At 32.4% G+C, this 72,089-nt stretch overlaps 3 non-coding genes across 3 annotated transcripts; 1 reads left to right on the top strand and 2 right to left on the bottom strand.

The window, feature by feature from the left end:
- Positions 1 to 36,326: 36,326 nt before the first annotated feature.
- TRNAI-UAU (transfer RNA isoleucine (anticodon UAU)) lies at positions 36,327 to 36,418 on the top strand. Its single transcript is given in 2 exon segments — positions 36,327 to 36,364; positions 36,383 to 36,418. It is a non-coding gene; the product is annotated as a tRNA-Ile (tRNA).
- Positions 36,419 to 36,768: 350 nt separating this feature from the next.
- Positions 36,769 to 36,860, bottom strand: TRNAI-UAU (transfer RNA isoleucine (anticodon UAU)). The gene is given in 2 exon segments: positions 36,769 to 36,804; positions 36,823 to 36,860. It is a non-coding gene; the product is annotated as a tRNA-Ile (tRNA).
- A 5,542-nt stretch (positions 36,861 to 42,402) lies between these two features.
- Positions 42,403 to 42,494, bottom strand: TRNAI-UAU (transfer RNA isoleucine (anticodon UAU)). The gene is given in 2 exon segments: positions 42,403 to 42,438; positions 42,457 to 42,494. It is a non-coding gene; the product is annotated as a tRNA-Ile (tRNA).
- Positions 42,495 to 72,089: the final 29,595 nt, after the last annotated feature.

Here is a 72,089-nt window from a genome sequence, read left to right as displayed (position 1 = left end):
TACAATCTGCATATGTTGGTTTGAAGTCTATAAGTATAATTTCTGCGCGATTCTGAAGACTATAAAGTAGATTAAAGGGGGGGGATTCTAAGATAATACAGAAGTTCTCCCTCGCTTGCGCGTTGAGGAAAAAACAAAGCATAAAATGTAAGTATTATGGAATTAATGTGAATTCTCTTTTAAAAGGTCAGAGACGTTTCCAGCAGACTCGGATCTTGTGGAGAGGTCATAGTCTTACATCTTAAACGATAATATTCACGTTTGTTAGCTTCATTTTGTAGTTAAATTAATCACTTATAAAACGATTGTAAAAGACAAACAAACATTTATTTAAAGATAAATCTTAATAACCTACATGTAACGTATTCGTAAACGTACATAACATAACAAACGTACTTACTGCATCGTACCAATATACATTTCAAGCGTACATCAGCTCAATATACAGTGGCTCCCAAAAGTGTTCGTACACTATGAGTTTCTTTGAAATAGGTCTCTATCCATTAATTAAAAGTAAATTTTCTGAATTAGATTTTAAAAATTAGATCCGTCATCTATCCGTAACAAAATGATATGAAATATTTTTAAAATATAGCGAAACTTTATTTTTAAGAAATTAATAATAAAAAATGACAAACTTTTATGTCACAAAAGTCTTGGTACATTTCAAAAAAATCTTGACATATTAGTAAATATTTTCATTTTTCGTTAAATTAATATTTAGTAGGACATCCTTTAGCATCCACAACAGCTTTTAAGCATCTGGGAATAGATTATACTAGTAGTTTTGTAATTTCTGTATCAATGTTCATCCATTCTTCCATCATAATTGTTTTGAGTTCGCCTTTCGTTTTGATGTGTTTTCGTACTCTAACCTCCAGTTCTTTCCAAATTTGTTCTATAGGGTTTACATCTGGCGACTGAGATGTATTTTTAAAATCTGTGGACATTTACAGAGACACCACAGGCGAACGTTGAGAGTCGTATGCTTAGGATCGTTATCATGATTAAAAATAAAGTTGTTTCCAGTACCCAAATTTTGAGCTGATAATTTTAAATTGTCTCTTAAAATATTTAAATAAAAAGAATGATTCATTATGCCTTCAATAAATACCAAATTACCTAGTCCTGATGCTGCCATGCACCCCTCACATAAGAACACCTCCACCGCCAAGCGTAACTGTTACAACTAAGTTCTTAGAATGAAGTTCTTCATTTTTTTTTCTACATACAGTTATTCGACCATCGGAACCAAAAATGTTAAATTTGCTTTCGTCAGCAAATAGGACATTATTCCAGTACGTTTCGGGTGTATTTATCATTGATTTTGCGAATGAAAGCCTAAGCTTTCTGTATTTCTCACTAACAAAAATATTTTTACGGGCAGAACGCCTATGTAATCCAGCTTCTCTGAGAACTCGTCGAACAGTTTCAGGTGAAATTGAAGTAGAAAACTTTGCATTAAATTCTACAGGAACTTTTACAGCATTCAAACGTGGGTTTTTCACAAATTTTATAATAATAAATCTCTTATCACGTTTAGTTAACTTTCTCAGTCGACCTTTTCTTACCTTGTTTTCAATCCAATTTTCTTCTTTAAAGCTTTTTATCACATATTGCATTGTAGAATGGGATAAATTAACTAATTTAGCGATATTTCGAATTGATTTACCACTACTATGGTGAAAAATTATCAATATTCGAATGCTGTTTGTAATTTCTTTAAGACTTCGACCCATGTTTCAATAATAAATAGAATATTATGAAGTAAACAATAAAAAATTAAAGCAAACGATTTTTAAATGCCACCGCAATGCAAAAATTTAAAAAAGCGGCAAACGATAATTCTAATTTTTATTTTATCCAAAAATATTTCAGTGTACGAAGATTTTTGTGAGATAAAATGATTGTCATTTTATATTATTAATTTCTTAAAAATAAAGTTTTGATATATTTAAAAAATATTTCCTGTAATTTTGTTACGAATAGATTATAGATCTTATTATTAAAATCTTACTCAGAAAGTTTACTTTTAATTAATGGATAGAGTCCTATTTTAATGAAACTCATAAGTGTACGAACACTTTTGGGAGCCACTGTATATTTTAAAAATTATACTAAATACAGTGTCTCAAAAAAGTGATGGGACACTTGTGCTTTACAAAAGGAAACTGTAATAAAATAAATTAAAAGAACATGTAAACATTTTTTGTGGGTGTGTTTCATACTTAAATTTAGTAATAAATACAATTGGTTAATAAAAATACAATTGTTTAGAACGGAGGAAAAAATGGCTCACATAAGTGATGGCACACCATTAGATACTACTACATACTACAATAAAAATATTTTTTGGGGTTTTTATTGTTACTCAAAAGCAATTGGCAATAATTTATAAAATCGTCTGCAGTATTTCTCTCCAGTTTGTTTTGGAATTTTTGTGTTTTTTAGCTCTGTGCAGCCATGAATGCTAAACGAAAAGAAACTTTGCCTGAAATTCGAAAATTAGTTATTAATTTGCATATTGAACGTGGAAAATCTATTAGAGAAACTGCTGAAAACATGAGTCATTCAACAGTTTTCAATACCATTAAACGATATAAAAAGAATCATATGATTCAGGATAAAAGAAGATCTGGCTGACCATCAAAGCTATCCAATGGAATAAAGCGAATTATCGTTCGAAATATTAAAAGAATTCCAAGAATGAGTGCTCCTAAAGTTGCTGCTGATTTACAAGCATTATATGGAGTAATTGTTAATCCTGAGACTATTAGAAGAGTAATTCGATTTGCTGGATATCACGGTAGAGCAGCCAGGAAAAATTCTTCGTAAGTGAAAAGAATAGAAAACTCAGACTGGCTTTCGCAAAATCCAACATAAATAAGAATTCTGATTACTGGAATGAAGTTATATTTGCTGATGAGAGTAAATTTAATATAATTGGTTCTGACGGTAGAATCTTGGTGTGGAGAAAACCCAGGGAAGAATTTCGCAAACAGGACTTGGTGCCAACAGTAAAACATGGTGGAGGAGGAGTTATGGTGTGGGGGTGTATATCGTCCGCTGAAGTTGGTAATCTTGTTTTTATTGACAGTATCAGTACAAGTGTATTGACATTTTAAATCAAAATTTGAAATCTTCAGCACGAAAATTGAACCTTCATAACGATTTTAAATTCTACCAGGACAATGACCCCAAGCACACTGCTTTGAACGTTAGACTCTGGCTGCTTTATAACTGTCCTGAAATAATAAAAACACCACCACAATCTCCAGACTTAAATCCCATAGAGAATATTTGGCAAGAATTGGAATCAAGAATTCGAAAACACACCATTTCTTCAAAACAACAATTAAAATCGGTGCTTCTAGAAGAATGGGGTAAAATCACTTCAGAAATCACAAAAACATTAGTCGAAACCATCCCAAGAAGATTAAATCATGTTTTAAAGTAAAAGGATATCCAACAAAATATTAAAACCTTTTAAAAAGGAAAATTTTTGGATAAATATTTGATGGAAAATTAAGTGTCCCATCACTTATGTGAGCCATTTTTTTCTCCGTTCTAAACAGTTCTATTTTTATTAAATTTTTATTTTAATATTTTGAGAAAATGTATATTATGTAATAATTGTTACTAAATTTAAGTATGAAACACACTCCAAAAAAATTTTACACTTTTTTTTATTTATTTTACTACAGTTTCCTTTTGTAAAGTACAAGTGTCCCATCACTTTTGTGAGACACTGTAGAACGATATCCAGAAATTAGCTGTTGTCATTTCTCAATAGTTATTTTATCAATACAATATTTTCCACACATATCGATGACAAACAATAAATAATTTACAATCTGCTTACATTCGATAATGTGTATTATGTTCGAACACAATTAACTTGCTTATATGTTTATTATGTTCTAAAAAGTGTTTTTAATAATGAGAAATGACTTCCCTGAAAAAATTACTATAACTGTACTCTAGATTACTTCTAGGCAAAAGGGTTGGAAATTTGTACTTAAATTTGTCGTTTCTTAATTACATTAGACAGAATAATTAGCAGATTAGATCGTATTAAATACGAATAATTATCAACATTGGAAACATATGTGTCTTCATATAAAAACATCTGATATACTCCTTTTCTCGTACGTAGGGAATAATTTTAGATTTCTATCAAATTTTGGATTTGAATATGGATGGTTTATTTGTCATTTGAAAAATAAACATTCAGCTTAAGTTACTAAATTTAATCTTTTATACTGTAAACGAATTTCTAATATCGAATATTTTCTAATAAAACTTCATCGATATGTGTGGAAAATATTTTAATATTCGAAAACAAAATTTAACCAAGATGGTAAAAATTAATCCGTCAGTATCCAAATATACGTTCTTTTTTCATTCCGGCAAGACTGCAGAGTTTTGTATTTTAAGTAATGAACACGAAAATTGACGGTTTCATATAAGAAGATGGAATTGCGATAAGGTACTAACAAGGATGGAATTGCTAATACGATGGAATACGACAAGTTATTACGTACTTTAAATCTAGCGATTACAGAAGGTTTAATCTGGCAACGACATGATCTGGAGCGATTATGAAGAGCTATTGCTGATGGAAAAGGGAATATTCAACTGTGATAAAACTGAAGAAAAGAATTAAAACTAATCTTATTATTTTGACTATTAGAGCTTCCGTAAATTGCTCAAGATAGCAGACTGCAGAACTGGAACAATCCATTTGAAAACGATTAGAGCAATAAATCTTTAAAAATGAATAATAAAAGTAAGAAGACGTAGAGTTACTTTAGTTGAATAGTTATTGAATTAAATTGAATTACTATTTAAAAAGTGACCTTACACTTCTCGATGGAGTGCTGAAAATAAAGCACGACTTCACAAGAGAGAGAATCAGGACCGTGAGGATTTGAATATTGAAATCAACATGTTTGAATCCCTAAATAAAACATACATTCTGCTGTGAGTAACTATATTCTAGGAAAGAAATCTAAGAGACAGCTAAACAATAACAAATATTTTAAACCAAGGATTTTTCAATCTATTTCTTAGATTGAAGTCCTTTTAAAAGAATGATTTTCTGCATCGGCTCCTTTACATTTTTCTCTCTTCGGCATACAACATAATCATATTACAAATAATTGTGTATAAATAACTTACAGATACCAATTGGACTAAGGATAAACAAAAGGTCTGAAGAATGGATTATTAGTTATGTGTCTTATTAACATTTTTTCTATTTCACAAATATGAACAGATTTTCAGAAACAAAATCACAGGCTTTTAAATGTACAAAGAATCAACTTTCATTAACATGATGGCTACACTTGATGTACTGACACGTTGTTTTAAATATTTGACATAAAACTGCTAAACTCAGTGCTGAAGTCACCACGCAAAAAATATTGAACCTGCTTTTTGTTTTCTGTGGTAAGTTATTGACTTGACTGAAGTCTGCTTCTAATAGGTAAGAAGAGGGAATATTAAATAAGGCTGTTTTGGTAGCAACTTTTATTTGGAGTATTTCTCTTTCGTATGACGTTTAAGTTCCAAGAATTAGGGTAAAAATCTTATTTTAAAACACGAATTAAACTCAATTAGGTAATTAAATTCAATTAGGTAGTTAATTAAACTAATTAAACACAATTAGATACAAATCTTATTCGTTAATTACCTAATTTAATTAATTAAATAAATAATTGGTTTAGTTTGGTTTATTAGATTACGGCAAAGCACTCGAGTGCTATCTGCCTTAAGGGTGGGATGCCTTCGTGGAGGACTTTTTCAGGGAAACTGGCTCGTATACACGTTACACAGGGGGAAAACCACGATAACACCCATGCAGCCAGCCCGTTCGCGGGATTCGAACCTCGAACCGATCTACCAGTGTTCAGCGACGTCACCGCTCGGCCGCTGGTGAGCCTTAAATAAATAATTAAACTCAATTAATTAATTACATAATTAAACTCAGTTAGGTATAAATCTTATTCAAAAAACGTGTGTTTCGAATAAGATTTGTTAAGATTTGTGCTTGAACATCTTTCTTCAACGCAATCAATTCTAATATCAAGATCCGATATATCGCTATTTAACACTTCTGTGGGCCATGCTGGCACATTCAAATTTTAGTGCCTCGGAAGCGAATATTAAAATTTTCTTTAAAATTTGGCAAGTGGCATATATATATAACAATATATCTTCTGCATAATTTTATATTTACTTGCAAGATGTTTTTATGTTTCAAAATGCTTTTGCCTTCTATGTTTACTTACGTCAAGCATAATCGTATATTTACATTCAACTAATAATATTTTGTTGGCGTGGAACATGAGATTTCTTCGAAGTATTAGAGCAGAATTTGGATTTAATCTTGATTTCGAAAGTGAATGGGAAAAAAAGAAGTGACGGTTCTTCTCCTCGTGGGGGGTTGAGGCCCTAGATTCTGCGAATCTAATTTCCCGGGGAATATGAACATTGATGTGGCATATCTGCTTAGAACCCCCTTCCATCCGGTCACTGAGAAACCAGGCGCTCTTGTTTGAGTTCGGTTCTAGCAAGTTGAAAATTAGTTCTTTTCCCATTAATTTGGATGTCGTGGATAGAAAAATGGAATGAATTGTACAGTTCAGGTGCATATGTATGTCATCGGTCGCTAAATCTGAGGTACTTCTTTGGTGATTCCTACGATGGAGACTGAATCCGAGTTATCCCATCTAAGAGTATCGTGTTTCCGAGCAATGCTGTCTCATCGCGACGAACTGCGTTACGCGCCCGGATAGGTATACGATAGCTGCTGCTTCCAAAAAATTGCAAGAGAAAAAAAACGTAACACTCAATCATATTCTTTGCAATGCCAAAGCGAAGAAGAATTTTTTTGTTGTCTGTGTGTGTGTGTGTGTGTATGGATGAAAACGGATGTATTGTCACATTACTTAAATTCGAAAAGAGAAGTGAGATAAAAGCCGCCTCTTTTTCTTCCCCACGTCTCTTCGAAATCTAAATCAAATCTAATTCTACTCTTGTAAACTTGTAAGTTACTACTTGTAAAGTTCAAATCCCCTCACACAAGTCTAAACAAAACTGCTTTTAACGGCTCATATTGACCAACTGCAACCAGACATCAAAATTCGCCCCTTATCTTTCGAAGCGAAAAATCTTCACTTTCGGTCTGTAATTGCCAACTAACAAAAATCCGTTGTTTTTCTCTTCTTTATTATGAAGTCATAATGACGTAAAGAACGAAACAGTGGCTTATGGAACTTCGAAAGATCAAGAAAGTGCAGTTAATTTTGGAAACAGAAGCTTTCCCGTCTCAAAGCAATAAAAGGCGAAACAAATAAAGCTACACTGATCTTTGTAACAACTCTTTGCAAACTCTATTCGCAGCGCTCGCTGAAGAATTCTTTTTGGGGAACAGTGAGCAAGTAATTTAACTCGCATTTCTTATTCAGATATTGAGAAAACATTCCCTGCTCTCTCTTAACTTCAGTCGTGAGAATGCTAAGAATAATAACTGAAAGTAATATGTAACTACCAAAAATAAATTCCCGCTGCCCTTGTCAACAAACAATTTCAATTAAAGTAAAAATTTTATAATTTAAATTTGCGACAAGACAAAAAGATGACACTATATATATAGCAGCATGCAACATAGACGTTTGTATTTGCAATTTCCCCATGTTCCTTTCCAATCGTGCGAGTCAAATCAATTGCAGCATTTTCATTTTCTTTCGTTGTCGCCTATGCTGCAACGGGGGTGAGCAATAATATCGTTAACAGGGTTACCATTACACAGAACAACCGAGAGACTGGAGAAATTTGGTTTTAATGCAGCATTGGTGCCATCAGTTGCGGAAAAGTAAAGAAAACGAAAATCACATTGGGAAACATCTAGAAAAATAATCTCCTGAATGGATTCTGTTCACTATAAGATTCATGCAGCAGCATCGATAAGAACTGGGAGAATTCGAAACGGAAAAGTAGTTTGGGGTAATAAAGTGGGTCTAGTTGGTATTATTTTATATTCTTTGTTAGTTTAAAACTCGATATTCTAATGGCCTACTATCATTTTCTTGAGCCATTTTACTGATATCACGCGAATGCAATCAAACGTATTATCGTATTTCAGACTTACTCTGTAGAATAGAGAGTAGAATATCGGAAGTATATCTTAATACTATTGTGTGCTTTTGCGCATGTCTTGTAGAATTCTGTTCCTGGTATTCAGCTGCAATGACTAAAAAATGAAATAGAATTAAGAAAATTGTAATGGAACTTTGAAACAAACGCATTCAACTATTTGGCAAATATCTCGGCTAAGTTCGAGTACGTGTATGTGGGCTTATGGTTACGATATTCTACAAAATGCAGTTAATAAAATATGTAATATAAATGTAAAATTAATGATCGTTTTATTTCCGAACAATGTCCTGCTTTCTTATTTGCATTTTCGAAGTACTGGTGATTCGAAAAGAGCATAAAATGAGCTGTTAATAAACGCTTTTCAAGTGGCAAAGTTAATTATATATTGAAGTGATTTCAAGCCCATTACATTTACTCTCTGCCACTTGAACACGCTCATGTATTATATTGAGAAATAAAATAAAATTTGTATCAAGGTATTCTTTTAACGATATGAATAGGGGAAAAAATGAAGAATAACATTTTATTGAAATTTATTAGCAAGGATTTTGAATATCAAAACGTTGAAAAGGTTAACATTTTATGATAAATTTTACATTAAAATATTAAAAAAAATTGTTTCGAAAAAGGGGATGCACGGACTGAAAAAATAATTGTATCACTTACATGTGAATTCTCTAGAAATAGATGGTGAACAAAATAATAAAATTCGTAAATTATTTTTATAACTAATAAAACGTACTAAATTTAATCGGTAAAATATAGGAAGCATATTGCCTCCTTTTTTTCAATATTTTCCCTATTTTTTACATAAAACAATTTCTTACAGTTTTCTGTAGGAAACCTTTCCAAAATGGCGTTCAAGTACCTTTCGTGCTCTGTTCTGAAATTATTTTAGTATATAAAAACCGGACGAAATAATATCTCACCCATATTTGGCTAAAACCGACAAGAACTGCAAGCTAAAATATGGTTAATCCGCTTACCTTGTACGAAGACCAGTGTCCTTTCAATGCTAAATTCTGGTTTCCTGTAGACATATGTCTTATCCCCCTCGTCTTAATCTTCTGGTGCTGTGGTCTCAAACTTAGACAGCATGAGGACTGAACGCATAATATGAAAATAGTTGGCGGGCCAAATCTTTTCCCCCTCCTAAAAATAAAACTTTTTTTAACAAAATAAAAATATTTTAAATAAATTTTTAATTTCGCTTACTGAATGTTTATTAAAACATACATAAAAATAATAATAATAAGCAAAAGGGGAAAATGAAGTATACATTTATTTCTACTTGAAATCCAAAGTTTGGTACTTGTAAGAAAACTTGTTGGTTACACTTTGTAATTCGACTATACTAACAGCTAAATATTAAATTTTTAGATTGATATTTCTTTCAAACAATTGTAATATATTTAATTAATCATTAAATAACTTACTTAAATTTAAACTAAAATAAAAATTATGAAAACTTTTAAATGGAACGAAACTTAAGAATAAATAATAGTAACCTAATATCTCTCTCTTATTTAATAAATTTTTCTTTGCCGCATAAAAAGTACCTATTTTTATGTAAATAATTATAACCTTCTTTATTTCTTATTACAGGTTGACACTTGAAGGCGCTTTGGTTATGATAAAATTTGTAGCCTTGGAGAGAAACTATTAGAAATTATCTTTATCACGGATTGTAAATACTCAACAGTCAACCGGATTCTTTTCTTTTACTCTTCAAATGTGAAAAAAAGTTGTAAACATGTAAATGTATTCCCAAACAATGTGATTAATCTTTTGAAAAAATTCATAACTGAGCTTATTTATTTTTTGACAAGTAGAAATAAAAGTTAATAAAATCTGTATCTTCAAATCTTTGAACGAAATTTATATCTCTTTGTAAACTAATAAGCTTCACTTATAGATTTTCTGATGCATTATTCATGTTCGTTTTAAAGAAATGAAAATAATACAAACTCGGTTTTCAAATAACTAAAATCTCGAAATCTTTGCACCACAGTATTTGCAACAAATACACAGCTGAAATGACTTCGTGAGCCACATGAAATTGCTTCAGGGAACCGCCAGTTTGAAACCACTGTTCTAATGAAATAATACCAAATTAAGGAGAAGATAATACCTTTTTATTAGAACTTCAGTTTAACAAGATTACATGGATTGTGTAGTTACAGACCAAACCACTGCGAGGGTAGCAGAACACGAAGCTATTGTAAATTTGAATCATTAAAATAGGAATTCAGAAGGAAAATTCCTACTGCGCTCAGGCTCTCATATAACAGAGACAATATGGCTAGAAAAAGCTAAAGATGATTCAGGTAAAGCTAGAAAATAAATAAATTCTTGAAAATAAATTCTTGAGAGACGGTCAGCCGTCGTTGCCAAAATCTCTCTCTTAATCTCAATAACTCTATCTTTAAATATGGTAAACAATTTGCATCCTTTAGGTGCCAACGAACAGTTTTACTGATAAAAATAATAATAAAGATAAAAAGATAAAAATAATAAGATAATAATAATAAACTTAGAAGTCTAAATTTGTTACATTTTGAAACATCAGAATTTCTACATCAGAGACAAGAACTGTAAAATCAATAGTAGCACTCCATGGAAGCTTTGCGTATAACATTATATTGCAAGATAATGTTCTGGAGTTTAGGAAAGATTAGCTGTGCTTGATATCTCCTGCTTCCCCTTCTCTTTTCATCGTCTGCAGAGCAGCTGATGCACGGGATTAGGTGCTTATCAGCCTTTTGGATTTCACCGAAAATAAAATAACTATTAATATTAAAAAAAGAGAAAAAGCTAGAGCTTAGTGCAATATTTTCCGGGAGTTGACTACGTAAAGTCTGGCTGGAGGATCAGGCTGCGCACCTTGCATCATATCACTATGTAAAGCGAGGAATACTGAAAGAAGGACCGAAACAAAGAAGGAAAAATGCTTAGTAGAGATAATGTTATTACAATATTACATATAAGTTGGACATATAAATATAATAAGGACGATGTTAGATGCAGATATAAAAACAAAATTAGTAAACATTCAAGCTTTACACATAAACAAGAAAATTTTACGAAACTAGGTTAACAATGTACGCATCCATGTATAAATTTCTCATGCTACTATAAATCCTGTGCTAAAAATTAACTTATACAGTAATCTATTATACTCATATCTCTTTAGATAGTAATGTATATAAAAATAGATTCGCGGAGCATGATGCAAAATAACTTCGCGATTTATTAATTAATTTATTTTTTAAATTTAAGAATCATATGCGAAATCGTAATTCTGAAATATTCGCAAAAGTCGTACGTCATAATGATTTTAAAAATCGCATCTTTGCCATCAAGTGTTACAAGGAAGTATCACATTACCCTGTACGTGCTTTCATAGTGTAAATGGTTACTAGTACACAATTGGACGTCCGACATGCACATGGTACGTTACTTACAGTGGCGTCCGTGCTAAAAATTTAGTGATCGTAATTCGTCACTTCCTGGATTTGATCAGCTGAGTCCTGTACCTCCCCTCCCCCCGGGGGTCGACGTAGAGAACTCTGCTAAGCTACTGGCTAGGATCTGTACCTAGGCAGTCTCGGTCACGGGGGTATAAAATTTATGAACTTGGTGGTTCTGAAGGCTCTGGGAAAGGTCACTTATTGGCCGGCCTTGTAGTCTGGCACGTCCTAGCGCGGCGTGGTGCTAGTTGCCCGGGGGTTTCCCCCGGGTTCGCTGGGTAATATCCCGCTGCGACGGGCTCGCCCAAGCGACTGGTAGGAGCAATTTGAAGACCGAGTGGAGGTTGAACCTTCACGAGGTGCCCAAAGGGGGAGTGGACCTGTAATGTGATTGAGTTCCACGAGGCAGAGAAGCCCTAATTGTTGTTGTTGTACCTCTCTTCAGTCGCGTTTTAGTGGGAGAGAAGGTAAAAAACGGAGTTACGTAAATTTCTAATATAAAATTTTAATGAAATACAAATCTAAAAATGTATATACTAAAATCCCAAAATTTAGAATCGTCGTTATAATCATCATAAAAAAAATATTTTTTTTATACTTTACATGTGCTTCCTCATATACTTTTTAAAAACGTAATAAACTGTCATGTTATAAAAATAAAAATTGGAAAATAAAGTGCTATATAAGCTCTTAGTTTAGACTCCATGAAGCTTTTATGGGGAAAAAACAAAGAGCATCGCTCAGTGACACAAAAGTATAATAAGAACATATTTAAACTTTAGGTTCCGTTCCAAGAGTTCTGCGAGCACATATGTTTGATAATTGTTTTAGTATTTTGTGTTGTTAACGTATCACGGATATTAAAGATAATAATGCTTGATAATGAGTACAAAAACTTATCACTTTGAAACTGACAGATGTCTGTTCTTATCTTCTTTTTCTTCGTAGTTAATTACAGTAGCAAGGCAGTACGATTTCCTTTTGTTTTTTAACGGTTGAGCTCCATTCGCAGGTTATAGTCATCGATAACGAAGATGTCATGTTGCTTATTAATCAGAGCAATAGTCTTTCGTACATTGATTTCGACGTTATCGGCGTTGCGTGGCCGTGAGTACATCTAATCTACTAGCTTTCACATCTTTCGTTCAATGATTGCTTTTTGACAATGTTTTTTGAAGACTTCACTTATGTTTTCCTTAATTTCTGTATCATGTAATCTTATTTCCCTTGATACCTTTGTCAAATTCTTCATTATTGATAGTGTTTCGCTGCAACGAATTTGGAATTAATACAAAATTACAATAACGCTACGGAGCAACATTTATGTATGATTTAAAGCTTCATATTTGCTTGCCTGTTAGTTCGCTTTAAGAATATCAGCTCATATTTAAGTTAATTTTTGCTCAATTTTTCTTATTTTTCGCCTTTTGTTTTACTTATTTTAGCTCGACAGGCAAAATGATCAATCGGCCACTCACATACGCTTATAATAAAAGTGTGAGGATTTATTTAATTTACCTAACAATTAAAGAACCCTTTCCTATCGATCTTCCTTTCAACTCACACTTTTCTTGCCAGAATGCAAATTGACTAGCGTGCGTACATTCAAACGAGGTAGAAAGAATTTAGTATTTTAGAGAAGGTTTTCGAAGGAGAATTTAGAGCGTGTTCTGTCTGACGGCCAAATAGCCACATACATTAAAGAATGTATTAGCGATTAGGTTTCTGTGCCTTTGAGCACTTCTTGCCAATAGGCTTGTTTACGCCGACCTTTACGTGTCAGAGCCAGCTTGCTCGTTAAGTAATCTGTGAAGTCATTAGGCTTGCACGTAACGGTATTTTAAGTTAATCGTTACCTTTTTTGAGTTAATTCAAAAGTGTTGGATTTTGTAAGCACTAGTTGGTGCCATCTGTGAACTTTTATCTGAGATTATAAAGGGTTCTTTATACCTTTCTCGTGACTCTGCCATACTTAGGGATAATTCCCTATACAGTCTTCTAACGTCGACATTACTTTATGCTGCCAGAGTATGCGAACAGGTTGTTGGATACAATGATTTCGTTGTTTATAATGGTTTTGAAAAACCATTATAAATAAAAATTCTAGATTCATTTTAGATATCAACAATGAATGTTACACAAATTACATAGAAAACTCTCTCTCTAAGATGAACACTCGTAGATGCAGAAGATTTCTGTCTTCTGTTGCTTTAACATAACTATATTACAATTAACTCTCTTCAGGACACTCACGCATGTTTCAGATTACTTTAGTCTTCTGTAAAGGCCTTCGCCCTAGAGGGATCATATTCAATGCCGATTTTCTTTATGTTCTCAGAAATATTGGTGACTTCCAAAGGTGGCGGTCTTACATGAAAAAAGGATAAAATTCAAGTAGCAGTAAGAAAACGGGAAAATAAAATTAAATAATATTTAAAAAAAGAGAAAGAGAGATAGATGTGGAGAATATGCCAGGTTATTTGCAGAACTGTCCTGCACAATATTTTTGTCCTATTGTAAGCCATCCAACATGTCTTACACATATCATACATATTCACGTAAATTAGTATAAAACTTCTTAAGAATCAAACCCGCGTTCAAAGAATCTAATCTGCCGATTAATTTCCGTCAACCACCCTGCCGTCAGGAAAGGGAGTCTTAAAAAAGAATGAAGAACAGACGGACCAGATCATTAGAATTCGCCATATCTGAAGTCCGAAAAATTGGAATTTTTCTTTAAAGAGGTAGATTGTTTATCCTTATGGTAAAAAGAGTTACTTAAAACAAATAGACTCTTTAATAATATTTTTGTATTTTCGACCGGAACATGTTATTAATAGATTATCTGAATATTTCCTTGTTTTAATCACAGCTTCTGAGCAGTGGTTTTTATAGTTTTTACATTAGTATAACTGGCATAAAATATTCACGGGTAGGGTTTCTACATTCACATAATTTCGGTCTAATCTTTTAGAATTGCGTGGCATTGTCTTCATATTCTTTGGACCACATGAAATTATTGAACATAATATTTTATTTTGTGAACCTTTCCTATTTAATTACTTTTCAATATCACCAAGAATTTTTTTGTATTATTATAATGCCACTAAAATTAAAATGCTAATGTTTTTCTACAGTATATTGTTTTTTTCTTAGGCTTTATTGGTGAATATAAGTTGTCGAGTGGACAAAACTTCTGAACTTTATAATTCGAACCATTTTCGGATTTCAGCGACCGTGTTCGGATCATTTGTGTTCTGATGGTTTTCCGCTTGTAAGGCTTAATTTCTAAAAGTAGAACGGCAGGAGTCCCACGAAGGATCGTCAGGAAACAGAAACAAGAATAAATAAATAAACAAAATTTGAAAGCTTTCAGCTTTTACATTACGCCCAAAGAAGCGATTTTTTAACGTTTTGTTTGTTACCGTTATTTATTTAAATATCATGTTCTTAGCACTTAAACCATGAAATTCAATTCAACAGCAATATCGCAAAATAATTTTAAAATGAGCATATCTTTAGAATTTACACAAAATAGACGCTCTGGAGAAAAAAATGTCTTTTATGTACAACGTTGCCATTGCTCGCTTTGAAATCCTTGAGTTTGTTAATTAAAAATTCGTTAAAGTTTTGCAAAATATGAAATAGATAATAAAAAAATTACAAATTTGGGCTCCCGGATTCCCACGTTATTCAAAGTTTGATTGCTCTAGATACCGTTGTTTTATCACAGTGCGAGAAACTTATATAAATTTATGCAGATTCTTCATTATTTAATTTCTTTAAATATAATACAGGGCTCTAATATTTGGTGGCAACAATTTGAAAAGTGAACCAACATTTATAGTGAGCCAACGCAAAATGCCAAAACGAAATTAATAGTCCTTCTAGGCAAATTGCTCCTTTGGACAAAAATGACTAATAAAATCATCAGTAATTAAAAAATTAAATAATTAATGAATAAAATATTTAAACAATTCATGATTAAATTAAATAATTAAAATTGAATAAAATGCAAAGAGATAAATTAAAATTTAATAAGTAATTTTTTAATATAATTTTGTTAATAAAAATAAAATTTTCGAGCTCAAATTATAACTGAAATTGTTGTTCAGTTATACAAAAGAATTGCTAGAGCCTTCTTATTTAGGACTCCTGTGCGCTCCGGCTAGAATTATGATTTATGACAAAAATCTAAGAAGTACCGGACTCCGGCGCAATTTAAGCTCTGTCCGCATGTGTGAGCAATATGAGTTAATTTCCTTAGAAAATCATTCTCATTTTCTGAAGCATACATTCTCTGAGAAAAAATTCTGCCGCGTGCTTTGCACATTCAAACTAACAAGTAAATTTTGACTTTGGTAATTGCGTCGTATACTAGAAAGGAAAAACCTTACAAGACCTATAATACTGATCTAGTAATTTAAACTTTGCATTCTCTACAGTAGTTATTTCATAAGAATATTAATATATTTATTTCATGAATGACAAAGGAAACATAGCATTAGTTCAGATTTACTAGATAATTTTACCTTGAGTTAAGTATGGCATATAATTATAAATGATGCTATTCGCTGTAAGTCAATTCGCAGCAGCATTTTTGGTAGCGTAAGACCAACTATCGAAATATTCTTACTAACCGTAAAGTATATGCCGTTTAGTTGTTAAATAAAATGCAATAACCTTCATGTAACCTTGACAATAGTTATGTGTATGACGTCACTGTTGGCCTCTTGTATTAATCTTCACATGTTTCATGTATAAGATTCCGACAATAGTCTGTTAACTATGGTTCTAGCACTCTTGTTAGTATGTTTCTATATAATAAATGTCCTGGTAGAAGCGTTAACTACGTTCGTCATTAATATATCCACAATTGTCGGAAAAAGTGTCAATGTGGAATGCAGAAAATGCAAATTTAATGTCACATTACAATCCATTTTTGCAATACAATACCATATTTTCCACCAATTCTTCGTAATTCTCAATTTTTGTAGCTTCCAAAACATTTATATGCTACCATCTTTAAAGCATTTCTCACTTCTTTTTAGCATAATATAGTAGATTACTAAAGTGTGTACTCGTATATTCGAACAACTTGAAAATCTTTGGACCTGCTCATTAATTCTACTTTTATTTAAATTGGAAGCTTATCACGGAAATAAAGAAATGGCATTCTATTGAGGTCGAAGATCTTAACGAAGGTTTTTTTCACGAATCCTAATTTTTTTGTGTGTAAAGATGATAATAAAACCAAACTAAAGTAAATAAGAGGCGCACTACAGTATTCTTTGATACAGATTTCAATGACGTCCTTGAGAAGCAGCCTTTTCTCCTTTCGAAACGTGCTCTTCGATCTGAGCTAACCCGTGGACGGAGTACAAAACAGCACTTAGAGTAAAAAAGCAGGTAAAATTAAAGGGAGCAAATGCCTTATAAATAAGAGAGAAGCATGGTAATAAAAATGCGATATCCTCACTTGCAGAAATAAAAATTATTCAATTTAGAAATCCTGAAAAATAGAGCGAATTTGCAAATATTACAGAGAAAGTTTTAGTCACAATTCTAAACTTAGTAACATTTATCAACTTCGGTTCAACGTATTCGGTTTCTTAGATTCACAAATTAGTAACAACACAACTTAGAAAACAACTTCGGCTAGTAACGCGCCAACGCAAGCTTTCTTCCTGCAGTTCAGAGAGTGTGATCACCTTTACGAAATGTTATAACAGACACTTAGAAGTCTTCAAAAGACATTTTCAGTACCTTTAACGTTTTAACTTTTAGTACGTCTAAGTTAATTTTTAACACCATTTCGAGGTATTATAAATTATTGCAAGCTAAGTTTCAAATTTAATATCGCAGAGGTATCATAAACTGGTTCTTTTATATTATAAATATTTTGTAGCAACTCCATCAAACTACTGCAGTCTTTTTTTATAACAAGAAGTCTATTTATACATTCATACGCATGACAAATATATTGCAAAAATTCTTTTCTGATATTCAAATAATATTTTCTAATTCTTGCAACATACATATATGTGGGATGGCATCGTTCATTATAATCAGATGACGCGACAAGCTGTGAGAAAAAATCTTTTACTTTCTCGATGATAGAAGGCAGACGATTCCGCCATTAAGAGGATGACGTGATTAAAAGAGGTTTGAATGTAAAGACGATTCCTTCTCTTCATCTGTAAATAATCTCATCTATTTCCTTCTACGTATGTAATAACTTTTTAGTTTGTTGCAACTATTCATGTTTCATTAAATATTCAAGTAATTTGTAAATCGGACTAGTTTATTAGCCCCTAGACAGCCACATCGGAAGTAAGTTTACAGACATCATATTCCTAGAAAGTTAGTACCGATTCTACATATATATATATATATATTGTAATGTATTTTGCAGTAATTTACAAACAGACAATCTTCTTAGTAGAACATAAATTTTATTTCTAGTTCTCGGTGATAGACAAATTTTATACAATTCTTAAGTGGCAAAATTTCATACTACTCCTAGCTGGCAAAATCTTCAGAATTCTAATCTTTTTTTAAAACAATATCTCACGTTACTGAGTAACGGTTTAATAAAAATATGGCGTTGCCACTTCAACAATAATTATATTTATTTATTAAATAACAAGATATTACAATATTAAACAAATAATACATATATATATTAAACAAATAATAATTTTTGCATAATAATTGTAAATTCTGAATTCTATAACCTGAAATTTGCTAAAAAGCGAACCAAGAGGAAGTCATACAAATATCTCAAATTATCTGTTGAAATAAAAATACTTGTCTACTATACTACTATCCTATGAAACAAATCAACTAATATTGGCCATTTACACACACGCACCCACGAAAAAAAAAAAAAAATGATAGATTTAGAAAGAGAAGAAGAAGACGAAGAAGGAAAATGTAACATGATAGCAATCGATATATTATAGCAACATATTTTTACTTCCTTGTACGAAGTAAAGGAAGTACTGGGTAAGGATTATGTTAATTTTATTTACAGTTAAATTTTGAGTTGTGTAAGGATTATGTTAATTTTATTTACAGTTAAATTTTGAGTTAAACTTTTTTCCTATCGCTTCTTAATTTCAACTTAGATTTAGAATCACGTCTGAATGCTAATGAGGAAGAGCGGTATTTAACCGTGAAGTTTTATTGTCTTAATGAGAGAGATACCAGATATTCTGGCTGCACGCGTCCGCCTTTTTAGGATACTCTCTCGTAAGCTATTATTACGCTTGGCCGTACTTTAGGCCCTTGATAGCTTCGCAGTAAATTATCGTTAAGGGGCCAACCCTGTTAGAAATTTGATTAGCTTCGGCTATATTTTTTTTTAGTTTAACATGAGAGTTTAGTTTATTTCTTAGTTTTTTAAGTTGAAGCCCGACTGTCGGCTTTATTGTACAACTCCAAGACTGAGTTTTGTTAAACATTAGTTAGAATAATAAAGCGTTACTTCAACCTTGTCACTTGTTGTTTTCTACCTCACGAACTCAAGCGATTATTCCCTTCCTAGTTATTAAGATTATTCACATCCAACTGTAACTTAGAAGTACACAGTGGAGTATCCTACAACTGTAATCACGAAAAATTCCGGGTATCATATTTTAACGAAAATATGGATTTTGACAGCTATCGAATGCAATTTAACGATTTTTTTGCGTGACCTCAGTACGGAAGGACAGAATAAAGGAGTCCTTTATCCTCAAACGAATTGTAAAACTGATTTCAAATGGATTCAGAAAAGATTTCTTTCGTTGCATCTGTACATACGTCTACGTACGTATGTATATATGCATCTCACAACTCAAAAACGAGCAGCTTCAGAAGGTTGAAATTTTGTATATAGGACTGCTATAACATGCAGTTGTGCATCTCCCTTTTTTGTTGCAATCGGCCGCACCAAATGTATATCTATCTATATATATATAATTTAAAGTAAAGTAGAAAGAAGAAACGAGCCGAGTAACAGGGTGGGTATTGAGCTCCGTTTTTTTATTCCTATATGTTTGTAAGTTGTGCATTTTTTGCTTTAAAAATGATTGAATTATGTTGTTCTTATCTTCCGGGTAAGGTTTTTATGCCTTTAGTAAATCTGCATGCAATATTTGTGGACTTATCAACAATTTAAAAGTTGTTTAAATGATACTAAGTCTATTTTTTCTTACCATAGCAGCCACATTTGTTTACATTTGAAATTTAGCAGAATAGTAAATTATGTATTTCTGCACCTTTAGTGTTCTTTTTCCGAGCAGGACCAAAAGGAAACTTAACTTTTGGGCACCGAAAAATCTGCTTTCCTGCCTGGTGACCGAATTGCTTGTTTTTGCGCAGAAACTCGTTTTCTAAATTGTAAAAATTGTTTTTTTTTATAATAGGTTTAACTGTATGTGGTGTTTTATGCTTTTCTACAGCTTTCAATTTTTAATGACGATATTTTGAATTTTTATGTATTTTTGCCTTATCGCGAAATGAGAACGGAATCAATTGAACGGGAAATATATCTCTAATGAAATCCGAAGAAATAAGTGTTTCATATTAGCAACAAATATTGTCGCCAGAATATCTCGGACAGATGAGAATGTTTATGAGTAGCGCATGCGCATTAGGTAAACGGCGTTCGCCTATGAAAAACTGTTTTTTTTTTTTTTTTTTTTTTTTTTTTGTTTAATTTCTTTTATACATAATTTTAGATGTATTATAGCATTTGAATAGAACAATGTGGCAACGATTATATAATTCTTCAGATGATATAATTTTGTGCATTCTGAGTTATAAAATGAATCGGATGTAACGCTGTTAAGTGAACTTCGCGCCAGAGTTTCGCTATGGTAAATAAATATAGTGAATTTTAAAGATTGCATTTATTCTATTGTGGTTTATGCGCTATCGACGAAGTAGATTTAATTCAATTCGATAAGTTTAAATGAAATGAAGGAAAAATTGCGTATAATTTAATAAACTTAGTCTCGAGAAGCTTAGTGAACTACTAAGCGAATAATCGCTTATGTCCAAGAATATAAACTTAAACTCAAGAAGGGTTAATTACTCTTTATTTACTCAAAATAAGATTAAAAGGCGGCCTCTTTCTTAGGGCGTACAGCACAGTCTCCGCTTGGGCTTAAACTCAAAATATAAGAAATAAGAACTAAATGATGACTAACTAAGGAGGCTTAGTCGAAGCTAACACAATTCTATAATAGTTGGCCTATAATATTAAATTAGCTAGCGAACCCTGAAAAGGCACGTAATACGGTCAAACGTAATGCCAACTTAGAGAGACGTAACTCAAAGGCAAACGCGCGCTACTCGGAAATCCTAACTATCTCCGCTCAAGTCACTTGAACTTAACTTAAATACTATTCTCTTTCTCATTTGCATTTAGCGCGATTCTAAAACCTCATTCTGGTAGGGAGTTGTACGTTGAAGCTAGGTAACGCAGGAAAGTTACATTAACTTAAAATAACTTTTTTAAAATTTAAATGTACCTTACAAAAGAATTAATGGGCATTAGAACCCCAAAATCTTCAAAACATTGTGATTTCGGATTTTTTCATTTTCAAATTCTCTACACTTTTATATTTCCAAAAATATCATTATTTAATCTCTATGAAAGTTAGAACTGTAAAAAAAAATCTAGTTTTAATTTGTCATCTACTGCTTTGATCAATGAGGATTTTTACATAAAAACGCGTTTCTCTCCAAACGTGATTTTTTTATACTCGATGTACCTTTCCTCAGGAACTACTGCTCACAGGTATCTAAACTTTTTATGACTTATTTATTATATTCCCTAATATTTACTAAAATGAGCTTTTTGTAATAAACTTAGAAAAAAATAATTTTTTTTTTTTTTTTTTTTTTTTTTTTTTTTGTGAGAAAACTGCTAAATTTTACTATGCCTAACAAAATATTCTCTAATTTATTCTAAAATTCAAAATGTTTCAAAAGCTCATTTCAGTATAATCAGATAGGTATACTTTAATTACAGGAAAAACTTCAAGCTTGTATCTACAGCAGATTTTGAGAAAAGGTACATCGAAAATGGCCAATTTAACATTGTTGGTATAGGGGTTTCTGATACCCCTTAAAACTTTTTAGCTATTCCATTGTTATGTGGGATTAAAAATGAAATCGTAGAGATGTTGACAATGGTAGATATTAAATCAAAACAGTCCAAGAAGACTGAAGCGAATTAAGTATAATCACCTGCAAACATACCATTTCTATATCAGTACTATTACACTTCCTTGAAACTTTATTAATATCCTAGTACAATTCGTGTATACAACCCTGTGATTTTATTTTAATTCTCATACGATAAAAAATACTGCAATAGATGATAGGTACTTTTCTCACTGGCATGCCTTCGTGATGGGTGTGTATTCCAGAAATCCGTAGTTCGATTCCCGGCGAAGGCGTTGCTCATTTTTCATCACTTCTACCTGTTTCAAAAAATACCTAATGTCTCTACAGTGGCGTCCGAAATAAAAGGGGTGGTGGATGATGATTCTCCCCACCCAGGATTTGGCGAATGGGTCCCCTAGAAACACAAGTCACCCTTTAAAAGGAGGACTATATAAAGTATTTCTCCCGTTATCTTCGCATGCCTTCGTGGTTTCGTGGTCTGGACGTTGGGCGCGTATTCCAGAGGTTCGTGGTTCGATTCCAGGCGCAGGCGTTGCTATTTTTCTTCTCTCCTGCTTCTAAATAACCAAATGTTTCTACAAGATGAAAAATAGTATTTTTTTATTTTATAGTTTATATGATTAAAAACGTATAATTTAAAAAGTTTTTTCGTATTTGAATTTATACTTTTAAGCCTGAAGAATACGAAAAGTATTGAAGGAAAAACAATCATTAGTCTGAGTGCAACAATATTATTCTTTCTCGTTTGGAGTAGGAGCATATTCAATTCATTTAAATTTCAGTCTGGTTTTGGAATCTGATCTTACCAGTTATTAAAATCGCATGATTGCTAAAATTGAAGGATTAAATCATTTAATTTTAAAATTCATTATTGTTAGCAATTGCATTACAGCTAAAATAATTGAATGATTTTTGAAAACCGCCAAAATTTGGCATATTATGTTACAAATTCTGAAAGGCTTTATTAAAAAATATATATTTATCTGATAGCGTAAAGATCAAAGTTTGATGATGACTACAGTTTAATAATTAAACAAGGATTTGTAAGAGAAGAATAAGTTTATCAAATTTTGATAAATTTCTTGTGAAATAATTGAAGATGGCCAGAAATCCAGATTAGCAGAAGGTAACATATTATTTTCAAAATTTAGCACAGGTATAGAAATAAAAGTATGGTGTTAACAACTACTGCTAAGAAAAGAAAAAAAGTTGGTAACTTAATGTTACAAAAATGTACTTTACACATTCATATCATCTTAATAAATGTCTTCCATTAAATTAAGATTTAAACTTTGTTTTAATTAAAAGTTTTTAATATTAAATTGCAGCTTTTTTGTTTTATTCTTCTACTTACATTTTATGAAAAATTTAAAAGATTCGAGAACGTTTTAGGATGCGGATCCGAGAAAATTTAAGATTCTTACATGTCTTATTTACTATGAAAGACACTTTTCGTATTTTTATATGTAATACATAACTTACAGTGTAAATTTATATAATTTATAAACCTAAAAATATTGACAGGGTAATAATGTGGAATCAACATTTACAAATTAAGTGATGTAATTTAAATTAATCTCCATTTAATCAAGCGCCACAAAAATGGATTATTATCCGAATCTTTTAATTATTCTTTTTTTTTTTTTTTTTTTTTTTTTTTTTTTTTTATGTAGATTTCTCTCTGAACGTAAATTTTTGGTTTTTCAATTTTTACTCTGAACGTAAATTTCTGTTCTTGATTGAGCGATTTTGTCTAACAGGCCAGACGAAATATGCTCCAAAGTTTAATGAATGACGCACCAGTTTACTCACATTGCCAGCTATTTTTGTTTATAGCTCTTTCAAGGCTCCAATCAATTAAAAAGCAATCAATGAAGCTCCAGAATTGGAGCATGAATCAATTCACTTCGGATGTAAAAAAGGGTTATTTACTGAAGAGAGCGATATGTAGCCAAATGTTGTAACTCGGCATGCAGTGAAAACGCTTACTCAGTGAAAGCGCATGCGTCATTATTTAACAGTGACGTCAAAGCGGCTTCTACCGCAGCGATGGTCGCGACATCTCTGTCCTCTGTTAAACAAAGGAAATCGTAATTTTTTATTGCTATTTCGAAACTTTTAATCATAACGTATTGCAAAGCACTTTAAAGGCCCATTAGTTTTCACATTTCAAGCTGTTTTATTTTAAAAAGAAAGTTTTTGAAAAATAAAATTTCTCGTATTGAACCAATATATTATCTCGTAATTGCGAAATGATTAACTGAATGAAGCTCTGATGTTGCAATACTATGAGAAGTTTAATGATATGGGAAAGGACAAAAACGTAGAAAAAATATTTTAAAAATGTTTCTGAAGAAAAGGGAAACAACGTTTTGAGTTTTGGATATAAGCCAGTCGTTTTATTTATTTATTTATTCTCTCCGTGAGCTTTTCCTGCGTTTATATACTTTTTGCCTGCTTATAAAAATTACATCTTGTTGAGAATTTAAAATATTTAAACCAAAATATAGTAGAAAAGGCTATTTGTTTCTAGGGTTAATTGTGAATCTTTTGGTAAAAAATATAGCATTGTACATATTTTACATGTGAAGTAAACAATTCAATTCTAGAAGTAAAATCAGGTCGTGTCAGTAAGCCAGGAAAATTTTACCAGTTTTTGCCAAGAAAAGCGTAAATTCTTTCAGTAGGTAAAAACACTTTCTATTTATATTTTCTGGAAGTTTAAGATTCATAATGTATTTTAAGATCCACATAAAAAGCGTAATTTAATGAATATAGTAAAACCGGATTTTAGATATCGGAAACTTCGATTGCTTGTTCTTTTCTACCAAGGCCTGCTTCCAACATTTTTGGCGATTAGGCGATTTCTTGAGGATAAAATAAATTCCTTTATTCATAAAACGTTACTTGCTAAACTGACAAGGAAAGACAACGTTGATATTATTAACAGATTGCAATAAGCTGAAATGACATCTCTACATGAAGTGGAGATGTCAACGATTTCAGACCTAAATAAAAATTTTAATTAAGTTTTAGAATATTTTCTTCGCTGTTTCATTTCAATTAAATTGAAACGACTGTTTATTTGTAATAAATAAAAAATCTGATGTGTACACCACATGACTTCCTTATACGGAATATTAAATTATACGCACTTTTTCTTGCATTTCGTTTAAACGTATTGAATTGAATTAAATCTACTTCGCCGACAGCGCATAAACCACAATAGAACAAATTCATTCTTTGAAATTCACTCTATCTGTTTACCATAGCGACACTATGGCGCTAGGTTCACTTAACAGTACTATATTTCGTTCATATTATAGCTCAGAATGTACAAAATTTATGTCATTTAAAGAATTATCGAATCGTTGCCACATGTTCTATTCAAATACTAAAATAAAGCTAGAACGATGTATAAAAGAAATTAAGCAAACAAAACACAAAAGAAACAGTTTTTCACAGACGATTGAGTATTTCTCATTCAATTAATTCAGTTCTCACTTCGCGACAAGGCAAAAATACATAAAAACTCAAAATATCTGTATTAAAAATTACGAAGTAAATCTTAAACACTTATTTCCTCGAAAAATTCCAGAAAGGATTAAGCATGATTTAATTCGCAATAATAAATGAAGGCATTATCTTTGTTGTTGTGAAGGTAAGTTTCTCAAGATTGGCAACAAATCCACTATTCTGTTGTTTCAAATGTAAACAAGCAATGGCCGCCATCAAAAATATTATTAGGCTTAGCGGCACTTAAACAACTTTAAAATTGTTGATAATTCTAAAAATATTGCATACAGATTTACTAAAGGCATAAAAATCTTAACCGGAAGATAAGAACAACATAATTCAATCATTTTTAAAGCAAAAAATGTACAATTTCCAAACATATAAGAGTAAAGAAACTGAGATCACTGAGCCCGGTAACAGAATGGAGATATATATATATATATATATATATATATATCTCCATTCTGTTACCGGGCTATATTTATATACGTTCGGTGCGGCCGATTGCAACCAAACTACGAGGTGCACATTTACATGTTATAGCAGTCCTATATTGTTCCACTGTATTTGCTAACTAGGAATGGTTTTGAAAAGTGTATTGTAACCTAACCTTAGCATTTTTCATTTATAGTATTATCTTTGGGTACCTGCATCAATAATGAATAACAGTGTATGGTTTGATTAACATTGTATATTATTTCTTAATTTTGCAATAATATGGCTAACTAGTACAGTGTGAATTGTAATCAAGATATAGAGCTACTGTATTTACAGTAATTGTTCAGTTATAAGAAGTAGTATGAGGTTATGCGACTTTGATGCTTTTGTATTTTGTAAATTTTGTACATATATATAATAGAATCACAATGTAATGTACCCAATGTAAAATGCAATTCTAGCCGAGTTTGTACTTTTGTAACTAATAGTACTAGAGTGTAAAGTTTCGTAGGCATTGTATTGTACTCGAAATTGTGCGATAGAAAAATGATCTAATATTATCGTATTCTATTTATAACCAGGTTTACTATGTCTTGCATTTATATAGGATATTCTATGTCTTGCATTTATATAGGATATTCTATGTCTTGCATTTATATAGGATATTCTATGTCTTGCATTAATATATTCTTCTATGTCTTGCATTTATATATGATATTGTTACAATGTATAGTACTCAGTGTAAAATGTAGTGTGGTCTAGTGTAAAACATTGAAGTAGTATTGTAGTGTAAAGGAATTATAGCAACATTGCCCATGTTAAAGTATTGTAGTATAGTTAGCAGCGTAGTAGTTAAAACAGAACTTGAGTTAACAACCAGGCAGTTATAGATACTAAAAACCTATGTAAAATAATGAGTGATTATGAAACCTAAGATTTTGAAAGAATAAATGCTGTCGGATCAGCGAGTCATGATTAGACAGCATCTGCCAAGTGGAAACAAATACCGTAAGGCTTACTATCGTTAAGGGCGGCAGTCCACTTGAGCAGCGTTCAGCAGTCCTATATACAAAATTGCAACGTTCTGAGGCTACTCGTTTTTGAGTTATGTGAGATACGTATACATACATACGTTCGTATAGACGCCACGAAAAATTCTCTTCAGAATTCATTTTAAAGCAGTTTTATAATTTTTTTTGGAGGAAAAGAGTCTTTTATTCTGTCCTTACGTACAGATATCACGCAAAAACATCGTTAAACTCCATTCGATAGCGGTCAAATGGATATTTTCGTTGAAATATGCTGCCTGAAACTTTTCGCGATTACAATACTTCCTTTTTACTTCGTAGAAGGAAGTAAAAAAGGATTCCATTTCTTAATTTCATCGAAAAAAGAGTCTTTCATGTTTTATTTTGTGCGCGTCAAATTTTTCATTTTCGTTAACATCATAATTTTTGTTGAAATAAAATATAATAAACAAAAAATTAAAATTCTTTCTCTTGTATTATACTAAGTACTATAAATGTGGTATAAAGGGAAAAAAATAAATATTTGAATATTTCGTATGTACGAATATTTGTATGTTTATTTACTACATTTTTTTCATATCCTAGTGTTAGAATATTTCATGTTAAGAAGCAAATATTTCATAATATTGCATGTTATTAATATTTTCAGCAGCGGACAGAAATATTTAAGAATCCCATTCTGAGAAAAAGAGATTTAATTTAACACAAAATCATACAAAGTTAGTGCTTAAGCAGCTGCAAAGGAATTATTTTGTGATGAGTTCATATGGTTTTTATCAATTACTCTCATGGTATAATTGTTTATAAAAACTACTAAATACAGTAAAACTTCTCATGGTGACCATTTCTCTTACATGATTAACTCTAGAACCAGGCCTGGCTCGAGCATTTCTGGTTCAGTAAGCGACCAGTAGGCTTCTTGTATAAATTAATGATAATTCAAAGCCGCATATCGAGTGATGCTTCCCATAGCGAACGTCCTGAACTGCAAATGCGCGGATGGGCTGAAAAATGTGTCCTATCACGAATCACATCCTTCATTACGAATTGCATCATACATTTCACATCATCATTATTTAATGATGCGTAACTAACTCCAAAAAATGGTCTGTGTAGAAGCGAACACGAGCAGAAGAGCGGACCAGAAATGCTCGAGCCAAGCCTGGTTCTGGAGTTAATCATGTAAGAGAAATGGTCACCATGAGAAGTTTTACTGTATCTAGTAGATTTTATAAACAATTATACCATGAGAGTAATTGATAAAAACCATATGAACTCATCACAAAATAATTCTTTTCCAGCTGCTTAAAAACTAACTTTGCACGATTTTATATTAAATTATTACATTTATAATAGCAATGGAGAGCTGCAAACGCTTTTCTACGAAGAACACAAAGAAGACTAGAAGGAAGTTTTTTTCTGATAAGGAGAGCGATACCACAGAGTATACTTCTGCAAGTATAAGAGACCTCTTGAAGAAGATTAGACTGATTCCACACTTTGTAAAGCAAAAATTTATTTAATGAAAGTGCCGCACAGCCAGTATATTGGTTATAGTGACCTGGCGATGCGCTGGGGTTCGAATCCTGGAGAAGGCATGGTTGTAACTGTCTGTCCCTTCACAGGAGGCCACGGTAGCCACCTATTAGGTGCTTCCATAAAGAAAAGGCCCTAGTAGTGGCGCAAGGCTAGTGGCTGGTAAAAAAAATATTGAAAGTTGTTGGTTCCAGTAAGTTGGGGTTGCAGTCCCAATAAACTAAGATCAGCAAGGCAGCTGATCCGCTCCGCAATGTCATGTTCTGCTTCAGAGCAATTTTAAAGAAAAGGAAGATCCTTTCTGTAATTAATAATAGATGTTATATAATTTGTTACAGAATCAATTGTTAGTTTTTAATTTTTTTAATTTTTACACTAAAATGGTAATTTTTCAAACTGCAGTTTTTCCCTTTTATTTGCCTATGTTCTCCTAGAGGAACATTTTAATGAAAAATCAAAATTTTTTTCATAGAAATGATTTTTGAGAGCATCATCATGCATTCAATATCCCTTTGTTCTATTCATTAGGACAGTAACTTTACTGCTTGCGGAAATTTCTGCGATAATTTTAGGAATTTTAGGTGATTTTGTAAGATTTTACGAATATGTCTTTCCCCAATTGTCGAATAAGCCAGCAGATTTAATATTATTCTAAACATTTTAAAAATTTTAAAGGCAACTGTTAGATTTTTTAAATATTTAAATAAATTGCATTGTAAACAAACATTGCAAAGCAATCCTCTTGCAAAATACAAACCTGAACTTTAAATTACCTGAAGTTTTGCTGGACTTCAGGAGAAATGATTTTTAAATGAACACACTTATTAATGAAAAAAATCTGTATATGCACACTAATAAAAGCATGCTCAATTAAACAGACATCTTGATCCGCGAAACGGTATTGAATATGATACTAAAATTTGAATGGGTCATGAATATGAAACTTTAGTTAACTTTAAACTAAAACTTTAGATTATCCAGGGAAACTTAATTGGCCTTATCTTAAAAAAAGACAACTTTGTATATTGTGGAATAATGGGAAAATTACTATCACAACCAAAGAAGCGTGAAAATTAAAATCGATGGAAAACAGAAAAAGGAAACGAAACCTGTGTGGGCTTACAACAAAGATAGCAGATGAAGTCCTAACACTTGAAATTTGTTAATTTACAGTTTTACATAATTTCAGCCGCCCAACCCGGATAGCGATTAGCGATGCTGACTGTCGTACCGAAGGGCCCGGGTTCGAATCCCGGAGAAGGTAAGGCTGTTTGTAAATCTACAGTACCTCTGCGGCTTGGATGCACTCAAAATACGCGTCGAGCCGAAAGTGCTCTGGAGAGGTTGTTGGTAGGAAAAGAGGGGCCGGAGACCCTCGAACCACTCCCTTCGGGGTGCTCTTTATCAAAATTGGCGGTGAAATTAATCAGAGTTGTACTGTCACCTGTATAGTGCTCAAGCCTCTTGCCAATGACAGGCGCAATCTTGCACCCTTTGCCACGATGAATTTTGTGTGCTTGTTCTCATGTTGCGGTCAGATAAGTGAAATAAGACACAGTAACAACAGCATAATTTAATTATACGAAATTGAATTCACGTTAAGCGAGTTTTACGCATTATTTTCTCCAAGAATATGTATCTATTTATTTACTGTAGAAAATAAAACTACCTAAATTAATGTAAAAAAAGGGGGGAACTGTACTGCCCTATTTGTTTCAGTCTAAAAGCAAAAAGGAAAGCGGTGTCAGTTGAGGAGTAGTTAAAAACGGCAAAATTGTAAAAGTTCGACATAAGTTCGAGCTCACGTGAACAGGATGTTTACTTGGTTGCAATAGTTTTATAGGTTTTCACCATGTATAGCGTGAATATGAGCAAGTTTCTTCTATACAATCCTTCACGAAGGTATCCCTCCCTTAGGCAAATATTCAGTGCTTTTCTATATTCAGTTAGCCTAACCTAACATTTAATAAAATGGTGCGCCTCATCATTTTTCATATTAGGCCGGGTGTGAGACGATTTTAGACTCTCGGCGACTTTAATTCAAATTCTCGGAAAATTAAAGGAAATACATTAGTATTCAAAGTCTAATGTAGGTAACGGAAGGGTAGAGAGAGTGTATGTAATCTTATCCCTGCTGTCTTTGAATTGGCTTGCAATCTGGTAAAATTGCTCAAAATATTAAAAGCTAATTTCATCTTGTTTAACTCGTATTATAACATTCTGAACGCGTTACCAAAAATTTACCATTTTTTAAAACTTAGCATGACAATATAGTCACTTAGTTTTATTATAAGAGCGCTTTGTTTACGAGGAATTATAGTATGATAATAACAGTCTTTGAAAGAAGTGTACACATCGTGCATACATAGCAGTTTCGCCAGTTTAGGCTGCTTCTAGGATAATGCCGTTTCCATGAATATAATTGAGAAATAATACCAGGAAGATACTCGTGAAACAAATGCACCCAGTTCCTCTTTTGCCTTGTCAACTAATTGACTAGCGCATGGATTGCCATAATCATACAATAGTGTTATTTCTGATTCTAGAATGATATTTATGCTGTTGCTGTGACTTATCTCGCTCGTCTGACAGTAACATCAGATTAAGTGCATGGATTCTGTCTTGGCCACATACTAAGGTTTGCGCCTATCATTGGCTTAGACCTTGTGCACATCAGAGATGACAGTACGAATTTTCTCAGTTCTATCTTAGATTTGTAGGAAAATTCCGGAGAGATCCAAGGATCGGCCACTCTTCCCTTCCTCCTACCAACCTCTTGTCTCCCATTTCTCTTTCTCTCCCCACCAACTCTCAAAAGGACTATCGGATAATCAGTATTTTAAGAATCTCGATGCCTCAAACGTCCAAACCTTTTCTGGGATTCAAAACTAGTTCTTAAAGCTATAACAGCTTGCTTCAACAACGGGCTTCTTACAGTTCTAACAACGGGATGGCAAGACTATTTATACGATCCTGATTCCTATAACAAAATCTATGAGAACAGTTCAACGGGTAATAATAACTACTAGAAACCCAAGGAGATTTCTTAGTCTATTACACAGGGGTACATATCTCCATCTTTTGGTCGCATGGGCCTAGAATATCACTGCAAGGAAGTTAATAGAAGCCAGAATCTAATGATGAATCCATTGCTATATCTATCTCTAACTCCTAACTATCGACAATTAATTAGCACCTAGCACCTTATAAGCAACTTCGAAACTTTCATTTTTGCCGTGAATTTTAGTTCACGTTTCTTGCTGGAATTAAATTGTAATGTATTCAAGTCCTGTTTTCAGGTGGTTTGGTTTCTCAGAGAATTCGCTTAGGAAAAGGATAGAAATAACTTTTTTCACTCTGTATTTTATGGAGTGGCACGTGCTTACCACAGTTCGTATTATTTTATGGGGTTTCCTATCCTTTTAATACCTACTTACCTTTAGTGAAGCTTTGTAGCATTTTAATATAAAGATATACTTACACACTGTTACTTGTTTGTATTGCCGCCATGAACAGTGTAATGGTTAGTGATGCTGGCGTATTGTTGGGCCCATGTCCGAACATTGGATGCATGTAAATGTATAATGTACATGCGGTATGGAACCGCTTAATGTACTGTCGGGCCGACAGCCTTCATTAGTGGCTTGTTGATGTAAGGTAAGAGGGGTGTGAGGTTCTTAGATCTATCCCCCGCCCATTTTTTCTTGTCTTAGGATACCTTTTATACTGTCAGTACAGTCACATGTGTCTGAAGCCGGAAAAACACGGCAAATTCTCCATAAGTTGTCATTATCTCTCATAGTCCTTCTGTTAGGAATATAGATAAAGCATATCTTTCCCTAATTAGATGGTGCTAGTGATTAGTTATGAGTGAGAGAATTTTTAACTTTTTGTTGTTAACATGTTTGTCTAAAAAATTTTAGTTAGTTACTTTTCTTCTTCGTTCTGATACAAGTACGCAGGAAATGTCGAAGTTAGGCCATGCAACCCATTCTTTCATTTTTACAACCACACAATATAACACGAAATAGACAGTGTGCTGTAGTATTTACGAAAAGCTTCAAAATATACATTTTTCATTCGAAGTTTTTATATGATTTACTTCATATTCTAAAAATTCTAGCAAAATAGGCACGTGTGTCACCTAACCCGAGAAGATCTCTTTCACAGCTCAAACGCCATCACTAAACGGTATTTAAAACGACTTGTCAGTAAAAAAAGAAGAAATGAAGTTTTATATTTATTAATATAAAAGATAATTAGCACAGAATCTGCCTTGGTCAGTGGATTTTGACATTGTTTTCTAACACCTAATTGACAACTGATTGCACTTTCCTTCGTCTTCCCAGAATTTACACCTCTCTAAATGGCGCAGGACATGTTGAAAGGCCAACTATAGCTATCACGTTCTGTGTGCCACTCTCTTCGCATGGGGTAGGGAAGCCTGCTGCCATAACTTTGGGCCCGAGTTCAAATCTTACAGAAGGCTTGGATGTTTGTAAGTGCATAATGTCTCTGTGGCATTAAGCCATTAATGTTTTCGAGCAGAACGTCTTCTCGAGTATTTGTTGGTAGAAGAATTAGTGATAGGAAACTCTCGGGCCAATCTTCTGTCTAACTCTCTATCAAATTTTGAACAAAGCTGGGAAAACTCGTACTCTCACCTATAAGGTGCTCACGGCTTATGCCAACGACAGACGAAACTCTTGTGTCTTGCCTTCGATAAAATTCATAAATTAGATCTGACTGGAGCCTAAGATCAGGAGGATTAGAACAACGTACAACGTACAACAACAGTAAAAACGGAATATGTATGAGTTCGTGAAGCAGTTATATAAGAATTGAAGGGAAATGTTGAGGTCTGTACTGGACCTGATACTCTTAAACATTGCTATCAGGCTGCATATCGTAGTTTTGCATAATGATTCTAAGTTAAATATTTCTAAACTCACACATTGAGTATTACCAAAATTGAATCCCCTTTTCTTAATTTAATTCTGATCATTTAATCGCCATTCCACTATAATCAAAAGATATTTTGAAGTGCGTGGATTTTTTTTATCATGGGTGTTTAAAGAAACATGAGTTTTTTTCCAGGCTAAGTAAATGAATCGTTTATTTTCAAATAATTTATTCAGATTAACTTGCACCTTAAGAACTTAACTGATATTTATTTCTGTGTATGCGTCGTTTCGAAGGATTTTCTTTTATTTCTGAAAAGTCTTTAGAAGACTGTTCGGAAAGATCTGCCCATCAGTTTAACTAAATCGATATTGTCACGGAAATATGTTGAATTCAATGACATGCATTTACAAAAAACGCAACAGGACGTCTTGTTTTTGTACAAAAATAGCTTCTTTCGTAACTAATAGTGAGCTTTTGTTCGAATGAGAAAGGGGAAATGTTGTTAAACGTATCATGGATATATTTTATTTACGAATAGATTGTAAGACGTTATAAATAGTTAACACTATTCGTTTACTGAATGATGAAGATTATTTATTGTTATTATTATTTAGTTGCAAATATTTTGTTCCATATTACAAATATAGATAAGTAAACTATATGAAAGTGCATGCAAAAATGCCCAAGTTTACATTGGCACACATACTCACGCCGCATCACCAATAAATACATTATATTTGTTATAATTTGCATCAAAAAAGGAAAGGCGCAGGAAAAGATAATTTATTCGGTAAAATTCTCGAATTTATTCTGTAAATATATCATTAATTTCAAGAAATGTACGAAATAGCATTTATAAGATTGTATTTGATTTTAACTTGAACTTTAGTCCTACAACCCTGCTAGACAAACAGCGAGCTATCGCTATATGCATGAAAAAGTACGACAAAGACTTAAAGGGTAAAAGAATCTTTTTATTAAACTGAAGTTTTAACATAAAGGGCACAACTTGTGCTACAGATATTATTTGTGGCGGCGTAAATTAAACAATATCTGATACTTAAACTTTGGTAAAAATGTCTAAGTCTACACAGTCAATATAAATAAGCTATGGCTCAGATGAATGAGCAGGGTATAAGCTATGGCTGAAGTGTATTACGTATATCTGCACATACGGTTTAAGAAGATCGGCTGCGACAGAACGCAAAACTGAGATAATACCTTTTAGATAGAGCTAGCAGAATTATAATCACGTTACGCGACTGCCAGAAACTCTCTGACTTAGATGGAAAAGTCCTCATCCTAAATACACTAAAAACTAATTTGCATTCTGGTGAGGAATACGGAAAGAAGAAGTTAAAGTAAAGATCAAAATCATAATATTATAACAGGTTAGTTAACATAAGAACCTTACACACTGATAATATGTGCAACAGAAATATTGTAGTAGAAAACAAAAAGGTTTTGTATCCGGTGAAAATAGAAATAGGACTGCTTAAAGTACACATCGTGCTGGCATTCAAAAAATTTTTTAAAATCTTGTTTTCAACAATGAAAGAATGATGTAAAACTAACTTTATGTATTAAAATATAAGAACTATGAAGAAGTTAACTGAAATTATTATTATTCATTGTATTACTCATACATCAATAATTTAGCATGACGTACTTCATAGCTATTGTCACCTCATGTATCAGTGATTTCTTATTTCATTATTTATAATGGAGGTACTCGTTATCGTTTTCATTATTAGAGGCAGGAGCGGCCAGCTGCCGAAAATAGTAATATTAAAATAAATAGAAAACAAAGGGTTGGGGTTGCATATATTGGGTCGGAGGCTGAAGTTTGGGAAAAATTTGGTGTCTCTATGTAGTGCTTTTTTGGGGGCCCACCAGCTGCCGAGCGGTCGCTGAACACTGGTAGTTCGGTCCGAGGTTCGAATCCCGCGAATAGGCTGGCTGCGTGGGTGTTTTCGTGGTTTTCCCCATGTGTAACGTGTATACGAGCCAGTTTCCCTTAAAACGTCCTCCATGAAGGCATCCCTCCCTTAAGGCAGATAGCCCTCGAGTGCTTTGACGTAATCTAATGAATGTATCTATGTACTGCTATTTTTGATGTTTCTATGTACTGCTGCGGAAGTTTAAAACAAAAGCTAAATATCTTGAATCTTCGCCGAATAGCAAGAAGGTGGGCAGAGGAAGATTAAAAATATTTTACATCGCTCAAGAGGTAACCCATTTTTTATTAAAATCATAGAGTTCTCGCTTAAATTTCAATTTGAAAATTAGTAAAAGCCTTTAAGTGCAACTCAGCGAATAAATAAACATATGTTGTCACTCTAATATAAAATAGTTGCACACATTCATCCATAGCACACTGTTGCTATTCAATGAAGCAATAAGATATTTAATTATCCTTTCAAATTTAATCTATCTCTAAGTACTTACAAACATCTACGTCTTACGCTTTACCGGATAGTACCACACCGCTTGTGAAACACTGGTTTTTCTAATAAAAATTCCTTAAATTCGCCCTAAATAGAGAATATGTAAAAAAATAAACTCGAAGTTTAATATTCGGGCTTCGAAGTGTACGTGATCGGATTCAGGATTAAGTGTATAAAAATTTCGTGTTTTTGTGTGATGACATTTTCCTATAATACAAAGAATGTACGTACATGCATTCTAAATCTAAATCTTCTGTCACTAAATAATAAAGAATTTTTATGTATAAGTATGTTCCTCACGCTGCGGTAAAGCAGCAGTACATGTTGCCACCAAAGTTTTCACACACTTCAGCCTCCGACCGAATATATGCAACCCAAAACAGGCATTTTGAATTTGTTTTCCATTTATTTTAATATTTTGAGTAAACTCAATGAATTCGTGAATAGCAATAGCATATTCAACGATTTAAAAAAATACACAATGCAACTAAGTGGATTTTATGCTACAATATTCTTGATAATACTTTGAATCATAATTTAGATTTCATAGCTAAGATTTTTTCAATATCTTCTTTTAGAAATTAGCTCTAGCTGTAGTTCTTTTCACGTATTTCTATTCAATATCTGGAAGCAAGTGAACGTCCCCAGTGGCGCAACTGGTTAGCGCGCCGTACTTATACGACAGTATGTGTGAGAGATGCGGAGGTTGTGAGTTCGATCCTCACTTGGGGAAACTGTATTTTAGCTTTTCCGAATAACACGTGGAAAAGTTAGCAAAAAAATTAGATAAAAATTTTTATATGATTTAAATGAAAACATGTTGCCATTGCCGATATAAAATGTTTATGTACTTCCACATGCCAGTCTGTTGGTATTCGATGAGATATAAGATATTTAGTTTTCGTTCAAATTTAATCTATTTGCAAGCTACTTAAAAACAATAAACTCAGTTTTGAAACTAAATTATTATTAATTACTAGCGGGAGCGACGAAATGAATACTAGCTGTTCTCATTGAAATCATGTAATACGTTTTCATCGTAACTATTCTTGAAGACTGTTATTCAGAAAAGGTAAAATGTAGTTCCGCAGGTGAGGATCGAACTCACAACCTCCGCATCTCTCACGCGTACTGTCGTATAAGTACGGCGCGCTAACCAGTTGCGCCACTGGGGACATTTGCTTGCTTACAGGTATTGAATAGAAATACGTGAAAAAATTATAGATAAAGCTAATTTCTAAAGCAAAACGTTGGGAAAATCTTAGGCGTGCTATCTAAATTATGAATAAAAGTATTATCAAGAATATTGTAGCTTAATTCCACGTAGTTGCATTGTGTATTTTTGAAAATGAATTTATACGTCCATATGACATTCTTTTTCAAATTGTGGAAGTCGCCAGATAAGCTTAAAGCTTTTTCTTCGCCTAATATAAAATAATATGAACTATGTTATTTGTCGGTAGACAACGTTTCTTTACAAAGAAAGAAGAATAATTTAATGTGATGAATCTTAGTCGTTTTAAGGTCTTGTTCGTCAACTATGTTACTTTATAACAGTTTTCTCTGTTATAAAGTAACTTCTTGTTACTTTATAACAGAGAAGGACAGTCATTCACATTTATTACGTAAGTTTTTTCTAACTATTGAAGAGTTGATGGACAGAAATTAAATAAACTTTACTTTCACACATAATTAGTTATTTCAGACTATTTTCAAATAAATATTATAAGGAATTTCTCCCGCCTTTTTGGCATGCCTTCGTGGTGTGGTGGTCTGCATGCTGGACGTGTATTCCAAAGGTCCGTGGTTCGATTCTCGGAGAAAGCGTTGCTCATTTTTCATCTCTCCTGATTCCGAAAATACCTAATGTCTCTACAGTGGCGCCCGAAGTAAACAAGGGTGGTGGATGATGATTCTCCACACTCCAAGACTTGGCGATTGGGTACCCTAAAAAACCCCATTCGCCCTTTAAAAGGGGGAGTATATAAGGTATTTCTCCCGCTTTCTTGGCATGCCTTCGCGGTGAGGTGGTCTGCACGCTATGCGCGTATTCCAGAGGTCCGTGGTTCGATTCGCGGCGAAGGCGTTGCTCATTTTTCATCTCTTCTGCTTCCGAAAATACTTAATGTCTCTACAATAGTAATTGATTCTTGTTACTTGATAACAGAGAAGGACAGTCATTCACATTTATTCCCTGCTATTCTACGTTAAATTTTAAGAGTTTAATATTCTTGTATTTTGAAGTTCGTAATCGAATTTATCACACTCTCTCTAACACTCTCAAAATCACTTATACTTTCTGTATCGCTGCGACATTTTCTTTCACTTATCTGTTTTGTTGTCTGGCAATTAAATAATGACTCTTCGGATTTTGAAAAATTTGTATCATATGAAGCACAGTATTTTTTTTTAATTTTCATAATCGTATACCGTTAACCATTTTATTAACTGCTAGCAGAAGTATTTATTTGGATACATTTTGGAAGAGTTGTTATATTATGCTATGAATGTTATAAACAAAACAGGTTTTAACACCCTACAGTAAAGCGATTACAAAATTTCTAATTATATTCCCCGTGTAACATAACTCAATCAAAAATAAAATCTAATGGTTTTATATAAAGCTCTGTAGTAAGACACAGAATTGCAGCCTTATACCAGTGGACTCAAACTGATGGTCCGCGGCTGCATGTGGTTCCCTAAGGAATTTTATACTGCCTACGAAGACATTTTAATTATGCATTTATTGCGAATATGTAGTTGCAAAAAATTTAAGATTTTTTAGTATATGAAGTCCGAGTTTACATTATTTTCATTAGCATTAGGAACTTGCATAAATAACGCACCAGAAAGTCTATAAACGAAAATAATTAATTTATAATGTGTTAAAATCTTATTCAGAGATCTGAAGATATATATTTTATTGACATTTGTTTATACTTGTCAAATAGTGAATAAGGTCAGTTACGAATTTTTGAACTAAGAATAATCTCTTTGTTTGGAAATACATTTATACTTTTAAACAACTTTTTTTAACAGTTGAACATTAATAAGAGCGACCGATGAGCATTTACAATCGATGAAGAAGAGATTTTCTAGTAAATGTTTTCCAAGGATACAAACTTTATCAGAATCGAAAAGTCATCAGCTGCCAAACTGCAGTAAGATACGAACAACTATAATTATTACATATAAACACAGATATTTTTATTTATGCATCGAAGGAAAATTTAGTAAAATAAGAGACTGAGTTGTCATTAATGTTCAAGTTTTTTACCACTTAAAATAATTTTTAATTAAAACTCAGAAAGTTTTCAGAATTTGTTTATATTTTTAGTTTAAATTAAGTTACTTCATTATTCATTAAACATCTTAGAACTATGGTACCAAATATTCGATTTTAGATATAAAATTATAAAAAAATTTGAACTTCACTTTCCTTTGAGCTATTTTAATTATTATTTATGTACGTTTTTATAAATATTTAGTAAAGTAAATTAAAAATGTGTTTAAAATATTTGTTATTTTGTTCATGGAAAATTTTGATTTTGTTTAAAAAAAAAAAAAGAATTTGGTCCATCAGCTATTTTCGGATCATGTATTCGGCCAGCATGCAAGTTAAGTCAGACTTTCTGAGGTGAAGTCAAAACCTTCCAGTGGACTTCCTGGTGTCGGAGAAACTTGAAATCTTTCGGAGTGGGGCAGGTTAAAAGCGACGTTGTCTTGCGACATGGTTCGTAATGAATACGTGCGCCACTATAAAGCTATACTTGAATTTTAATCCTACAACCCTAGTAAAAAGTAGCAAGCTATCGCTATACGTATGAAATGCAAAGACCTGTCAAGGTTTAAAGAATTTTTATATTAAATTGAACTCTCAACGCAAAGCGCAGAACGTGTGCCATATATACTGCTTTTGGCGACGTAAATTAAAGAGTATCATATGCTTAAATTTAAAATTTGACAAAGTATTCTAAGACTACACAGTCAGTACAAATAAGCTGTGGTTCTTCTAACTTTATTGGCACGTACGTTTAAAGACAAAACCGAGATAATACATTTTAGACAGAGCTGTCAGAATTTTAACTATACTACGCGACTGCCAGAAACTCTATGTCTAAGATCACGTATCATCACTTTGCTATAAGCTTCAATTACTGTTAGTGTTTACTAGCCGATTTAGTTTATTGCCCCAAGGCCAATCACGGTAAAATTTTGAAATTATGGCACAATCACACCTTACACCCGGAGGCGATGTTGTTATTTTGGTAAAGTCAAGCGTTTAAAGCCATGTTCGTAAATTCACAAAGCTCTTATCAGAGGGTGAATTAAGCACTGCGGACTTGAAGTCCTGAAATTCAGTCTCTAATTCATATATACACTATTTACACAGTCTTTTAGACATGCAGAATGTTGAAACTTGCGATTTATTGGTCACGTGACGTGAGCAACTAATGGGGAAAGTTTTCCCTTTCATAATTTACATAAATGAAGAAATAATCTTGAAAATTCATTTTTAGGATTTTTTTTACTGAAAAAAACACAAGAAGCTCCCCATGTACCACACAGCACCACATGGGGCTCACACAAGTAAGTATGAAACAGAATACAATACAGGGGTGCACTACCCGTGCAATATAAACAGAAGAGAAAATTGAAACAAAATTGAGAAGGATTACAAAGTTTTACAATGAATTGACAAAAAACTGTTAAATGCACTTCTCTCAGAAATAAATTGGTAAAATTCAGGAGGCCACTTAATATTAAAATTTTGGAGTGCCAATTTCAAGATTTTTCTTTCACTCTCATATTTAGGACATAGAAGAAGCACATGTTCAACATTCTCCTATCCACCGAGGCTACAATCACAGACAGACTCTGGGATTAAATTATATCAGCTCAGATAACTTTTGAAATTACCATGGCCAGTAAGAAATTGGGTTAATTTATAGTTTGTGAAGAAGTGATGACATGACAATCTCATTTTAATGGAAGGGAAAAAATCTCTTAGTTAAGTTCCCTTTATTTGAGCTAAGGAATTCTTGGTTCCACGACTTCACAATACTTTTATACATGACCTTCTTATAAAAGGAATTAGGGATATTGACAAAAGTATCAATTTCACGTTTGGTGGCTGTCTTAGCAAGGAAATCGGCTCGTTCGTTTCCAACAACACCTGTATGACGAAATTCAACCAAAATATTTTTATCTTGAAGTTACATGTTGCAGGCCGACGAATTTGAAATGAACGTAAATAAAGTCACGTGGTGCCTGTTTAAGGTCCAAAAGCCCTCAGCTTAAATACACTAGAAACTAATTTGTATTCTGGCAAGGAAAACGGAAAGAAGAATTCAAAATAAATATCAAAATCATAATAACTGGTAGTGGTTAAAATAAGAACCTCACATATTTATAAATGCTACAAATATATTGTAGTAGAAAAAAGTTTTCGTATCCGGTGAAAATAGAAATAACACTGCTTAAAGTATACAACATACTGGCATTCAGAAATGAAAAATTTTCTTGTTCTCAGCAATGAATAAACGATACAGAAAAACCTTTACTGAGTAAAAAATAAGAACTACGAATAAGTTAAGTGGAACTATTATTCATTCATTCTATAGCTCATTTGTCAATTATTTAGTATGACCTAAATCAGAGCTATTGTCAGCTCATGTATCAGTGATTTATTACCCCTTTATTAATAATGTAGATACTCGTGATCGTTTTCATTACTAAATGCAGGCTAGGCAAGCTGCCTAAAATAGTTAATATAAAAACGAAGTGAGCAAGTGGCGAGAGGAGGATTAAAATTATTTTATATCGGGCAGTGCCAATATATTTCTCTTAAATCGTCGAGCTCTTTGATTAAACTTGAAATGTATATTTCAAGCTTTACCGAGTGGCTCTACATTATTTATAAAGCGTTGAGTTTTTTAATAAAATGTTCCTTGAACTTGGACGAAATAAAAATAAAGAAAAAAAATCACTCGATATTCGGTTCAATATTCCGGCTTCGAGGTGAACATGATTTGGGTGGCGGACTACCTCGACTACCCGATCATGTGCACCACAATTTGCATGCATTCAAAAATGTGCTTTCAAAATTTGGTGTTGCCGTGCTGTGTTGCCGTTTTTCCACAATCCAAGAAAAATATGTACATGCGTACATAATTATTCTTCATCTCTGTTACTAAATAATAAAGAATTTTTATGTATGTATGCTATGTTCCTCACATAGTGGAAAAACAGTAGTACATAGAGGCACCAAATTCTTTACACACATGAGGCTCCACTTGAATATAGGGAACCTAAAACCGGCATTTTAAATTTGCTTTCCATTTATTTAAAATGTTTCGTGAACTCAATGAATTCTTGATTAATAAACTCAACGGTTTAAAAATGTGTTGCCATTAGTAAAAGATTTTAAATTTACTAAAAAACTCAGCGAATAAATAAAAATACGTTGCCGCTGCAGACATATTTGTGCACGTCCACGTGCAAATCAGGTGGTATGTGGTGAAACATGACATATTTAGTTCTCCTTTAAAATTTAATCTATTCGTAAGCTACTTTAAAACAATAGATACGAAACTAAATTATTATTAATGAATAGTGAGACCCATGAAATCAATACTAGCTGTTCTTATTAAAATCATGTAATACATTTTTATAGTTTTCTAACTGTTCTAGAATCATAAAAGGTAAAATGCAGTTTTCCCCAGGTGAGGATCGAACTCACAACCTCCGCATCTCTCGCTCGTACTGTCGTATAAGTACGGCGCGCTAACCAATTGCGCCACTGGGGACGTTTTGTTTGCTGCAGAGATTGAATACAAATATATTTAAAACAATTTAGACAAAGCTAATTCCTAAAGCAAAGAAAATATTGAAAAACCTTAGCTGTGCTATCTACATTATGAACAAAATAATTATCAAAAATATTGTAGCCTAAGTCCCCGTAGTTGCAATTTGTATTTTCAATACTGAATTTATTCGTCTGTAGAAAATTCTGTTTCAAATTTTGGAAGTCACCAGATAAGCTTAAAGCTTTTCCCTCTGCATGACAAAAGCCAAAATAATTTAAATTTCTCACCTAATATAAAATAAAATAACATAAAAAACTATGTTATATGTTAGTAGACAAAGTTTTTTTACAAAGAAAGAAGAGCAGTTTAATGTGATGAATCTTGGTCTTTTAAAGCTAAGAGTGCCATGTAAGTTCTTTCCAACTAATGAAGCCTTTGACAGAGAGAAATTAAATAAACTTTACGTTCACGCATATTTATTTTAGAGCCACGTGGTTATTTTAGATTATTTTCAAACGAATATTTATTGACTCTTGTTATTTAACAATAGAAAAGAACAGTCACTGGCTTTCATTTCCTGTCATTCTACTTGTATGTTACATTTTCAGGTTTAAATATTCTTAGGTTAGAAGTTTGTAATCAAATTTATCACTCCTGTCTGACACTTTCACAAGCACTTTTACTTTCTGGATAGATGTGACATTTTCTTTCAGTTGTCTGCTTTTACTATCGGGCAATGAAATAATGACTTTTCAGATTTTGGAAAACATTTTGTGGTATGAGACATATTATTTGCTTTTTCTTTCTGAATTGCATACCGTTAACCGTTTATTTTCAACTGCTCAAAGCCATATCTACAATATTTGGAGACATTTTGAAACAGGTGTTATTTTATGCAGTGAGTGTTATAAATAAAACAGGTTTTTAACACCCTCGAATAAAGCGATTGCAAAATTTCTAATTATATTTCCTATATAACATCATCGAATTGAAAATAAAATCTATTGGTTATGAATAAAGCTTTGTAGTAACATACAGGTTGCAGCCTTATACCAAAGTACTCAAACTCATGGGCCGCAGCCGTATGGGTTTTCCGAAGCAATTTAATGCTGCCTACGAATATATGTTAATTGCGTATTTGTTGCAAATACGACATTCCAAAGATTTCAAGATTCTAATTGTATGAAGTCAGAGTTTACATTATTTTTCTTACCATTAAAAACTAACACGAATAAAGCACCAGAAAATAAAAAAACATAAATTGAAATAATAAATTTATATTGTAATACAAAATCTTATTGAGAAATTTGAAGACATCAGAAATAATGGAAGCGTATGTACACGCAACACAGAAAAGGATGAAACTTATGTATCGCTGCAGATTTTCAAATTATAGCCCGAGTAAATATTAATTGTAGAAAAGGAAAGTGTATTGTAGCTGTTAAACAGTGGGAACAATCTCTTGCCTAAAGTTTTGTTGATTAGAGTCTTAGAATCTATCCGCCCGTTCCGCAAGATTTTTGGGATTTGAGAATTTGAAATTGCTGTTCCTGCTTATTATGCATTGCGATTTTCTTTGGAAGTTTCTTAACTTTTAATAATGATTTACATAGTGCAACATTTTTTTAAAATTTAACTAATAAAAAAGAAATCTACAATGATATATTCCGAAACTAAATTTATCGACGATCGTATTTCATTGAATTTGACAAAATATGAATTGGTAGTTTAGCCATAGAATCACAAAAGCAAGATTAATGCATAATTGATAAGCATTGCTGCATTCCTCTTCTACATCATATTGATGATGTATAGTTCGATTCCAAATACAGGGCATTTTTAATGTCTTCTTTGCATAAAAATATTGAAATTCCCTTACAACTATATCTTAAATAACTTGAACTGTTTAACTAGTGTAAAAGTAATTAGAAGCTGAACAACGTCTTTAACTAATTAATTTAACTCAGAAGCTTTTAACATATTAATTCCCTTCGACAAAACTCAAAGAATATAAAAGTGTTTAATTTTGCCAAACATCTAAAACAAATAAGCTTAAAGAGAAGACGGCAAACAAGGAAATAATGGACTATTTTTCCACCATCGAAACTAAAGAGACGAGCATGAAAGATAAGCTCTCTTCCTGGTACCGAAGTTTCCGAAATGATTTCTGAACAAAAGTTATTTTCCGAATAGACCAGGAAATGTGAATATTTGCCGAAAGAATAAAGGAAGAGTAAACTGTCATTGGACAAAAAATTAAACTAAAATGGCTATTAATTACTTGTCAGTGCTTAGCTTCCAAATTGGAGGTACAGGAAAGTCTGGAGACAGAATTATTAAAAAAAAGATATATATTAAATTTATAAATATTTTCGTCGATTTTTATGAGTTTAAGGAAAACCTACTGCTACCTAGCATGTTATCACATTTTGAAAAATATAAAAATATAAAAATACAAAAATAATAATAATAATAATAATAATAATAAAATAAAAAAAAAATTCTAGATAATTATTTTACATAAAGTCTAGGATTAATTTATCTTAAAGAGTTCTTGTTTTAAGGTATTCTTATTCAATATGAAATATGTTGCAGAATAAAAGAAGATCTTACTGAGGAAATATTTACTAATAGTAGTTGGTTTTGATTCGTTTTTTTTTAATTATAGCAAAGCACTTGCAGGCTATCTGCCTAAGGGGAGGGATGCCTTCGTGGATGGCTTTCTGTGGAAAACTGGCTCGTATATACGTTACACACGGGGAAAATCACGAAAACATCATTCAGCTAGCCCGCTAATAGTAGTTGTCTTTATAAAATGACATAAACTTTCTTTCTTCATTATGCAGTTTTCCCGATAATGCCATCTCAGTTACTTTAATCCACACTTTAGTATGGAATTTAATTTTTGTATCAATTTTTTTCCCTTCTGGCCATGGGCACATTGCTTCTTCCATGTTTTGTGTCTCTGGATAACAGATACTGAAAATCACTTGGTCATTGAATTAAAAAAAATTCTTCATCGTTAAGTTCTTCATTTTCATTTATTATTTTACACAAATGTTTAATTTATTTTGAAAAGACACCGCGAAACTGTTCAGTAATTTTTCTCACAGTAGTTTTAGAAATTTATTCTTGCTTTCAGTCATTATCCTTCACGCTTATTTTTTCATGGAATTAATTTTAGCTTAATAACAGCTTTGGGACCAAACCGAGACAAGACTGTTTCTCAAAGAAGGAAAGTTAAAATATAATTTTGACGTGCAAGACAAGTAAAATAAAATAATGTAAAAGAATGTTTTTATAAAATAATTTTTTAATTTTTTAATAATTTTTAATTATTTATTATTAAAAGTTTTCAGTTGATACAAGTTGATCTCTACTCTGCAATTCTTAATATCATGCTATTCTTAATATGGAAAGAGCAATATTGTCTGCGCGGACAATCTCATGCAGAATGGTTGAAGTCTTTACATGTAAAGCATCTTCTGGCCATATTCAATAATTCGGTATTCCCTCCTCCAATGAAGATTTTTTTTCCTTTCCATCATTAATTACATAGTTAGTGGCGATCATTCAATGATCTCTTTTACTGCGCGATTTAGTTTATCATTCAACTTAAATATTACTTTAAAGCCACTTTTTGTTAGGGAAAAGTAGATTGCCGTAATATTATGCATTTCCTCAGCGGTTATTCCCCTAGGGATTTTATCAAATGTGCAATTTGGAGTTCTTCTCTGGGGAATTCGTATTAAATTTTATTGCATGTTTTGAAATTTTTCGCAAATCTCAAGAAATGTTTTGACTTCCTCTTGGTTTTCTCAGGAAATTGTTGTGCCTTTCTGATTGCTTTAATCTTTATTCCGAGTATTGAAACTGAGGACAGTTTCACTAGTTGTTCTTGTTTGTTTATTTTGGAATAATTAGAAGTGCTGGTCATTTTACCCACTTCTACCCACTTTGGAAAGATGGAACTGATGGCAAAAATTAAGAAAATCAAATTTTAAAATGAAATACTGAGGAAACTGTACATAAACTTATGAATGGAATAAATTAAAAATGGCGCGGTACATTTCATTTTGATGCAATAGCATCGTAACCTTGTAACTGTTTCCTAGAAATGACGAAGGAAGAAGCTATTTTGTGTCACACCGTAGTAATTTTTCAAAAATAACTTAGAATCTCGTCCAGTTAATTTTCTCTTAAAAGAAGAAATGTTTTTATAATACGTAAAATGTTGAAAAGTTTGTATTCAGTTCATTTTTTGAGATTGAAATTTTAAAATCACAAACGTCAAATGAAGAAAAAAAATGACGGATTTTCGAAATTTGCCAAAAAAAAATAAATAAATAAATAAATAAATAAAAATAAAAAAAAAATGAGAAAAGGCTTAAAAGTTCTATACAAATTTTATTTAAAAGATTTCTTCCCAGTATCTGATTGTGCAAACAGTAAATTTCCGAGATATTTTTAGTTTGTTCTTTAAACGAAGGTATGTTTGGAAAATCGTTTCAGCATTTAATTTTAAAAAGTCTAAATCGATTTGAAAAAAATCACTTCACCATATCGTATTGTCTTCTACAAACAGGTTTGTGCGAAATTTAAGCTCTTTAGTTTATTCGGAAGTAGTTTAAAAATCGATGACAAATTTCCGACCATAGTGACAAATACCATAAGTGAACTAAATAAACGTTTGTAATAAAAAAGTGGAAAAATACCGAATATGGTTATTTATTTATGTTAAAATTTTGCCGATAACAGCGAAAAAAAATGTGTTCCTTCCACTTTTAGAACCATGGTATGCTTGAGTCACCGCCTACCCGTTATAGTGGTTAGCGTCGCTGACTGCCGTGCTGAAGGGCGCGGGTTCGAATCCCGGAGAAGGCATGTCTGTTTGTAAATGTATAATGTCGGTGCGGCATGGCAGCACTCTAACTATGCTTCAAGTAGAAAGTCCTCTCAATTCGAAAGTCTCCTGCATTTAGTGTTTGGCGGAAAAGAAGAGGGGTAGGAGACCCTCCGACCCATCCTCCCAGGGGGAAAATTGGGGCGGAACTAAGTTAAATCGCACTGTCACGTGAATGGTGCAAGGCGGTTGCCAACGACAGGTGTATACTAGCGCTCCTTGCCACGAGGAATTTTGTGGATTTGGGCTGACAAGTGAGCATAAGGAACAACAAGAACATGTTTCAGAAACTTCAGAGAAACAAGAATACTTAAATTTAGTAGGAAATATTATTTTCAGTTTTGGTACTTATTTGTAAGAAATTTTGAAACGGAAACTTTAGTACTGCAACTAATTTAACAGGAGTTAAAATTCTAGAACTACAATTCAATTTTTTATGTTTTTCACTTTAATAAAACTCTAAACATTATTTTTCTTATAAAATAACTGAACTTCGCTTTCCTTTAAAATAAAAAATATGTATAAAGCAGGAAAATCACAGTCATTACGTCAGGAAAAGGACTCAACACTTTTTTTAATAAATAATGAATATAATCTTTTTATTTGGTACATTAGTTCCTTCTATTATAATTAGAGCACTTTCCTCTTATGCGATAAACTTACGAAGGGAATTTTTCTTTAAATGTTTGCGGATTATTCGACTTTAGGCTCTCGAGGATGGTAAAGCTTTCGAATTTTGGAACAGCAAATGCAACAATGTTAATTGCTGTTTCGGAAACAATTGAGTTTTCACAATTTCTAGAGTCCGTAATTGGAAGATGGAAATAGCTTTCCATTTCTATTGAAATGCAGTATTAACTGAGTTAATCAATACAGGAAACAAGTTTTCACATCTGGTGTTTAAAATTCGTAATACTGATATTCAAATAATACTTTCCTGGTGCATTTATTTAATATTCTCAATTGAAATGTTACTAATTGTGTTAAATATGTTACTATGAGAGCAAGTGAATTTCCGTTTTGCATCAAACTGGTGTAAGCAGTATACATTTGGATTATTGCATATTTAGTAAAATCTGGTCTACCATTGATATAATGGATAATTAAATATTAGTAATTCGTACCTTGTTACAATCTTAGCAAACAGGTTGGATGCATGGAAATTTCATGATTTGTGTCCTATGTAACGTAAATATGAGAATATTCCTCTTAGAAGGATTCGTCTTAGAAGGATATGTTTACCTCACACAGAAGGGTTTTAACGTTTTGCTTTCATCTGTTAACAAAACGACTGCTCTGAAGAATCCAGACGAGTTTACACTTCTTTGGAGATGGTCGTCTTAAATAATACAATCGCAATCCAAGACTTAAATTTAGTCGAATCCACTTCAGTTGATCTTTGGTATTTCTCAGTTTTGAAGAAAATTTAACCTATAACAGCTACAAATATGATGATTTTTGGTACTATTTAGTATAAAACTGACCTGCAACATTTAAGAAAAAAAAGTTGGTAAACTTTGGTAACAAAGATATCTACATAAACTAGCATAACTGGTTAATAAAATCGTCTTTTTCAAACTTTAAATCTTGGTTTTATGATTGTGCAGTAAAATTGTTTCACCGCAGTTTTTTAATTTATGGATGTGAGAGAAAATATACTTCACGAAATATTTGAATAAATGTACGTTCTATGGCCGTAAAAGGAACTAAATGGTCTTTCAAATATATTTTTTTATTTCTTATGTTTTATTGATATTAATTTTCTCAACTTCCATTTTGATCACTCTTTCATTTGATTTTCGTGGTATAGTTATCATTTATTATTATATCTTTATAATTAGTTCATTATCACGCATTAGTTTTAATTATTTATTATTTATAGTTTTGCTTATAATTACTTGATTAGTTTTACTTAATATTAATTTATTATTTTTTCTTATTATTACTTTATTATTTTTGCTTATTCTTTATTATATTTTTCCCCCTTCTGGAGCGCCTTTTAACAATGTTCCAGCACTTTTAATTTTAAAAATTAGGCTCTGATTATACATCATATAAATAGCATCAATTGATGCTTTCAGATATAATTCCAATTTAGGTGTCTGCATTTAGTGTGTATTATGGTAAGTTTTAGTGTATATATCTCCCATTTATCTTGTATTATTATTTGTACTTAAAAAAAACTAAGTCTGGTTTTCCATTGGTAAGGGTACTCAGTTCTTGTAGTGTAAAGGTCCTCAAACTGAGCCAGACGAAAACACTGGCTAGAACACTTCAGTGAGGACCACCAGCAAGTGGTCGTCGAATCGTCGTGAAAGCGTCAAATCCCCTGGTATTCACAACCTGTTCACAACGCTGCCCTCGCCGGCCTCATCCGCTACTCTTGGAGACTGACTTAGGGATGGCCATCTACTCTTATTAACGCAAAGGAAAACGTCCCTTCAGGCTGGAGAGGAAAAGGGTTCGTTTGGTTTGTACATGTAGATCTTCAGCATGACATTCGAATAAGCGTCTGCTCTTGTTAAACAAAACGAAAAACGTTTCATCTCATCAGCTCCAAAGAAAGGGCTTACCAGCAAATTTCCTCTCTGTACCGTTGCTTTATTCTCTCGGTCCGGGAAATTTATTCAATGGCGAGTCACAAAGAATTTCAAAAAAAAAAAAAAAAAAAAAAAGGCACGTTAAATAATAATAAACAAAACGTAGAATTGAATTAAGAAATTTAGAAATTACGGTCTGAGCGCGGAACTAAACCAAGTTAAATTTCGCGTCTTCTCTAGCTGAAAATGCTTGGCCATTCCTTGGAACCCACATTCGAGAAACTGTTTTCACGTTCTCGAGCCTTCGAGAATTCCTCTAATCCATTCGAAGCTTCTCGAAACTTAGATTGATAGTCGATTTGGAGTCACTTTAACGGTGAATGCTCATAGCGATAATATTGTGATGTCTTTGAGATTCTTCCACGAAATTTCCATGCATTTTATTTCTTAGCGAAGTTTACCTGTGTAGCTTATAATGTTCATTAATAAATATAATAGACTGTATAAAATCGCGACATGTTAAAATGAAATTCTATAAATTAATTTGTAAAGAACTTGGTAAGCCCCATTAGTCCCTCCTGTTCACATTACGGCTACGGCAGTCAGGGTTACTAACCACTATACTGGCTAAGCAGTAAATTGAAAATAATAACACTTCTAAAATAAGGAATCTGCTAGATGAGTTGATTCTAAACACGAGTCTGCGAGTCAAAGAGTTTGCTCAACGCTGATGTAGGTCGAAGCTCTTGGGAAAATACTTCCAATGGCAAAAATGAAGCCAGGAATAAATTTTCTTTGCAAAAATTCTCGCTACAATATGTTTCAGAAAAATCATGAAATTCAAGTTATGATTTACCATTGAATTGAACTGAGCACCAACTTATTATTCTTATTATCATCCGGTTTAAAGAAGTAGGTTTCATTAGAAATAAAATTTCTAACTTACAACTAGAATTTAGTAGAGCTAAGTTATCAATACATTAGCCTGAGCTAATGGTAAATAAGTCCTACAGAATAAAAATCTGATGTGTACAACATGTGACCTCCTTGTACAGCTTATTAAATATTTTTTAGAACAACAAAGAACTAATACTAAATATTAATACATATTTATTGTTAGACTAGCATATTTAAACTATTATTAGATATGTAGTTAGGTTTCGTTATTTATCGAATATAAATTCTTTTTTAAACTTGGCATTACCGAAACATGAATATTTTCGGTCATTTAAAACACCTTTTTAATTGTAAGTATATCTCTGTGGCCAACGAATGAGAAAATAAAGGCCGTGTAAACTCTTTTAAGTCAGGTACAGGGGTGGGTATATATATATATACATATATGTAGTTATATGTGTGTATATATGTGTATCGTATATATGTGTGTGTGTGTGTTTGGTACTGCCGATTGCAATAAAGGAGCGAGATTAGCAACTAGATTTTATAGCAGTTCCAAATACAAAATTTCAACGTTCTACGGTTAATCGTTTTTGAGTTATATGCGAAATACATACATATATACGTACATATTGTATGTACGTCTGTATGCATGTCACGTTACGTATATACGTGGGTACGTCACGGAAAAAAAATCTCTTTTAAATCCATTTTACAATCCGTTTTGGGAAAAAGATTCCTTTATTCTGTCCATACGTACATACGTCCCGTAAAAAAGTAATCCAAAGAGATTCGGGAACGGCCGTACTGAATATTTCCGTTGAAATATGATACTTGAACTTTTTCGCGATTATAATACTTCATACAAGGAAGCAATAATTTCAAAGCATTTAATTAAAGAAAAAAAATGGCTAACTTGTTTTTACTTGTTAAAAAAAACTGAAGCTTTTTTTTAACAATTAATTACCTTGTCATTAGATCTTTTTTTTTTTTTTTTTTTTTTTTTTCAAATGCTGCAGACGTGAAGACATGAAACATGGGAAATGCTCACCCCGGGACTCAAACCTGGACCTCTGTAATACCCGCAGAGTGAGGAAGGCGTCAACTCGTAGGTATTTTTGAATACTCATTAGATATTTTTGATGTAGACTGTAGAGTGAATTAGTAAGAAAGCATAAAAGTATTATTTATTTCGATTGTTAGTTCACGGTACTTATATGTTAGCGAGACGCATATCATTTATATGCTCATAATGTTAGCTGTAAATCATAGTTCTCTAATTTAGTAACTCTACATAAAATGAAAACATTGAGAAAAACAGCTTGAAATGTCAAATAATAATAATTTCGAATAATGACATGTATCGCATCTGCGCTTCATGATTAAAAACATACTTACTATACGGAAACTTCATAGTGCACCAACTCTTCAAAAAAAAAGGAAAAATAAAAAATGTAAGACAAATTATACAAATATTTTGCTTTTTGAAGAGGAAAAAATGGGCGAGGAAAAACTGATCTGCAATAAACCAAATGAAAATAACAAAAACAAATCAATAAATTTCAACATCTTTCTGTATATTTCATTTTAATATTGAAAGCAAATTGAATGAGAAATTATTTTTCCCTTACAGTTTTAAATATTGTCATTAATTGAAATTTATAGAAAGATTTTTACATCTACTTTTACCAATAAGCGAAATGATCACCATAATAAATCTTCGGAGAATCCAATGACATTTTTATTTTTTGTGCGCCATTCAGTTCATTAATTTTGAAGCTTTTAAGTTGAAGATGTATATTACTTCTTCATTTACATTAAAAATAATTATTTCTGTCGGAAAATAAACGGAAGATAAATTTTAAAAAAGAGTTAAAATGTAAAGGTGCATTTCATTAAATTCTTATCCACATTCAGAAATGAAAAAATAAGTAATTGGTCAGAAAATGGAAAATTTCCATTAAGCTGCTTTATATATTTAGATGACATCTCTGTGAATGATGGTTATGTTTTTTACAACTTTTTTTAACTCAACTTGCAGAGCTAGTATCATCAGGCTGTTAAGGATTCATTAAAAACAGGAATCTTTACATACTCTGTACTTACTGAGATGGCAATCGCTTAGAGTATCTAGGAAAGAAAGGAAAAAGTAAGGGATTGAAACAAAATACGTACTCTAATACTTTCGCCTTCAACAATAATAAACAGAGGGTGTTACACATTTTTGTAACGATTTCGTAGCGTTTAATTAATTTTTAAAACGTAAGGATTATTTTTTGAAATGCTCAATTTGATAGCCTTTTTTTCTGGACTATAAATCTGGATCCTGATTTCCATTACAGAAGCGCTTTTCGTAAATTTTCTCGGGGATTAAAAATAATTATTTCTGCCGTAAAACAAACGAAAGATATAGCTAAATAGTTTTCATACATGGTTCTACAAATTGTTCGGCGTTGAGCCACTTGCCTCGGCAAATTCTGGAGATCATTATGATACTTACCTTTTTTAAGTTGAAAATCTTTATTTATTATTTTATTTATTATTGCTAAATATGCATTTACAATTTTGCAATCAATTTCTCCGTCGGCGGAATTTCTCTTGCTACCAATGATTTAATTTTAGAAACAGTTCCTCCTTTTCTTCGGGTATTCGTTTGGAGTCTTCTTTTTACGTAGAAGTAATGTATTTCCCTTTCCGATTAATAACGTTGCTTATTTTGTTTCATAAATTTTAATACCTTGCATTTTACAACATTTTTGAATTATAGAATAGGAATATTTCTCTTCGAAAAGCGAAAAAACTTATCCTTCAATTCTCAGCTTGTTTATAAGGATATTTTTAAGGAAGAATTGAATTTAAAAGTATCATACGATATTTCTTATTTCAGATAACAAGCTGTTTCCAGAAATGTTTATTCCAAAACATTCGCTTTTTTAAAATTCTTTATTGAAATCGTTCAAGAAATGTGTAAGCAATATTTGTATTGAATAATCTTTATGATCATCATATTTCATCTTTATGCTAATTTTCACGTTTTCCTGCCTGCCCTTTTGTGTTTGCTACCGCTGCTACTGTCATCCGTCCACGAGTGTGTGGTTTGAATCTTAAAATTCGCAGTGTAAATCTATAAAAATTAAAATCTTAATTAAAATCTGTTTTCCAAAATAAAAGTTTTAAAACTTAAAATTATTGAACAGCTTATTGAATTTAGAAAAATAACTAAAATAAGTTAATGAGAAGAACACTCAGTGCCATCAGGGCTGAAACAGTAATTACTCGATTATCAGTAATTTGTAAGTTGATAGTGCCCATTGGGAGAAAGTGCGGTGTTCTTTCACTAACGAAACTTACTAAAGCGCGTTGGTGATAAATGTATATTAGGATAACGTAACGGAATCGTAATGCAACGCAATGTTAAAAAATTTTCGACATACTTAGGTCAGGCTATTTGTAGCGTCAAGAAAGAGAAAATAAAAAAATCCCGATGTTCAAGGCATGTGATACTGCAGATATTTTAAATAAATTAATGTTAAAAAATTTTGTAAAATTTGCATATATCATAGATAAAAATTATATCAATGCATTAAAAATGCAGTAAAGACTTAAATTACAAAAAAGTGTGTTTATTTCTTTTAAACTGCTAGATTTGTTAAACAATTCAGTTATGTTTTAAAATATAAATTAAAGAGCTTATATAGCAACGAATAGCAACGTAATGGGAAATGGATATCGTTACGAAAAGTCCAGCTGCGGTTAGATAGCTTCCCCGCAAGGCGGATTTAGGGTTGCCGTGAAATGGTAAGAAGAGACAGGGTTGCCATATTTGGTACGAAATCGCCCGGTTGGCGACATTGGCTATAAAATATGCCGTAGCCGAATGGAGAACCTTCTGGAACGAATTCTTACCGGTTTGGCACAGCATGTTCTCGAACGCAAGCCAAAAGCTATATAAACCCTGCTGGTGGGTGGAGTAGTAGTGTCTCGAAATCTATTGAGTCGATCGTCAGTCGAGTGTCTCGTAGTTTATCGAGTTGATCGTCAGTCTAGTATCGAGGGTTGTAGAGTGCATCGAGAGAGTCTCTTAGTGTATCGCAAGTTAGTGCATCGTCGAGTTTCATCTTAGAGTGTGTTGAGCTCCGAGAACGACTGAGGAGAGGCGGGAGCTGTACTCTAGTGCTTTGTCGTCAAGCTGTCTTCACAGTTAAATAGCCTGAAGGTTATGTTGCTGATTGTTTCAGCGTGCTTGTCGTAGTTTTTCGACGACTGTAAACGTGTTTTTAAAGCTGTCCTGATTAATATTGGCTAATAAATTGTGTTTTCATTCTTCATTAAGTGTTGTCAATCACTCCAAATCCACGAAACCTTAGAAACGCAACAATATTTATAATGCCGCATTTGGACGTAATTTAAAATCTGAAACCTTTCAGATTTTATTTTTTTATGACTTTATTTCTTGATTCTAGACATTGCAAGTAACATTTTCGGAAGTTTCCACGGTTGCATACTATTTATTATTATTGTTATCATCATCATCATCATCAATCATCTCAAGCTCTTATTTAGTTTGCTGATGGTATTTAGCACTATGTTTGGAAGTTTGTTATTGACTTTTAACCTAATTCATGATAAACTATCGAGCTCACATTTTATACACACACTGTTTGTAGATGACATTTCAATACAGTGAAACGAATATTTCAAAATTCTATTTAGAGTCTTTTTAATTCAATGTCTGAATAGTTTCTCTCGCGTTATTTTAATTTAATGTGCAAACTAAAAATCTCAGAAACTTACTGTTTGCACCATCAGATAAAGAGCAAAACATTTTTATATGAAGTTTGTGTCAGATTTTTAACATCATTTATGATTTTGTTGGCGAATATTCGAAAATCTCTGGATTTCCTAGATTATTAGATGATTATGATTTTTAAATTTCGCCATCTAAAAACATAATTGGTTACAAAATTTTTCACATTTTACGGATAAAAGAATTGCCTGCTCTCTTTTAAAGCAAGAATGATAAAAAGAAAATATATATGAATTGAAAGATGTTTCACATGTTTTTTAAAAAATATGTTACATCGTGATATAGAATCGTTTCTTCCTCCGCCTTCGCTTGAAAAACAGTTTCAAGTTTATAATATTAATGAAATGATGAGAATATATATATACATATAAATTTACGAAACAAAATAGCACGCGATAATGAAATCTACCGCGTGCTATTTTGTTTCATAAATTTATATAAATATATATATTCTCGGCATTTAATTTGAATAGCTGATTTTCTTAATTTCATTGGAGAACCTAATATTATTTTATTCTGAGAAACTTCTAACATCCAAAAATGTATCTGTGATGAAGATTTGAAATATTCAAAGGTTACGAAAGAAATGTTTCCGGAAAAATTAAAAATCGTTTTCTAAAGAATTTGATAGAGATCAGTAATGTTTTTCAAAACTCATCTTGAATTAGGGAAAAATATAGTGCACACAACTGTTTGAGGGTGGCAGTGTAATGTGGTGAGCCAACTGTTTTTTCAAAATTCCATTCAGATTGTTTTAACTTTAATGTTAAAGCAATCTAAATGGTTAGGTCGGGAAAAAAATTAAACGAAATTTAAAAGAGGTTTTAAGGCGTGTAACGTGACAAGTCTCCTCGTGGTGCACCCTGGTTAAAGCTAAATGTGTCGCAGCGTTTCCTAGCTTCCTTGTTCTTTTGAGCATTTCGACTGTATTACATTATAGCAAAGAATGGGCTACGAATCTTGAATCATCTGAATGCCGGTGGCCTTTGCCAGAATAAAAAGGCCCAGATTATGAATGTCACTTATTCTCAAGATATTTACTTATTTTTGAAGATAACCTGTCATTTGATGATTTATGTAGACACTCATTTTCTGGTTTTCATTTGAATTTTCTATCAAAATCAAGAAGAATTTCCAGTGGAATGCTGATAGGCGTAAGGCAAAACCTAACATCATCTTTTTCTGTCATTAGTGATCTACAGCATACTGTCGGAGCTGAATTGGTCAATATTAATGTCTGGAAAGACAGCAATGCCTTTACTTCTCTTTATATGCTATAGCCCTCCACAGGCAGTAAGAAGTTCCGTTTTCTTTTCTAGGAAATGCTTTCTCATTAAAGATTTAAATGCACACAACGAAAGATGGGATTATATTAATAGTAATGCTGCAAGCATAGCCATGGAGGAGCTTTTAAACACTAATTATAGAGAGATAAATTATAACTTATGTATCTTACATCAGATCCTGCCTCTTACTTACACTATAATGGGACTCAAATTAATCCTGATTTAGTCATTGTATCTGAAGACATTGCTGCTAACAGTTCTAAAAGTCTTACATGACCCTCGCTCGGGTCATCGAATGATCATTACAAATACATCCATATGCGGAAGGAACAAACCCAAAAGTTTAAGCAATAGAAATATTAAGAGGAATTCGAACCTTAAGAAGGCAAATTGGAAGAATTATAGACATGATCAGGAACAAAATCTTTGCAGTTTTGATCCCGGCGGAAATAAAAGTATGGAAGCCGCCACCTCCCACTTTGTTCCACTATTATGGAATCGGCAAAAAGGTGACCCCCAAGAGGCAAAATAAAAAGATTTAATGCTTCTGGCCCGAGGAACTGGAAATTCTTAAAACACAATATATAATGGCTCGTCGTTTGCTGGAGGATACCAAAGACGCTGCCCATATTCAAGATAGGGGAAAAAGGCATCGCACTAAATTAACGTAGCAAAGCGTAATTGCTTTAATAATTTTTTATCAACATTGATTTTAAAAGATATGGAAAGAAAGTACTTCCTTTTTTAACAAATTAAAATACTCTGCCCTTAAAGAGGTAAAACAGCCCATGACGATCTTAAATAAGAGTGTCGCTAATGACAAAAGATATTGCTAATTCTTTTATGAAGTTTTATGCTGCCTCTCAAAGATTGGAAATTGATTTAAAAGAGAACTAAAGCTATACTAGCGTTATACCCCATGGAAGGGACATTTGTAAAAATGCTTCAGTTGTGTGTCAAAAGCTTTGCAGGCTCCCAAACAATAATAAATATTGGAGGAATTCGAATTTTAACAATGATAGAAATTTGACACATGTGCGTTTCAGTCAAATTGGCTATCAATTAGCAGACTTAGACCTTGTTCGGGAAATGACTGTACCTTTGTGTGTTCTTGAATACGGTAACTTCTGTGTTTATCTTGAACTTGACGAGAAAATTCATAAGAATGAGATGTCCACCGCCTAGATCACAGTCATTGCTTATGAAACTATTGAAAGAAGATATCCGAGTAACCTCTGGACCCATGTTTACAACGATAGATCCACGATTGAACGAGGTACTGTAGCTGGTGCACAAACCTTTTGTAATCAGTTTGCAATTCGATAAGGCAGTGGGAAGAGATACTACCAATCTTGAATTTTGATGCTGAAGTTGAGGTTATATTTATTACTCTGAATCAATTAAGCGCTCGGAAGAGTAACTTCCCTTGGGCTGTTATTTTGTCCGATAGCAAAGGCATTCAGGCTATCGCCAACAATAAATTTTGCACTTCTGAACGAATTTACGGACGTAGGAAAATTCTCAACACTCTGGTTGACTCAATTGTCTTGCAGCGGATTTCTGCTCATTGTGGCATCGAGGTAAATGAACGAGCAGATTTCCTGGCAAAGAAAGGAACGACTACGGACAGTCCATTTGATAAGGAGCAATTGACGAATGCACTGTACTATTATCTTTTAATTCTATTGTTTTTAAGTATTGGAAAGTAAGATCAAGGCTAATGGCTTAGTGGCCAAATGTCTGTCATTTGTATAAATAAATAAGTTTTTAATGTTGTAGAAACATTAGGTTAATTTTGGGAAACAGGAGAGATGAGAAATGAGCAATGTCCTTGCCGGGAATCGAGCCACGGACCTCTGGAATAAGCGCCCAGCGTGCAGACCACTACACTACGAAGGCGGGAGAAATACCTTATATACTCCCCCTTTTAAAGGGTGATTGGGGTTCTTAGGGAACACAATCGCCAAATCCTGGGTGTGGAGAATCATCATCCACCACCCTTTTAGTTCGGGCGCCACTGTAGAGACATTAGGTATTTTTGAAGCAGGAGAGATGAAAAATGTGCGACGCCTTCGCCACGGGCAATCAAACAACGGGCCTCTGGAATACGCCACCAGCGTGCAGGCCACTACACTATGAAGGCATGCTAAGAAGGCGGGAGAAATACCTCATAATGTAATTTTTGATCTTTTGACAAAATCGTTAGCATAAATACCTATTGGAAGCAAAAGAATGATTATTCACTGTTGAAAAGTTACTTTTCAAGTTAGCGATTTGATTAATAACGTGTCATTAAGACTAAAAAATGAAAATAACAAAAATTAAAACTTTTTTATGAAATAAGCTTTTATTTAAAACTCACAAAATAATTAATGAGCTAAAATAGAAAAATAATTTATTAAATAAATCTCTTAACACAATTGATCTACAAATCTATATCACGAAGGAAAAAAAGCATGGGCGCCTAAACAACTAATCCTAATAATTGAATTGTATTTTCAAAAGGATAAACCATTAACTTTATATATTTATCAAGGATGTCCCAAGCTTTTATTACCCGTGATATAAAATTATAAATTAATTTTGTTAAAAAAATATCTGTTGCTAATATCATACATTACTTTTTTACTTTTAATTCATTATTTATTTTATGCGTTTTAAGTGAAAAGTTTTTTTAATTTGCTAATGTTTTTTTATTTAGTCTCTGAGGATAGATCCATATTAAGTGGTGCCTTTAATAACCATTATGTTAAGCCTTTTTTCTCAATCGAACTGTCTTATATATCATGCAACTCTTTCCTTTCCGAGAATTTGTGCGACAAAATTCAGGTCTAGGAAGTCAGTATTAGCTTTCTGAAGTCTGTAATCAACAGGAAACTAGAGAAATAGGCTTACAAATTATTTTCAAATTTGAGAAAAACTGTATTCTGTATTGATACAGCAATGAATAAATAATATTGAAACAGCACAAAGCAGCATGTTTATTGTATTTGGCCATTGACACTATAGACTGATTGGCACAATATTCTTAAAGATAATTTACGTCTCTCATATTACCAAAGTATCTATGCTTGTAAATCGTAAAGTACATAAAAATATATTTGTGTACTATCTTTCAGAGACAAATAGTAGTAGCAGGCAAGACAACGCTTAAATAGTAGCCAAAGTAGAATTCGTATGACAAAGTTTGGCAAGCTCAGATTGCTACTTGAGCTTCTCTTCATTTATTATTTTTTAATAGTATTAGTAACTGATGAAACGCAATAGCAAGATCTGTAACACTTCCTTTTGTAAGGTGATTCTATATTATGATCATTTAATACTTGTGATTTATAACCGTTGCTTTTTTCACCTTCAAAAAATATAGATAGTCTAATTAATATGCATTTTAGTTATCTGTATATATTTTAGCATCTTAAACAATATTAAACATTTGACGTTATTCGTTGAGTCATTGCAATTTATTGTCCATGGAAATTACTTATAATCATGAGATCTAAAGTAACCTTCAAAACACGCTTCAAATTGTGATATTATAAAATAGTTTTTTCCCAATAACTGATATTACGGCCACGGTTTAACAAAGTCGTGGCTATTTGAATTTTCTTTTACTGAAAGATTTACATAAAATGAAGCAAAAAAGGCATTAAAAAGCACAGGAAGGTTTTATATATGGGAAGATTTTTATTATTTCAAAAAATCTGCTAAAATAAGGAATTATTTTTATGTTTTTGAGGGTGCCGAAATTCGGTCCGATTTGTCTCTGAATGCTTTTCTTTAATTCGAATTTTCGCATGCCATGGAGGTTAATTAGAATGACACATATTATTCTTCTGCATATATTAACATAATATTATTAATTAACATAATATTATAACAATAATATTAACATAATTTTATTGCAAAAGAAAACTAATCAGTAGAGAACTTAAGTAGTTTGTAAATCAATTTATTTCAACGACTTTACTCGCTACTTGTGTTAAAGATTAGTAATCTTAATTGCATTCGTAATTCCAGTTTCCTTCCAGTGCTTCTTACAGTTTCATAGGAATGAATAATTTATTTTATCACTCATTTTAATAAATTCATTTACTTGTATGCTGTTCAGTTTAGTTCAAGCACATATTCTTATGGTTTAAATAAAAAGCATCATAGTAGAAAATCTAACCGCTGCTCTAGATAACATAATTTGCTATTAAAACGTACTTTATATATTTTTTATTTTTGTGTATGTGCGTTAAATAATTTCGCTTATCAAAGATGTCTTATTGCTTTTTAATTTGTGAAATCTTTTTTATTTACCTGCTGATATAGTTTTTTTTCAAGTACTTACATATTAGCGCAACCATCTTAGTCGAAGTCGCCAAACTTTCAAGAATGTGCCGAACTCCAACCATGCATATTCCTTCAGTCAGGCAACGCTGCCATTTTCACATGCGTTCTTTCTTGTTGTATTCCAAGTTTCAACAGCTGTTATAACAAATTGTGATATTTTTTGCCTTAAACTTAATATGAAATCTCGTGAAATTTGCCAGCAATGAAAGAGATTCTGCAGAAATACAGAATTTTATTGAAAATTTTCGAAAGGGAGCAACAAGAAAAAGCGTTTCCTAGATAGCCACTGTTGCTGAGGGTTTCACAAAGCTGAGTCCATAATTTCCTAGTGTTTTTTAAGCATGAACAGATCGCTTTGTACTTTATGAAAAGAATAGCGAAAAAAAATCATACAAAAATTAAAAGAAGAATATAAGTGTTTTATTTTTTCATGTATCACGTAATCCTTATTTAATTATTTAAATTTGTATTTTAAATTGCTTAGTGTGTTTTGGCTTTATTGATAATGTTTATCGACTTACAATAAAAACCGATAATTTGGGAATATTTCCCAAAAATATGCGTGAAAAACACCAGTTTGCAACCGATAAATAACTTTTACCTTCATCAGCAAAAAATCATCAAATTGCGCTAAAGTGCTTGCGTTAATATACAAGTACCGTTTTTAGCGCAGTTTTCTTTCAGTTAATTATACTCATGGCACAAATGGGTACTCAAAACTGTTCCTTTTAATAATCTCACATAAGTTACAAATATCTTACTGCCTGTTCTTCATTCTTACTTAAAGGTATTACTTAATAATTTTTCGTAGTACCTTTAAGAAGAATAGCTTTAATAAATTAATTAGTAAGCGTATTCTTACTTAAAGGTTCTACGAAAAATTGTAAAAGTCAGGCGTTTACTTACTTTTAGAGAAGAGTAATTCAAACAATTCTTCATATTAAAAGAAAATGCCACTACTTCGAAATTATTCAGCAATTTGCATCTTTAACACAAAATTCCAAAAACATTCACTAAAATAAAATGACGAAATCTCGTGTTGGAGCAATTTTTGGAAGCACGCTCAGTGTTTCTCTTGCAAAGTTGTGAGAAAATGTGCATTAGGCGCCTTAGTAAACCCAAAGTATTCTTACCTAAAAGTATAAAAAAAGATAATTCCATTTAAAGGCATTAAGGCAAAATATTCTCCCAAACAACCAAAACTTTAAATATAAAAGCACAACGCAAAAGCAAACACATGTCAGTCAAATCAATACAGTCAGTTTCAATCAGATTAGCAGTCACAAATTCATTTATTCAATTAGTCACAAATCATAAAGATTCTCAAATTATCTCAATGATGATGATAATAAAAAATGGAAAATATTGATCTTGCTAAATTCTTATAAAGGAAAAAAAATTTTTTTCTTCTAAGAAAAAGCTTTTCACCTCATTGGAAAATAAAGCTTCAAATTCACATAATTACATCATTTACGCATAATTCATCTATTTAAACTTGATCGAACTGCTTAAGTGCTGATAGCAGGAAATTCAAGAGTACGTCGCAAACTCAATCTCAGTTCATATGTGTTCCTTAAATAAGCGAAAGGTACGAGTTTTAATATCATGATATAAATAACACGTAGGTGTGCATACCGGCTTTATGATCTTTACAAAACAGAAGGAAAGTTAGCACGCATAATTTTTTACGTTTAAAAGAACGTCAGAGCATCAGCTGAAATTCTTTACAAAGTTAACATTAATGAGACAAAAATTGCTTGTAAAATGTGCTTTATTTAATAGCATAGGAAACAAATGCCGATACAAATAACTGGATGATTCTACATTATTTTCACAGGAGTAAAGAAATCACCTTTTTGTTTTGACGTTAGAAACGATCTATTGAAAAGTCTTTCACTTTTTTGGTTACATACGTTGCCAGAGCTTTTATCATTTGTGTATCCTGGCTAATAATGAGTAGTTAAGAAGGATGACATTTGCCGACGCTTATTATCTTCTGTTCGTCTTTTAAATTATAACCGCAATTACTTAACAAATTGAGGAATTTGAGAACAATAAAATAAATACATTTTTAAACAAAGCCACTTCATGTAAATTGTAATATATTTAATTGATACATTTTTAAGCATCATACGAGTACATTACATATCTTGCTACAGAGTCTTAGTCTCTTTCAGATTTTTCCGCGCTTTAGACACATCTGTGTTGCGATGATCTGTATTACGATGCGATGTCGAATGGTAAATAAATCCAGTTAAGTATCTCATTAGGAGAGCAGATCGCCGGGTTACGCATAGAAAATCCAGTTACGCGTCTCATTTGATTCTTCCAAGCTTATTGTAGATTGCTTTATCATGTTTTTCGGTTTGAGGAGATACAGCTACGACATACGGTGAACCCTTACCAGTTGACCTCTAATTTGTGTTCGGATAAATATATTATCTAATATTTGTGAGCACATAAAAAAATATCTGTACTAAGCATCTCTTCTCTAATATGATCACCTTTACAGAAGATCGAACTTGTCTGTAACCATGGATGGTCGTTATAGTAGGTTTCATTGTAACTCAATTTAAAACAGTGTGAAATATTTCTAAAAGGATCACTCACTGATTCAGTTGAATTTTATCATCTATGGAGGTGAACACATTAAGTGATATTCAGCACCAATAATAAGAAATGCAAGTCACTTTCAGGGATATTCGCCTAAAGGAAGTAGATAAGAAATACCATAAAAGATTTTACTACATAAAAGATCATACCATAAAAGATTTTACTAAACCATAAAAGATTTTACTACATTTTGAGTTTTAATTTATTAAGTTAGTCATCAACTAAACTCCATAAGGTACAGCCTCATATTATACTTAGACAACTTTACTTTTGGAAAAGTCCTCTTTTTACAAATTTTACAGCTACTGCTGTAAATTCAGGCGTTTAATTTTGCACCTCGAAAAAAATTAGCAATTAAAAACATATTACGTACTAAACGATGAACCATATATAACCATTCCCCTAAGATGACATTTTTCTATTTTTCTTTTTCTTTTCCTTCTTTTCTTTTTAGCCAAAAGGGCGTTAGCCGAGATGAAAATCGTAGTACTCCACCCGAATACGGGTACCTAGAAACCCGAATTTTGAATTTCTAATTTTATTGCCTATTTCATATTTTGTAAAACTTTTAACGAATTTTTGATTAAAATATTCAATGATTTCAAAGCGAGTAGTGGCAACACTGTACAGAATAAAACATTCTTATCTCCAGCCCGCAAAACTGTCTCTCGGAAATTCTAATGATATGTAGTTTTTAAATATTTCTAGCCCAAAAGAGAGTAAGCCAAATGCTTTCGAAACGCGCATGTTTCTGTATATAAAAAAACACCCCTTTATACTAAAAACACCCCTGCGTAATACAGACTCTGAAAGCTTCTGATTTTATTTACGTCCTTTTTTATAAAGTTTTTAAGGAAAATTTTCTCTTGCTTCTACAATGCTACATTCTTGAACATCACTGAAGACAGAATTTGTTTTATTGCAGCGATCCCGAGAGCCAAACAGACGCGCACACTATAGAACAATTGAAATATCCGGCGCGGGTGCCCTTTTGAGGTAAGGCTAATGTATTAAACAGACAGAGTAGATTTTCAATCGAATCCCAAAAACGTTTACCATTTCCAAGGGCATAGAAAACTCGTAACGCTGCACTTCCCATCTGTGCTAATAGATGGCGATACGGCCAAGCAACAACACATCAAGAAGCATAATGGAATATAACGTCCTGGGACCGCTATGTTACATTGCAGAAGACTCATATGGTAATGAAACAACAGTGAAATCTCTCATAGTGATCACCTCTGAAAATAATCAGTGTTTAGGGAATTCCCTCGTCGAGGCATTGGCCTCGAAAAGTTTAATATCTTTTAGTTTGAACAGTAGATTGCAACTTTGCGGATATAAGATTTCACTCTATTTTATATGATGTTTACAAATAATTTATATTAGTTGACAGATGACTTCGCAGTAATTTTCTAAAAATAGAAACATCATAAGAACTACGTAAGACATTTTCTTCTTCGTTACCGCTTGCCTTCGTGGTGTACGGTTGCATGATTGGCAGGCAGTCGGGATGGCCGTAATATGAGTCCCTGGAGAAAGCACTGCTGATTTTTCTTGTTTCCTACTCTGAACTAAATTTAATGACTCTAATAATAAAAATGTAATGATTGAACATTTTCTTGTCTATTATATTATAAAATTAATAATGTAATAAATTATTATATTATATTATACTATGTTAATAAATGTAATGATTAAACATTTTCTGGTCTAATGACGACAATGTCACCGATGTCAAGAAATAATAGCAAATTCTTTCTGATAATAACCAAAGCAAATAGTACATGTTAAGCCAACTAATGGTCACGTTTCCAACATCGTCGAAGAATGGTATTTCGATCCGAGGATCAACGTTTAGGCGAAACCCTGGCTTTATGGATGTTTCCATAGTTTTCCTTATATGTGACGTGAAAAGTACCCAGCTTTCCTCAAAACGTTTTCCACAATATATATTGGCTGTAAGTCTCTTGCCAAGTAATCCACTGAAATAAATGCACAATTGCGTTTTGTATAATTAAGTCTTTTATTTATTAAATAAATGCGCATGTCTCCATGTGTTTTTTATAGTAAAAATGTAAAGAACTCTTATTATTAACTTGTGTTGATATCTGTTTAATATCATAAGATATTTAAAGTTTTTCCGATAGTAGTTATGTTTTTGTAAGTATCGTAATTGTTAAAACACAGTTTATTTTTGAAATCCTTCGTGTTAAAAAGAATTACTTTTAGTGAACATAACAAAATATTTATTAAGTAAAGAATATTTTTATGAGCTACATCAAAGCTGAGGTGAGAAAGCAAATTTAGCAAAACAAGGCTTTGCCAGTATCTAAAAATTAAATTAGACTTCAAATCTAAATGGTTAGTTAGATTTGAACCCACTTTGCAGTTAGGTAACGCACAATACTAAGTTGCAACACATTTCTTGGAACAGTATTACAATTCCAATCCATCTGGAACTTAAATGCTTCCATCTGATGTAATCCAGGTACTTTAAAAACTCATGACAGATTTTCATGTTCATTTTCATTCCTAGCAGAAATGCTAAACGATAAAGGATAAAGTGGACTATAGAAGCTTCTAAACGATAACATCTTTGAAATAGACTTACCTTTTTCATATAGTCTTAAATTTGCGACTCATGAAATTCCATCACTGCCTAGGCATACTTGCTAGACAACACAAAATAACCAGTTAATGCATCTTGTAGAATCGTCTCTTATTTCGATTACATCGTCGACTTGAACAACAGTATACGTTCTCTGGCCATAATGGACAAGCAATGCCTGGCATTCACTCCTGAATCTTTATTTCAAATTTTCTTGTAATTTTAGCAAATATATAAATCGAGTCGGATCAAAGTATACCAATCGATGGCATGTAAATCTTGAACTTCACTGTTAGGAACACATTGCAGAAGTACTAGTAATGACAATGGAATTGGATGGCTTTTAACATTAAAAATTAGGAACATAAGTCAAAAGTATAAAATTAATAATGGCTTCAAAGTCACAAAATACAGGACACACGTTTTCATAAGTAATGGAAGCATCACCAAGGGGTCGTCTCAATAATTCTTTAAGCATCTTAATCATTCATCACCATCAGCAGCTCCACCATCCTGCAGAAGGGGGAATAAATTTCTATTCTTTTGATGTTAGAAAGAAGCATCTTTTCATTCCCGTCTAATAACTGTAAAGTAGGAGTGGGTAAATACTTTTAACCATATGCCAAAAAAGCCTTTTTAGCGTATCATATTGAAGGGCTGTCGCAAAGTGCGTTGGTGCTCAATATGATGATCTTTTGGCGAGCCCCTATTGCTTGCCAAGACGCGATGGGAGCAGTATCCCCCTCTCCGTTAGAAATATTTTCATATAAAATTGCAAATTAAAGTTTTATTTAACGCACTTAATTTCATTGTTTTTTCCTTTACATAGTTCCAGACGGTGAAAACTGTTTCATGACCGCCCTGCATGAGTCAGCCAATGAAATACAAAATTTATACATAGGTTTCAAGGAATATGAAGCAAAAAATGGCGTCGATGATTAGTTAAAGAGCTTTATATTATAATTTAGCAGATTTGCATATATTTTTTATTTTTATTACAAGTACTGCGTTGTAGAAACATTTATTAATTAATATTTATACTTAATATAAGACAATTATAAACATTCGTTTGTGATTATTTCATCCAAAATAGGTTTCAGTTCATTTTCAGCAGTCTTTAATACTGGATATGAATTTTCATCAGTAATTTGGGATCGATATTTATTTTTCGAGAGGGAAAAATTTCTTTCTCATACATATGCCGATCCAAATAAAATGAGGTACTTTTCAGTATAATTCAGAAAATTTTTGAATTTATTTGCATTCAGGCAATCATAAAAAATTAGTTTAAAATTATGAACATTAATAAAATTAATAAAAAATTAATGAACTTTTATCTTTAACAAATGATCCGACTGCAGTTCGATCATTTCTAACTGAACCTCAATTGGAACATCCTGCATATCAAAATTAAACTGCATGCTTATTAATGACAAATCTTTTTTGGCAGTCTTCAAATATGCCAGATTAAGCACGTAACAATTTTACTGTTTCTCTATACTTGATAGAATCCTCCTTTCTCCAGTTTTCTGGTCGTGATTCTAATGCTAGCAAGTGATTTAACCGTTTCTCATTTATATTTTGAGCAAGTAAATTATGTTTTGTGATAAATGCTGTGATTTTTTTCGAACATATTAAAAGTTTATTTCTTTTTACTTGCTGAGAAATATTTAGTTCGCTGATATAAATTAGTATGTCAGCAGAAAAGGAAAATCATTTAGTCATTTCTCATTTTGCAATTCAAAGATGTCCTTAATGTTTTCTTTAATGGGCAGAAAAATTATGATTCTATCAAACAGGGTGGAGATCCTTGCCGTCGCGTCTGAATAGTACTGCATTTCGTAAAATTTCCTTTCAATATCTTTTAAGATTTAGAACTTGTCCCCGGGTGAAATTCATTAGTTGTTTTAAAAGAGTAATGACATATAACATAACGCACTTTTAAAACTTATTTACAAAGAATTTCTTAATGAATGATGCAGTGCAGGAAAACTATTTTCCGTTATGAGTGCATTTTTTAAAATTTATAACTGATTGTCTTTAATAAGCCCGCATTTTTTCCTGTTAAATTGGGATAGCCGTCCCTGGTGATGCTGGAAGTTAAATCTTTTAATTAAACACTCCTAAGAGTCATAAAAACGCCTTCGCTGGCAGTCATATGTTTCATCGAATGTACGCTGGCCAGTTCCTCTCTAATTTCGAATAATTGTCTATGCCGCAAACAAACATTAATAACTCCCTGGCTTGTGTCGCAGGGTTCATCTAAAGAGAGAGAAATGTAATTAAAATCTGTAGGTTTTGATCTTAGGTGATCAAACAAATTCTGTTAAATATTTTCGGTTTGTATTTCGAGAGCTCGAAAACGACAGCTCTGTTTTTAAACCAAACGAACAGCGCTTGCACTGCTCCCTGCAGCTTAACAATTTAAAAATCAGAACAGGATGCATTTTGCCTCGTAGCTGACGTCACTCCTTGCATTGCACTTTAGTTACCCTTTTCTATAAAGTTAGCTTCCAGCAGACATGTCTCGGAGTTGTGAACAAAACTTAGAATCACTGGCAGGGTTTAAACAGGCTGATAATCACCATCCCAAGTGGACCAGCTATTCTGTCCGGATAAAGTAATTAAAAGGGCCGAATTCTGCCGGTGGGTCACCCTTTGCTCAACTCTGCCTTAAAGTATTATCTATGCCTATGAAATTTGTCCCAGAATCGGACTACGGAATAAATACTACTCCCCTTCAAGAGATAAATCTAAGAACGTCTATAAAAGCACTGGTCAATAAGGACTGTACGCCTTGTAAATGCACTGCAGGGGTAAGCAGCACACGTATTGTAACACTATCCATGCTTTTTCTCCAAAATTCAGGTAAAACGGATCTGCATAATCCACTTCAAAATTTTCAAATACTTGTGGATGGCCAGTGGCCGCCCAGGTAGGATAAAAGTTAGTGAAGCTGATAGTCTTGCTGAAGGGCCCGACGTCGAATCCCGATGTTTGTAAGTGCATAGTGTCTGTGCGGTAAAGCAGCATTCAAAATATATGTTGATGGCGCTTGCAACGTAACGAACATTTGATTTGAACATTATCCTTTTAGTGCTATATCGAATCTTAAAGCAAAGAAAACAAACTCCTTTCTTTTTGAATAAATTTCTCTTTCCTTCCTGATTTTTTTTTTTTTTTTTTTTTTTTTTTTTTTTTTTTTTGCTTCATAACCCCCTGTGGAAGTATGTGATTTTTCTCCCATCACACACGACTATTTTTTCATCGCTAGAATAATCGATTGCCGTAGTAGGGAATTTCTGCATATTATTATGTGTTGTCATTCTTAACAGCATCAAGAAAATTAGCAGATTTCTTAAAGTCATTTGAAATAACCGATGATTCTCTACATTCTGTATTTGTGCAAATAAAGTGTTTGACGGGGGACCTGGGCACCATTCGTCTGCCATTTGTGGTTAATTGGCTTAGCTCTACGTCCACCATTCGTCTACCATTTGTGGTTAATTGGCTTAGCTCTACGTCCACCATTCTCTAAAGATACCGCCTTGTGAAATCGGAAGGACTCAGACTTCATCCCGACCGCCGAGACCCAGCTCCTAATGCATGGCGACTGCCGCCTGTTAAACCGCAGTGGCCACTGGGAATTGTTATATTGTTGATATTTACATGGCATAGACATTACATATTGGTTACATATTGATTACAAACATGTCCATAAATATTTCATATCGATACATGTACACTGCGCAAAAAAACAAAATGGAACAGTTTGGTATCTCCCGTTCTAATGGTCCGATTGATAAAATTCAAATTGCGTTTTTCATGTCTCGAAAGCGCGACTAAGGATATGTATTAGATTTATATATAGCACTGCTCCAATATAGATATTTTGACACAAAATTGGACTTTTTCTGAAATGATATGCCAATTGTTTTCCATATTTTGATTCAACGGCTCAAATTCTGCCAAACTGCCAAGTTTGGTAAGAATCGCACTTTTTTATAAAATTAGCTCTCAAATTTTTAGCTCCTCAATGTTAATTAAATTTGGTATATATTTATTAATATCTCTTTTTATTAAACTTCTTTCATTCTTTCTTTCACTTTCCAAAATTTAGGTTTATTCCAAATGAAATTCACCCATTTTTTTATAATTTATTTTTTAAATTTGTATTTTAAAATAATTTTTATAATTTTTCGAAAACAATTTTGAATTATAACCTATAAAATTTTTAACATCATCTTAAAGTAGATGTACTTCTAAGCATACCTACAAAAAATTAGAGTTTTTTTATTCAAAATGTTCTAAGATATACGTGAATTGACATATTGGCACGTTTCGAAATTTGGCATATATGTTATAAGCGATAACAACGCCAAATGTGTTTTACGCACTTTGTTAAAATTATTTGAAAATATGAACCATTACCTTTTTTCCGCTCCTGTACAATGAAAAAAAAAAAAAAAGGAAAGGAAAACAGGTTGCTATAAATTAAGAAGTTCGCCAAGTGAATTATTCTTGGTGCAAACTGAAAAAAAAAAAAAAAAAAAAAAAAAAAAAATGCTTCAAGATAAATTCTTAAATTTCTCACCAAAAATTATAAAATGTTATCCAGGCATAATTTGAGTCGTAGGATCGAAATATGAAAAAAACTCTTGGCATGTTATTTCAGAAAAAGTCCGATTTTGTCAATCGTAATTTTAAATTTCGTCAATCGGCCGAGTAGAACGGGAGATATAGAACTGTCCTTCTCACCCGCCCGCGCAGTGTACATCGCACATTCCAAAACTTGATATCAAATTATTCCTATTCGCAAACGCTATTCAATGATGCAAAATTTGTTTTGAAAAAAACGTTTTTTCCGCACTTAAGACAACACGTAAGACTCCGGACTTAAGACATCTTGAAACAGAAGCTGGCAGTAATACTCATTAAACTTAGTGGATTAAAGACAAGAAATTCACTGTACTTAAAATTTCGTCTTAGGGTAACGTCTTCCGTGAAATTTCAATCTATGTCTCTCGGGATGAACTTTAGCAAAATAGGTCACAACAAATGCCAATTGTCATTCCAAGATGTTCTAAATTTCATTATATTTTCGTATTCACATTTATCATGGAGATTTCTAGTGAAGGCGTTTTAACATATGCTTAAAATTTTTAAAAGACTCTATCTCTTCATTATGAAAAGAAACTTGTTTTTAGTTTAGTACTGACTGAAATTAATTTTAAAATACCATATTCGAACTGCATATCTTTCTGCACACTACACTCGAGCAATAGCCAAACAAGTATTGATAAAAAAAGCATTTTCGATGACTTTGAAGAGTATCTAAATTGTAAATAGAAACAGAATCGAACAGCTTCTTCAAAAAATTTAAATTCTGAGCAAACGCAATATTTATAAACATTTGCTGGAAATGAAACGGAGTTGATAATGTCTAATTGAGAAGTAAATTTACACCATTTGGACTTTTAGGCAGCTGACAGTTAAGACTCTAAACTCTTTAGTTAGCTAATGGTATTATAACAAAATATTAAATAAAGCCTTTAAAAGCTTTTAACTATCTAATGATTCATACAGTCAACTTCCAATTACAC

This window comes from Stegodyphus dumicola, chromosome 8 (genome assembly GCF_044657685.1).
Source record: "Stegodyphus dumicola isolate Sdum_Otavi_A_Nest chromosome 8, ASM4465768v1".
Lineage (NCBI taxonomy): Eukaryota > Metazoa > Arthropoda > Arachnida > Araneae > Eresidae > Stegodyphus > Stegodyphus dumicola.
Note: the sequence above shows the minus strand (reverse complement) of the source record. Positions and strands in the feature narration are given on the sequence as shown.